Genomic DNA, 71,922 nt, shown 5'->3' with positions numbered 1-71,922 from the left:
GTCACGCGGGCTTGGCGTCGGTGTCGGCGTCCTTGTCGAGGAAAGCTGGTTCAGGATGAGGCCGCGCTCCGCCAAGTACCACGCCTTGACCGCCTCGTCGGTGCTCTGGAGCATGTCCGCCCCGCCCAACAGTTAAGCCAGGTCGGTGTTTCTCTTCTTGGCGGCGATGTTCGTCCGGAGCAGGTCGAGCTTGACGGCGCTGCTCGACATCAACGCCGACCACCGCGCCTCGGTCTTCTCTTCACGAAGGACGGCCCGGGCCTGCGCGTCGGCGAGGCAGTGCTCGATGGACTCCTGCACTCGAGCGGTGGCCACGTCGGCGTATTTCCCCTTCTTGGCAACTTTGTTGCCGTCCGGCCGCTCTTCCGATGCGCCACTGGCTTGTAGGTCTCCTTAGCCTTGTCGAGGGTGCGCGGACTTCCGCCCACTTCTCGCACTTGTCAATGCGCTTGTAGACGTGGAGGTACTTGAATTCGGCGTCGTTGTTGCTCTGCCGGTACAGGGCGAACATGCGCAGCAACTGCGCGGAGGAACAAACAGTTGGCGCGCATACACGGCGAAGAGAGGCGGGAGACCAGCGTGGCATACCTGATCCTTGACGCTGGCGTCGCTCTCCGGGCGAGCCGCGACCTCCTCGACGACCCCATGCCATTTGTTGCACGCCCCCTGGATACGCCCCCAATGGTTCGCCATCGTCTTGGAGCCGCGCTGCATGTAGACGCCTTTGAAGTAGGGGTCGACGAGCTTGCGCTCGTCGAACTCGGCCTTGATGCGATCCCAGTACGTGTCGATGCTCTGGTTCGTGCCGGTCGTCGGGTCGAGGCAGACGAGTTTCCATGCTTCAGCGAGGCATTCCTCCTCCTTGGACGCCCACTTGATGCGCGGCTCGCCTGTCCTGGCCGCCCGCTTCTTCTTCTTGCGCCCCTCCGCCGTTGCAGGCGTCGGCTCCTCCTCCTCCTCCTCCTCCTCCTCCAGCTCGTCCTTGCCATAGACGTAGCCGAGCTCGCCGTCCATGCCGCCGCTGAGATCCACCACCTCGTCCTGGGTGACGAACCCGGGAGATGCGGCGGCCGCGGCCGAACCTGCCACGATGATGTCGTCCATGTCGGCCTCGGTCTCGTCGGTGTCGCCGAGGTGCGAGAAGGGCAGTGGGCCACGACATAGGGGAGGAAGCGTAGGCGGGCGGCAAGTAGTTGTATGGAGGGTACTGCACGCCGGCGAAGGCGGGAGAGGGCGTGCGCTGGGCCGGCTATCCAAGGGGAGGTGACGTTTGGGTTGAACCCACCGTGCGCGTCCTCGTCGGTGTAGCCCGGCGAGGGCGATCCCCATGGCTCCGGAGAGCCGACGCCTTGCTGGCCCCAGGGCGCGTACTGGGCGTGGCTTCCGGGTGGATTCATCATCCCCGCGCGAGTCGCCTCGGCCTCAGTTTGGTCCGCCGAGGCAACCGCAGCCGCGCGCGCCGCGTTATCGCGGGCCTTCTTGGCGATGGCCCTGTTCCGCCGGTCGGCAGTGACAGCCTCCCGCCGCTGAACTTCCGCCCTCCACTCGGCGTTTGACATGCCCGGTGGCTTGATCGGCGGCACCCTCGGCTTCCTCTGCTTCGGCTGGGTGACGGAGGCGGTCGCGGTTGCCGTCGCGCGGGAGGTGACGTACTTCTTCGGTGGCATGGCGGCCGGCTGGGAGGGAGGCGAGCAGAAGGAAGGAAGAGTACGGGAGGGAAGTGGGGAAAACGCGGGAAGAAACGGCGGGAAGAGGCGCTCGCCTCGCCGACAGGGCGGACCCACGCGTCCTTTTCGATTGTGTCGGCGCTCCAGACGCCCCCAGGAAACCGGGTTCGGCCTGGGTCCGCTGGCACCAGTTTCGGCCCGAGCCGGCGAAAAATGGGTTTCTAGGGGCGCGACTGGACCGTTTTTTCAACGCCGGCACGGCAAAAACGCATGGGAAGGACCTGTTGGAGGCGCGGCTAGAGATGCTCTAAGGTCGAGGCGGAGACACAGAGCTCCAGCAGCCGATCCACCGTCCGGCCACCGCAGGAAGGACGTGCAGCATGTGCATGGTCTTCCTTGGAAGGCGGAGTGGAGGGACTAGGCGGCGCTGCCCCGCGACGTCCTGTGGGTCATCCTCAGCCTGGTCCCGCAAGCCGACGTCCTCCGCGGCGCGGGCCGCGCGTGCGCCTCGTGGCGGCGGCTGGCCCTCGACAAGCCGCTGCTGTGGCGGCACATCGACCTCGCCGCCGATGAGGACGCGGACCCAGACTCAGACCCACCGGCGGTGTTAGATAATAACGAGAATAAACGAGACAGAGAGACACGGATTTTACGTGGAAACCCTTGCGGGAGAAAACCACAGACGCATGAAAGCGCGATTACTATGAGGAGGAGTATTACAAGCACGAGACGATAGACCGTCTGAGGTGCGACTACATGGGGTATATAAGAGGGCAATTCATGAGAGTCCTTGGAGGACAAGTAAACGAGTTGTACTCGTACGCGTCGACGTCAACGCAAAGGCCCACACCGGTTGTACTACGTCTAGTCCAACACGGTATAATTTGGATCAGAATTTAACAATCTCCACCTTGATCCAAATTTCCTCCAGTAGTCGAAGAAAGTGAATAACTCCATCCAAATCAGCATAAACACCTTGTGCGTCAAAGTCCATAGGACTAGTGAGAAATACCAACTAAGCCTGAGCAAAGCTCAAACTTATTGGTCGGAACTGGCTTTGTCATCATATCCGCAGGATTATCATGAGTACTTATCTTGCATACCTTCAAATCACCTTCAGCAACAACATCTCGAATATAGTGATATCTGACATTAATGTGCTTTGTTCTCTCATGATACATTGGATTCTTTGTAAGATATATAGCACTTTGACTGTCACTAAATACGGTAGGGCAAGATGAGTCTCCACAAAGCTCAGTGTACAAACCTCTCAACCAGATAGCTTCTTTGCATGCCTCAGAAATAGCCATATACTCGGCATCAGTAGTGGAACAAGCCACAATAGACTGCAAAGTTGCTCTCCAACTCACAGCACAACCACCAATGGTGAAAACATAACTTGTGAGTGATCTTCTCTTAACCAAATCACCAGCAAAATTAGAATCAACAAAACCAACAAGTCCATCTCTAGTTTTCCCAAACTGTAAATAAGCATTAGAAGTACCACGCAGGTATCTGAAAATCCACTGAACTGCTTTCCAATGCTCTTTTCCAGGATTAGCCATGTATCTACTGACAACACTCAATGCATATGATAAGTCAGGATGAGAACAAACCAAGGCATACATAAGTAAACCAACTGCACTCGAATAGGGAACTCTAGACATGTACTCAATATCTGCATCTGACTTAGGACATAAAGCTGATGATAATTTGAAGTGTGCAGCTAACGGGGTACTTACTGGCTTGGCATTATGCATATTAAAACAACGAAGAACTTTATCAATATATCCCTTCTGACTTAGATACACTTTTCCAGACGGTCTATCTCTGGATATTTCCATGCCAAGTATTTTCTTTGCTGCACCCAAATCCTTCATCTCAAATTCATTACTCAATTGCTTCTTTAGTTCATTAATCTCTAACATACTCTTTGCAGCAATAAGCATATCATCAACATAAAGGAGCAAATAAATAGTTGAACCTTTGACAGTTTTCAAATAAACACAACTATCATAGTTAGACCTTTTGAAACCTTGAGAGAGCATAAAGGTGTCAAATCTCTTGTACCACTGTCTAGGGGATTGCTTCAATCCATAAAGAGAATTCTTTAACTTACAGACAAGCTTTTCTTTTCCAGGAATAACAAAACCTTCAGGTTGTTCCATATAAATATCCTCTTCTAATTCTCCATGTAAAAATGCGGTTTTAACATCCAATTGTTCAAGCTCAAGATCATGCATGGCAACAATACTAAGTAAAGTGCGAATAGAGCTATGCTTCACAACAGGAGAAAAGACTTCGTTATAGTCAATACCTGGAATCTGACTGTAACCTTTAGCAACTAACCTTGCTTTATATCTTGTCTCATCATTAGGAGAAACACCTTCTTTCCTCTTGAAAACCCACTTGCAACGAATAGGTTTCTTCTCTCTAGGCAATCTTACTAAATCCCAAGTGCCATTCTTTTCAAGTGATTCCATCTCATCATGCATAGCGGTCATCCACTTATTACTATCACCAGAAATAATAGCCTCGGAATATGAAGAAGGCTCAGCATTACCTTCAATTTCTTCTGCAACAGATAAAGCAAAAGAAACAATATTGCACTCTTCAATTAACCTGTCAGGTTTATTAATACCCCGCCTGACTCTGTCACGTGCGAGATTCCAACTGGGTGGAACAATAGGCTGATTTGGAGTGGGAGTGACATGATCATCATTAACGGCGGGTTCATCATGTGCATCAACAATTTCATTACCAGATGTATCACCTTTATCAATAACATGCTCCACCCGAACAGTAGGCTCCTGAACAATAGGCTGCTGTTCACTCTCAACGGGAACATTAGTAGATGAAACATCATGTAACATAGCAGATTCATTAAAAATAACATTTCTGCTAATAACAACCTTCTGGGTTTCAGAATTCCATAATTTAAAACCTTTAACACCATACTTATAACAAAGAAAGATGCACTTAACAGCCCTAGGCTCCAATTTTCCATTATCAACATGAGCATAAGCAGTGCAACCAAAAACTCTCAACTGTAAATAATCAGCAGGTGAACCAGACCATACCTCAATTGGAGTTTTCTTATTAAGAGCAATAGATGGTGAACGGTTAATGAGATAACAAGCAGTGGAAGCGGCCTCAGCCCAAAAACGCCTATGCAAACCTGCATTGGACAACATGCAACGGGCTCTGGAAATAATGGTCCTGTTCATGCGCTCAGCAACCCCGTTTTGTTGAGGAATATAAGGAACGGTGTAGTGTCTGACAATGCCTTCAGACTTGCAATAATTCTTAAATTGCTTAGAACAGAATTCCATACCATTATCAGTGCGAAGTATTTTTACCTTCTTTTCAGTTTGTCTCTCAATCATAATCTTCCACTCCCTAAATGCTGAAAATGCTTCATATTTATGCTTCAAGAAATAAGGCCATACTTTTCTCGAATAATCATCAATAATAGTCAGCATGTAACTAGCACCACCTAGTGACTTCTTGCGAGATGGTCCCCATAAATCAGAATGCACATAATCAAGAATACCTTCAGTTGTATGAGTCGAAGTGTTGAACTTCACCCTCTTGTGTTTGTCGAAGATACAATGCTCACAAAATTTCAGTTTACCAGGTTCATATCCATCAAGAAGACCTCTCTTATGTAACTCTGCTAAACCAAGTTCACTCATATGTCCAAGACGCATATGCCAAAGGTTAGCGGCATCACAATCAGAATTCTTTGAAACAACTGGAGTAGCGTTACCTGAAACTGTAGAACCTCGAAGGTAATAAGGACCATTGGTCGAACTTAAATCACCTTTCATCACAATAAGGGAACCTTTGGTGACTTTCAAAACACTATCTCCACCTGAATACTTGTATCCATTTGCATCAAGGGCATTCATAGAAATAAGATTTCTCTTCATCTTCGGAATATACCGAACATCTGTCAAAGTTCTGATTATGCCATCAAACATCTTGATTCGAATAGAACCTATGCCTTCAATCTTGCATGGTGAATTATCAAAACCCAAAACGGAACCAGCAGAAGTAGTGGAATCAAAAATATTAAACCAATCTCTATGTGGACACATATGAAAAGTACATGCAGTATCAAGTACCCACTCATCATTGGTCTCAGCACATCCAGCAATAACGACAAGAGCATCATCAGAACTATCACCACGAGCAACGTTAGCAGAATGTTCACCTTGTTTGTTACCTTTTCTCTTTTCCTTGTTCTGCAACTTGAAACACTCAGAGATGTCATGCCCGTCTCTCTTTCAATATCTGCAATACTTCTTGTCTCTGGATTGTGACCGGCCCATGTGGCCGTTCTTACTTTTGCCTCTGTTTCCATTGTGTGAGTTCTTCTCCTTTGTCCTGCCACGAACAGATAATCCCTCGGCTTGGGATGAACTCGAACCATCATGAGGCACCATTAATTTCATCTTCTCCTTAGAGTTCAAAGCTTCATAAATTTCATTAAGTGTGAGAGTATCACGACTGTATAATATGGTGTCTCTAAAATTGGTATAAGAACTTGGCAGTGAACAAAGTAACATTAGAGTAGTATCTTCCTCTTCATACTTAACCTTCATTGCAGCTAGATCAGATATGATCTCTTTAAATTCTGAAATATGATTCAAAACATTACCTCCCTCGGGTAACCTGTGCAGGAATAATTTTTGCTTCAGATGCATCTTGCTGGTGAGATCTTTAGTCATGCAAATCCCTTCCAGCTTTAACCATAGAGCGGCGGCAGTTTTCTCGCTCAAAACTTCCTGCAAAATACTATTATGCAAATGGAGTTGAATTTGTGACAAAGCCTTACAATCAATTCTTTTCTCCTCAGCAGTCCAGTCCTCAATTCGGTTCTTTCCAAAACTATCCAGTGCTTCATCATAGTCAGACTGTGCCAACAACGCCTGCATCTTGACTTGCCATAGGGTAAACCTTGTGTCACGGTCCAGCAGCGGAAGATCGTACTTCATGGAAGCCATGAGTCGATAAATCTATGTACACAAAGTAGTACAAGCCCGATAGAAAATTCTTGATAGAATTAATTTGCGGAGTGAACAAAAATATAGGATAGATAGCACCTGGTAGAGTAACTGGTTGGACGTAGCAATTTAAGATCTGAACCAATACTAGTACCCTCGAGGTGAACAGTACTCCAAAATTGATCAGTACTAGTACTATGCACTAGTAGCTGAGCCGATCCCTTTGTATGATGACTTGTAGCGTGGAAGTAGTAGATCGATTAGGCGCTGGCTTGACCACGTGAAAAGGTGGAGCAAGCAAATCATCCCTGATGCCTCGAGACTTGAAGCCCGTACGTGGAGCAGCAGCAGCGGTAACTCGGACTCGGCGACGTGCGGCTGGCCAGCTGCCGTGTCGAAAATCGATCTCCACTCGGATTCGACGGATCGCCCAGACGTGCGCCGCCGCCGCACACGTAACCTGATCTCTCGTCTCAATCTCGTATTTGTAAACTTGGCTCTGTATACCACTTGTTAGATAATAACGAGAATAAACAAGACAGAGATACACGGATTTTACGTGAAAACCCTTGCGGGAGAAAATCACGGACGCACGAAAGCGCGATCACTATAAGGAGGAGTATTACAAGCACGAGACGACAGACCGTCTGAGGTGCGACTACATGAAGTATATAAAAGGGCAATACATGAAAGTCCTTAAAAGACAAGTAAACGAGTTGTACTACGCCGATCGATCGATCCAAATCGTCTCACGTATGTATACCTCTCCTAAACCCGAAATCCTGACTGATAATCTACCTCTTTCTTAACAGGGCGCCATTGCTGCGGAGCCTCCACGTGACCTGCCGGTTCGACATGGCGAGCAGGCACTTCATCCACGCGGTGGCGAAGAAGCTCCCTCTGCTGGAGCAGCTCGCGCTGTCGGGCGGCATGGTCGAGCAAGACTCGTTGGCCGCTCTCGTCGACAACTGGCCGCGCCTTGGGCTGCTCCACGCCGGCGGCTGTCACACCTGGAGCCCGATTGACAAGACTTTCCAAGAGAGGCTCGAGAGTGCGATCAAGGATCTCCGACTGCCATACCGCCGCGCCCTAATGCGTTCTTTCGGTCCTATCGCTAGTGCGCGGACGGGACGTTTGCGCCGGTCAGTCAGGCCCTGAACTGCACGCATGAATATTTAGGATGTGTTTGGTAGCCTGCATAAGCATGTATGTTCTCTACTCGACCCACTTTTCGTTGTTTGGTAGTCTGCGCAGGGTCTCCTCAGCTATGTTCTGCTCACCCCGAATACCCCCGTAGCCACGCTTAGGAAAGAACCTGTGAAAGGAGGTTTGCTGGTCAGCATGCATGGGTCGAACCCACGAAAAAATCTGAGCCCAACCCACCGGCTCCCATCTGGACCCACGAACGTTAGGGTTACCCCAACTCTCCCGACTCCCCAGCGATCTCGTTCTCTCCTCGCCACCTCGTCATCTTCTGGTCGCCGCGTGCCGCCGCTGCTCCAACTCGCCATCGCCATCGCCTAGCAAGGTATTCCCTTGTACCTCTTGTTCCTCGTTCTACTGTCCTCCCTCCCGTTCCTACTCCTTCCTCAATCTTCCACCCTCCTGCTTATAATCAGCTAGCACGTAATGAGAAATAGATGGACCTTGAGAGAGAAAGTAGATTAGAAGATGTCTGCGTTTGATGTTTGAAGAAAAAAAACTATCCTCTCTTTTGTTTATCCTTTGATGTTTGGTGCTAGATGCCCAGGTTGCATCTGCACTGTTCTTTTCGATTGAAAAGAATGATCTTTGACATATACGATAGATGTAGTTGATTTGCTAGATGGCTTTTCCTAGTACGTCATGACTGCTAGATGTCCAGGTTGCATCGGCATATTCTTTTACTAATAACAGACTGATCTTTTAAATACAGTAGATGTCCAAGTTATTTTGCTAGATGTCTTTTCCTAGTACGACATGACTGCTAGATGCCCAGGTTGTATCATTTGAGAGAGATGGTGCTAGTTTATATAGCACTGGTTTTTTTCTAAACGACAAATCATGTTTCCCATTCATCACAGTTTGTGTTGATTTTCTTATTTGTTATTTTTTTGTGAATCATGCTTATTTTTTAGTTGGTATAATTTGCAAGATATCACAACTTTTTTCTTTATCTACCATTTATTTTCTTCAAACATGGAACACTCATGTATTTCTAATTGTTTAGATGGATGACTTGGCTAGAAAACGACGCCAACTAATTGTGAGAGGAGCCAGTCTAGTAGCTGCATTGTGTGCTTATATGACATTTGTGTTAAGAAGAGCTAGGGAACAAACCCTGGGGATAATTGTGGGTACTATGGTTGAACGTGCCGTAGCTAGGGAGTCCAACTTGAGATACATTTATCGCTCTAGCGACATAAATTGCTCAAATCAGCTTAGAATGAGAAAAGCTTCCTTTTTTCGTTTGTGTACTTTGTTTAGAGAGAGAGAATTGTTGGTGGATAGCATCCATACTTCTATTGAGGAACAAGTAGCCATGTTTCTTCTAGTGGTCGGGCACAACCAAAGGTTTAGGACACTACAACCGATCTTTAGAAGATCTATTGAAGTAATTAGTAGGTATTTTAAGGCGGTGCTTTATGCTGTTGGAGAGTTGCGAGATGAGATGATTCAGCCTCCCTCCAATCGATGCCACCCTAAAATACAACAAAGCACCCCTTCAATCCATACTTCAAGGTAAATTATCTTGTTTCCAAATAAGGTCAAAAAATTGATGAGACTTATGAATAACAAATATTTGTCTTCATTAATTAGGATTGTGTTGGAGCAATTGATGGAACTCATGTGCTTGCTAGAGTCCCAAGAAGGATCTCGGCTGCCTTTAGGGGTAGAAAAGAAGGGACTACCCAAAATGTCATGGCCGCGGTAGACTTTGATCTAAAGTTTACCTACGTACTTGCGGGGTGGGAGGGTTCAGCCCATGATGCCCTTATACTTGCAAATGCATTGGAGAGGGATGATGGATTGAAAGTTCCTACAGGTAATAAACTAGACTCGTAACTAAATACATAAATATTGTTCTCCTGTAGCTAATAGTTGTTGTTTCATAGGGAAATTTTACCTTGTTGATGCGGGGTATGCTGTGAGACCGGGTTTTCTTCCACCATACCGTGCCACAAGGTACCACTTGAAGGAGTACGGGCGAGGGAATCATCCTCAAAATGAGAGAGTTGTTCAACTTAAGACACTCTTCTTTGAGGACATTGGTCGAAAGGGCTTTTGGTGCGTCCAAAAATCGGTGGAAGTTTGTTTACAATAAGCCATTTCATCCTTTCAAGACCCAAGTAAAAGTAGTCATTGCTTGTGCAATTCTCCACAACTGGGTACTTCAATTTGATGAGGATGAATATTTCCCTCCTGAGGAAACTTGGAACCCGGAACCCACCGACGAAGATCACAATGATATAGTCCATGACAATAATTCTTGGGCTCATAAGAGGGACCAGTTAGCAAATCAGATGTGGGCGAATAGGGGGGCGGCACACATTTGATGTATCGTGTTGAAACTTGATCTTGTAATCCTAATAATTGAGTTGTGACTCGTGTTGTAATCCCTCTATTTGAATTGAGTGGTGCATTGTGAAACAATTTGTGGATGTTATATTTATGTACTAAAATTTGTTTTTTAATTGCTGGAGTGTTTATATTGTAGCGTTGCAATGTTATAACAAAATTTTGAAAAAATTCAAACCTAGGATTTTGAATATGTTACTAATTCCTGGACCACGCCTATGTCTGCTATCATGTTGAAAGGTCTTGCAGATGTAGCAGCAAAAGGTGTTAGGACTGACAAAGGATTCAAGGAGGCCGATAAAATGAAAGTTGCAAAGGCTTTGACCGCTTTTGTTGGTTATGATGTGAGTAACACCCAGGTGCACAATCATCTTCGCAAGTGGCGGACTAGGTGGCAAAGAATTGTTCATCTCCGTGGATTAAGTGGTGCACTTTGGGACGATGACAAGAAAATGATAGTCCTAGAAGAGCAACACTATTTAGGCCACACTAGGTACGATTGCAATTTTTTTAAATGCTCAAATGGATTACTTCATTGATGAAATGGTGCTGAAATGAGTTACTCTTTGTGCTGAAATTAGTTACTTCTGTTGCTTAAATGTTGAAATGTTGTTTTATTCTGTAGGACCATCCAACGGATGCTGAATTACTGAACACACCGCTTGAGCACTACAATTATATGGAACTTTGCTTCGCTGATAAGCTCGCCACTGGGAGGTTTTCAATGGGCTCTGGTGTGCCATTGGGAAAACCTGTTGATGTGGAGGGCAAAGGAAAACCCATTGTTGTGGAGGGGCAAGGAACAAGTGGCGAGGGATTTGTGAATGGTCCTGTTGGGGCTGAGTTCGTATTTGTTGGTGCTAGTGAAACTAATAATCCTTCTCCTAGTACAACTAAGAAGAGGAAGAGGACATTTGTTATGACTAAAGAAGACTCAATCCAGGTTAACAACATGTCTGATGCTGTGCGTGAGATTGCAAGTGCTATCAACAACACATGTCATACCGAAACACACCCTGATTTGTACAAGGCTGTAATGGACCTTGTTGAGTATGATCTCGCTGAGCGGTTGGCTGTTTTAGATTATCTGATTGAACATAAGGGAAAAGACCTTAATTTTGTGAAGATGGATGAGGAAGTCCGCAAAGCATCGTTCAAGCGTATCTTGGAGAAGAATCCTGATCTTGTTTGAGTTGGTGTTAGTTGGTGCATTTTGAGAACTATCCCTTTAATAAGTTGAATTTGGAATGAGACTATATGTAATATGGATCTAAAGATTTATTGGTTCAACCAAGTTACTTTTCTTAATAACATGGTGCTTAAATGGTTCAACATGTCTGTTGTCGTTCCATGCCACAAGATTTCTTTAAGTGTATTTGTATCTGTGTTCCATGCCACAAGATTTCTTTAAGTGTATTTGTATCTGTGTCACAAAAAATCAAGCACGCATGCTATGCAATTTTGCCTCTATATAAAATACACCTACCAATTTTCACATGTTCATTCTTTCTGTTTGCGAGAAGATGTCGTGTTGATTCACATATTTTTTTAAGAATGAGCAACATTATGTATTTATTATTAAAAAATAAATTAATAATTGCTGACAAATATATATGTCTAAATATTTTAAGTGGTATTTTTTCTTCATATTTACATATTGTCGAAATGTTGGTCAAATGATGTATGCCGCCAAGAACCCTTTGAATTGTGCACACGAATTTTTATCATGTATTTGTAACTATGGTATCCTCACCATCTCAGATACAGCCTATCAAACAAAGTATAAGCCTAGCAATGTCCTGACAGATACATGCTACCAAACAAAGTCTCAACTCAGCATGTCCGTACACATGCAGGCTACCAAACAACTGCAGTTGTATGTACACAGCATGTCTGTACTTAACATGTCTCAGGGGGGAACACTATGACAGGATCATGCAGGCTACCAAACACATCCTAAGGTTCTTCCCTTTTTTGGCTCTAAGGTTCACCACTCGTCTGAATTCATGATAACTGAAGAGATAAGCACGGTTGCAATTGCCCCCAAAAATCTATGCGAAAAATTGGAGTTTATTTATCCACAAGTTGACTAGGCTGTGATTATGTATCTGGACTTCTGGTTCTCAATTGATTAAACACTCAATAAGTATTTTGGCGCAAATGCAAAATAATACTCAGCCTCAGCCGTGAGCAATGTTATTGCTGCTGTCCCAGCGACACCACCCACATTCTTTGCATGTTGCAACGTTGTGATTCAAATTGTAATTTTAATCTATAAGTCGTAAACATTTTTGCATTCGTCAATCCATTTCAAAAGGAAATACATAGAAATTAAGGCAAAAGAGTCAATCGACTCAACGCAATGACACATCATACCCCTATTATAGACTCCGTTTTTGGGCATTTTATCAACTGACAGACAACCTTAGGGTATATAATGCAAGTCTAGTCACCTTGTGGACAGATAACCAACTTTCTGAAATGCCCGCTACTGTGATATCAACCGTTTGAACAAAAGACATAATGCATATGGCCTAAGCCTTTTCTCTATCTTTTCCTGGAGGCCAAAAAGAAAATTGCTACTGAATCACAAACGACAAGTGATGTGGCCGAATGATTAATTGCAATCTTTTTTCCTGACAAGATATCATTAACCATGTCCATAACAAAGACTACATAACTTGACGATAGTAACGAATGGGATGGTTCGTTGCGGCAGCGAGGTGGGCACACAGGTGAACTGATATGTGCTCCAGTTCCCCTCTACTCACTAATAAAGATCAGAAATACTTATAAATCAGATGATGAACGACTATCTAGTGGCATGCTGGCAGGGTAGCGCGCCGTGAGCTCCAGCCTTTTCCTTCGGTACTTCTGGGGTCACCTGAAAACACACGTAATGGATGCCATGAGGCCACGCATGACAACAGCAGTAGTAACAGTGTATTTCATCGAGCAAGTCTGGCAAGTAGGCTTCCATCTTGCTTCATGATTACAACCCTAAGTCAGTGGCAGATGGAAATTATGACTTTTAAGTTCTCACTTTCAATGTTCAGTTGATGGAACAGAAAAAAAAACAGTTAAAAGAGCTCATACCGTTTTAATGAATCACATATTTTTGCATGAGCGCATCTATGCGGCCTGAATGAGAAGAACATATTGTTACCATTTGCAAAAAGACGGTATGTCGTAAAATTGGTATTCACATTTCATATACCAAATACAAAATAATATTACTCTATTTCTGTACACAAGGCCACTTCGTTTTTCCTGTCAAACTTTGACTTATAATTTTGGTCAACAAAATATGGGTTATATGTCATCAAAAATATATCATCAGAAAGTTCTTTGAAATGTGCGCCAAAAATATAAAGTGGCCTTGTATACTGAAATGGAGGGAGTATGTTACATCTGTGAACTTAAGAAATTGTCAAAACTTAGTCAATTGGGTATGAAATGACATTACCTTTGGGCCATAGGACTGAAAAATGGTTTTCACATCTTCAAACACCTCAAGGATTGGTTTTGCAGCATTAATCTGGTTAAACAGTGGATTGGACAACAGGTGATCAAAGTTCGTACACAAGAAAGCATATCAGCCAAGCGCTAATGGAAGGGCATACACAAAAATAAAGTCTCGGCACACTAGAAAACTTGATATATCGGATTGTACAAATGCACCTATTTGTTCGCTACTATATATTCTCTACAGCCTCTACTGAAGGATGAGATATTCATTCCAAATTCCCAATGTCCCTGCTGAGAGTATGCCCTGTTGTGTGGCACTGGTTCACTGAGATCAGTGTATTCTATAAACTACTTCTTTTCACCATGCTCGAGTTCATGTGTGCTTATTATTGATATTCCAGGTATCACCTGCACTCAATTAGACTGTTAGCGGCTAGGGTTCTGCCCGGTCTTGGCCGGAGACAGTAGGGAAAGGAGGGGGAAGGGCGAGGGCCTGAGCGCGGCGGCCGGCGGTGAGGCGCCGTCCTGGCGCGGTGCGGCGGCGGCGAGAGAAGTTGGCGGCTAGGGTTTAGGGTTTCCGGCTCCTCTAGGAGCCAGGCAATAGAAATAGTCTTATTGCTTAATTCTCAAAATAGTCTTACAGCTCGTATATATAACCATAATCTGGAAATAAAACTAAGATAACTTGCGGGCCTAAGCCTGCCTGTTGGGCCTCCTGCGGCCATAGACCTGGTCGGTCATAACATCTCTCCCCGCCTGCGCAAACAGCTCGTCCTCGAGCTGAAAGTCGGGGTAGTGCTGGCGGAACTCCTCACGCTGCTCCCAAGTAGCGTCCTCCTCTGATAGTCCAGTCCACCGGATCAACACGTACCAGGAGCCTCGGCGCAGCTGAGCCTTCAACGCCTTCTCTGGCTCAGGAAGGAGACGCCCGTCCATGATCGGTGGAAGGGCCGGCGGTGCCGCGGGTGGCTCGCCGCGGAATGGCTTGAGCAGCCCGACATGGAAGACATCATGGATCTGCGCGCCTGCCGGAAGCTGCAGACGGTAAGCCACTTTCCCAATGCGTTCCAGGATCGCAAAGGGACCGGCATAGCGAGGACCGAGCTTCTTCCTCGCGCGTGGGTCCAAGGACTGCGTAGAGCGGTGAAGTAGACGCAGCCAGACCCAATCACCCACCGCGTACTCCGCCTCGCGATGGTGGCCATCATAGTAACTTTGGCCAACTGCTAGGCCTGCAGGAGTCATTGCTGGACCTCCGCGAGCATCTCATCACGGCTCCTCAGAAGAGCCCCGGCTACCTCGGTCCGTGCCGAGGCCGGATCAACAGGAAGGATCGGCGGGGGTGGCCGGCCATACACCACCTCAAAGGGCGTAGCACGGAGGGCGGAGTGATAAGAGGTGTTGTAGCAGTACTCCGCCCACGAAAGCCAGTCCACCCATGCGCGAGGGCGATCACCTGTAACACAACGCAAATACATGGCAATCACCTTGTTAACGATCTCAGACTGGCTGTCCGTATGAGGGTGGAAGGCGGTGCTCAGGCGTAGCTTCACGCCCGCCAGCCGGAAAAGGTCACGCCACACGTGTCCCGTGAACATGGGGTCCCGATCACTGACGATCGAAGAAGGGAACCCGTGGAGACGGACAATGCCATCGAAGAAGGCCCGTGCTACAGATGCCGCTGAATATGGATGGCCAAGCGCGATGAAATGAGCATACTTGGAGAAGCGGTCGACCACCGTGAGAATGACGGACTTGCCGCCCACCTTGGGGAGGCCCTCGATGAAGCCCATGGAGATGTCCGCCCAAACCTGAGATGGGACCTCCAAGGGCTGAAGCATGCCAGCCGGCCGTAGAGTCTCCGTCTTGTTGCGTTGGCATGTCACGCACGATCGTACCCAGTCACGGACCAGGGCACGATCACCGGGAATGTAGAAGTCGGCGCGGAGACGATGGAGCGTCTTCTGCACTCCCTCATGGCCTGCCGAGTGAGCGAGGCGCAGCACCTGCTGGCGAAGATCGTCGTGCGCCGGAACGAAGACCCGGCGCCCATGGAGAAGCGGGCCATCGGCGAGGCGCCACGGCTCCTCCAGCTCTCCCGCCGCCAGCTGCTGCTGTAGGAGGAGGGAGTCGGCCGCGGCAGCGGTCGCCAGGCGGATGTCGGCGTAGAGGGCGAAGGAGGGCCTGGTGATGATGCAGAAGGCCGCCCCCTCCGCCGCACCGTCGTCCACATCAGCGTCACGCCGAGACAGGGCGTTGGCGACGGTGTTAAGGCGACCCGGCCGGTACTCGACGGTGAAGTGGCCTCTGATCCATTGGTGTTGGGGCACCGTCGAGAGCCTCTGATCCAGCATGAACTTGAGGCTGTAATGGTCCGTGCGGATCCGGAAATAACGACCCCAAAGATAGGGCCGCCAATGGCGTACTACCTGCACCAACCCAATGAGCTCACGCTCATACGCCGCCAACTTGAGATGGCGTGCGGCAAAGGGGCGGCTGAAGAAAGCGAGGAGTCCCTCGCCCTGGTGTAGGACCGCACCGAACCCCGCACCGAAAGCGTCGCAGTCAACGGTGAGGGGAGGTCGAAATCCGGCATCTGCAGTACGGGTCCCGTCGTGAGGGCCCCCTTGAGGGCCTCGAATGCTGAAGTGGCCTCCGCATCCCAAGAGAAGGCGTCGCTACGGAGGAGACGCGTGAGCGGGGCCGCGATGAGGCCAAATTCCCGGATGAACTTCCGGTAGTACCCCGCGAGGCCAAGGAACCCGCGAAGAGCCCGCGGAGACTGCGGGATCGGCCAGGCGACGACAGCCGCCACCTTGTCGGCGTCCATGGCCACTCCCTCGGCCGAGGTAAGCGACCGAAGGTGTCCCGAACGAGCACTTCGAGCGCTTAAGATGAAGATGATGCGCCCGAAGCTCGTTGAAGACGATGGCCACATGCTGGAGGTGCTCTGCCCAAGAGGCGCTATAGATAAGAATGTCATCAAAGAAAACGAGCACAAACCGACGTAAGTAGGGCCGGAGGACATCGTTCATCAAGGCCTGAAATGTCGCCGGGGCGTTGGAGAGGCCAAAGGGCATCACCAAGAACTCGAAGTGGCCGTGATGAGTCTGAAACGCCGTCTTGGCGATGTCGTCTGGATGCATGCGCACCTGATGATACCCCGACCGGAGGTCCAGCTTGGTGAAGAAGCGCGCCCCGTGCAGCTCGTCGAGAAGCTCATCGACAACCGGAACAGGAAACTTGTCCTTCAATGTGAGAGCATTAAGGGCGCAGTAGTCGATGCAGAAACGCCACGTGCCATCCGACTTACGAACGAGGAGGACCGGTGCTGTAAATGGGGACGTGGAGATGCGGATGATGCCGGCGGCAAGCATGAGTGCACACTGCCGCTCCAACTCGTCCTTCTGTAGCTGTGGATACCGGTAAGGCCGTACGGCCACAGGGGCCGATCCCGGAAGGAGGTGAATACGGTGGTCGTAGATCCGGGCCGGTGGCAGACCCTGTGGCTCCTCAAAGAGATCCCGGTGCTGCTGCAGGAGCCCGTCCAAGAGCGGATGCTCGGCCTCCGTGGTCGTCGCGGCCAGCTGAAGAGGGGGTGTGGGTGCGGCCCCCCTAATGCCCTCCCACCGAATGCGACGACCCAAACGCCAGAAGGTCATCGTCAGCGCGTCGAAGTCCCAAAGAATAGGACCCAACGTGCGCAAGAAGTCGACGCCGAGGATGAAGTCGAAGCAGCCCAAATCGATGCCGGCGCAGGTGATGGTGAAGTGCTCGTCGCCGATAGTGATGGGCACGTCGCGGGCGAGCCCGTGGCAGCGTAGACGGTCGCCATTAGCGACAGTGACCCGCAACTGCTCCCCTCCAGCCGGCTGGAGCGCAAGACGCCGCATGGTGGCCTCCGACAGGAAATTATGCGTGGAACCTGTGTCCAGGAGGGCCACCAGGCGCTCGCCATGGATCATGACCGGTAAAAGCATCGTCCGTTCATCACGGATGCCGGCCAGCGCGTGAAGGGACACCACTAGGGCGGTAGCCGGGGCCGGTGCGGGTGCCGCTGCGGGCTCCGCAAGAGTCGGGGCGTCAAGGTCAGCCTCCAGGGTGTCCTCCTCGGTCTCGTCCGTCGTCTCCAGGTAGAAGAGGCGCGGGCAAACACGGCCCGGCGCATAGGGCGCATCGCAGTTGAAGCACAGGCCCAAGCGCCTGCGTTCCAGCTGCTCCGCCTGAGTGAGGCGCCGGAACGACCGCGTCGGGGCCGGGGTAGCGGCCGGGGCGGTGGTAGAGGACGCCGGCGCTGCCGGAGGCGGCCGGGGAGGCGGACGGCCCCCACGTGGCGCGGATGGCCGCGTCGACGTCAAAGCCTGGGCACGCTGCTCGAACGCCCGCGCATAGTACATGGCCGTCTGAAGGTCTTGTGGTCCCTTCATCTCGACGTCCACGCGGATGTGGTCGGGAAGGCCGACGACGAAGAGCTCCGCCCGCTGTAAGGCTGTCACACCCGGTGCGTGGCACGCTAGAGCCTGGAAGCGGTCGGCGAAATCCTGCACCGTGGAGGTGAACGGTAGGCGGCCCAACTCGGCCAAGCGGCTCCCGCGTACCGGTGGTCCGAACCGAAGAAGACATAGCTCGCGGAAGCGATCCCACGGTGGCATGCCGCCCTCGTCCTGCTCGAGGGCGTAGTACCATGTCTGGGCGGCCCCGCGGAGATGGTAGGAAGCCAGCCACGTGCGCTCGGACGCGGGCGTGCGCTGTCCACGGAAGAACTGGTCACATTGGTTGAGCCAGTTAAGCGGGTCATCCGAACCGTCGTACGTGGCGAAGTCGATTTTTGCGAACCGGGGCGGTTGCTGGTGTGGCGCGCCCGGGCCCACTGCCTCGGCGGTACGGAGGGCTGATGACGGCGCCCGGTCTAGGGTGGAAGGCCCGGCGTAGTGCCCTGTGACGCCCGACGCCTCGGGCTGCCACTGGACCCCTAACGGCGGCCGGGCCTCCGTGGGAGCCGACAGCGGCCCGTGGATTGCGGCGGCGCTGGGGAAGGCGGCAGTGATGGTTGCTGGATGGGGAGGTGCGGCTGGCCCTGGCCCGGCGTGGTGCCGGGGGCGGAGGAGAGCGGCGCTGATAGGGAGGCCGTAGTACCCGGCGACGCGGCGGCGGTGGTGGAGGAATCGATGGCAGCGGCGCTGGGGGAGGCGTGGGGGAGCGGCGGCGGCGGTGGTGGGATTGGCGGGGAAGACATGGTCGAAATCCGGGTATCTGATACCAAGGTGTTAGCGGCTAGGGTTCTGCCCGGTCTTGGCCGGAGACAGTAGGGAAAGGAGGGGGAAGGGCGAGGGCCTGAGCGCGGCGGCCGGCGGCGAGGCGCCGTCCTGGCGCGGTGCGGCGGCGGCGAGAGAAGGAGGCGGCTAGGGTTTAAGGTTTCCGGCTCCTCTGGGAGCCGGGCAATAGAAATAGTCTTATTGCTTAATTCTCAAAATAGTCTTACAGCTCGTATATATAACCATAATCTGAAAATAAAACTAAGATAACTTGCGGGCCTAAGCCTGCCTGTTGGGCCTCCTGCGGCCATAGACCTGGCCGGTCATAACATAGACCCTGAACTACAGGAGCATTTGCTAGACATACTAAAAAATTCTACAGCATGGCTCTTAATAATTTATGAAAAGTCGATACATAAGGCTGGTAACAATGAACTGTTCTACAGAAGAATGACATATGCTTTTGCACTCAAAATCATACCCCTTCTTAACCTAGCATTTGAATCATAATAGATAGTACTCAACTATATGTAGCTGGATTGTACAAAAATACTGAATCATTTCCTGGTGACGCGTGGCTATCTTAAATCACAACAAGTATTTATGTGACACTGTGAAGAATAAGTTGTTGTGCAGAAGCGTGTCATATCCTTTTACATAAAAAAATGGATATACCTTCTTAACCTTGCCCTTAGAGTCATAGTACTGAACTACAGGCAAACTTGATTCTTCAAAAACTCTGAATCTTTTCCTGATAGTCTCAACGTTATCGTCAGCTCTTCCCTGCAGTTGATCAACAAAAGAAAACAATGTTAGAAGCAATGAAGAGATCATGTCACATACAATCCAGCAAATAAACATAAGAGATTAAATCTAACCTGATTGCGACCCAGAAGACGCCTTACCATCTCTTCCTCAGAACAGTCGAAGAATAGCACAAACTCAGGAGATATTTTTATCTGCAGTAATGTATAATAACTAAAGGTCGTTAGCTTGCTTTTAAAACACAAAAGGAAAAGGTCAAAGTACCAACTAATTTTGAAGTTAGGAACTCTATTATTTTATAGAAGTCCGAAAACAAAGTGGGCTTACAACATTCTCAAATGACAGACGGTTTTCTTGATTCCTTGGAAATCCATCAATGAGGAATTTGTCATTTTCACTTTTTACCATTGCTTCTTGTAAGAGCTTTACGGTTATCTCAGATGGAACAATTTTCCCTTCCTTTATAATGCTGTCAATCATGGTTCTGTAGGGGAGAAAAAAGCCAATTAAGCGTTATTAATAAAATAAGGAATATAACCTCTGGAGTCGAGCAGGTTTGTTACCCATTCTCAGAACCAGACTTGATTTCTGAGCGCAACAGCTCTCCAGCGCTAAGATGTGTAAATCCGAAATGCTCCACAATATTGCTACATTGTGTACCTTTTCCACTTCCAGGACCACCTGTGGTTTTGCATAAAATGAGAAGCCATGAATTGGCAGCAGCATAGGTACTGACAACAAGCTCATTTTCCACTATGAAGAAGTTGGAGCCATCGTTACGGAATACAGAAGTTACCTAGAACAAATACAACTGCAACTTTCTTCCCAGCCAAGATATTCGCAGCACCATCCTGCAAATACGAGCAATTCAATCGATCAAAGTAAGAATGTGAGGATTTAATCCAGGATTAACTTCACTGGTAACACTGAAAATGGAATCAAAATTTAATATAACATTGAGATTGAGGGTACCTGCCTTACATATTAAAGAGCATGCATAACATAAGTGTCATGTACAGTTTTAAACTACAAAGCAATGGGATACATAGATGAAGACTCAAAAGTAATCTAGGAATCCAGTAACAACTGCAAGTTGTACCCTAACGTGAAAAACATACCTCCTGCTCGGCGACAGGCACTGAAGCATCCACGGCTGTGCTCATTGCTGCAAGCATTCCATGACTCAGCTTGAGCAAGCAATGGATAATAAACTTTGGATGGCTCAGCAGAAAAGAGGGAAAGTGTCAAGACTCTACTCTACTGTAAACTGGCAGTGCATTAGAACGTAGCAAAATTAAACTAAATAGTTAGCAAGAAGGGTGATGAACTTGCAGTTTCCTTTATTTCCATGCTTTCAAGATTTGAAATGCTAAACAAATGAGGCCATAATTTTGCTTCAGCTGCAGTAACAGTATATAGACAAACTATCTTACCACATTGTACCTACAGCTTTTCATTTTTCATCATGATTTTCCCTTAGATTTCTTGATTCATAGCTCTGATTATAAATTGCGCACGCAAATGAGCTATCAATGTTTCAAAACAGAAAAGTTGACATTCACAGTCCTGTACGCCAACACTCTTTCTTCAGGGTTGAATTAGCCTACGCGTACGCGATACATTAGCATTTTATACACAATCATCGCTGTGCATAAAGTCACTCTTGGCCACTTATATTTGGCATTACTTATGCAAACCATATGTCGCTCATCCTAAATATTGGACTGCTGCTCTGTAACAAAGTACCGAACACAAGGCAACAAAAATGACGGCAACCACTCCTAGATGTGGCCAGTGGCACACAACCCTCTGTTAATTGATTATTTCTTGGTCGGATCCACACGGCTGAGTGCAGGAGATCACTCCACCAGAACCTAACCAGTAAGCCACTGGAGGCCTCTGTTAGAGCAACTCACTATTTTGGGTGAAAACTTTTCCCCAATAAACAGAGCCAATTTAGTGGCTAAAAGCATCCATGAATCCATCAGGCAGACAGGCAACCAGACCTAGCCATGGAGTTTATTTTGATCTGCCGCTTCTACTCTGTAGGCTGGAACAATCAAACCGGGATGAGAAGTGTGGCAGAGCAGAGAGACACGTACCCTACTTGTCGAGCTGGGCGGGTCGCTAGAAGTGGGTCCAATCGGCGAGAGTGGTGCCAGATAGCAGCACCTGCCTAGGAGGAGGACGGAGAGGGAGGCGCGGCAGCGAAGGGAGGAGCCGAGGAGGTCGGCGGCGGCGGCGAGAGGAGTTAGGAAAGGAACCGGCTGAAAAAGTGGCCGCACGCGAGCCAGTTATGGCCAGCCAGGTGCCTCAGCAGACCGTCTCCTAGCCGTTGGATTGCGATCAAACGGTTGGCAAGGGCCAACGGGGGAACGGTTCCGCGGTGGAGAGGGCCCACCACGCCTCTCGCCGTTTTGGGTTGTCTTCCTCGGCGCCGCCGCGCCGCTACCCCCACTAGAGTCCGCACTAGTCTAGCGTGGTCTAGGCGGCTGCTCGTCGGCCGATCGTCTACCCGATCCGACTCCGGAGTGCTGGGAGGGGGCGCCACGCTGACGGCTCCAGCCGCGGCGTCGGCGGGCGCAGGCGGCGGAGGAGATGGCGCACGAGCGGCGCGGCGCGGCGGCGTCGTCCGCGGCTGCACACGACGCTGCAGGGGAAGCGCTGTGAGTCGCTGCAACCCTGCTGGCTCAACCATAGCTAGACGCTCGCTCTAATCATGCTTGTGGCGGGGGGATTCGATCTGACCTCAGAGATCCGCCCCCGTAATCGCGCCATGGTACTTGTAGGACATGCCAGATCCCTGATCTGATCTTGTAGCCCCTCTTCTAGGGTGGAATCGTATCATAGTTTGCTGAATTCGTGGACAGCAACCTGCCTCTGCTCTGCTCCATGTTTTGCATATGGTTTGCGAAGCTCTCTGTGAATTCGGTCAGTGTGATTGGGACGGAACTGAGGGCAGTCCGTGTGTCAAATGGTGTATATCATCGTTTAGATACAATACAAGCTCATGTGCTGCCTTTTCATGCAGCTATGTAGTGTGATTAGAAATTAAATGCATATAGATTATTATTATTATTATTATTATTATTGTTCTACTGTATATTTTGATTGGTTGTGTGCAAATCACAAATTGTTGGAGCTTGGGACAAGACACTGTATCTATATGTAGGTGCAGCTTTCGTCTCTTTCTTCATTAATTGCCTTTCACCTCAGCTTCAGTCCTATAGTTTAGAACTTGATACAGCTGATGGTGGAGAATCAGGACTGCCATAAGATCGGTGTGGCATTGTGAGTTAGTTGCCCCCTCGGTGCAGAGTTTGATTTGTTTGGCTATTTCATGACCCATTAGTGTGAGGGAGGCACCAGTTGCATGTCCATGTAGCAATTCTGAGTTTAAGGTAGTCAACCACCTTGATAGTCTGTGTGATTATTGTGATGATGCATGATATACGATTTGGTTTGATGTAAGTACATGAATATATGATGGTATCTTGTCTAAATCTAATAAGTAAATAAATAGCGGCAGTTTTAGACTTTCAGTCTGTATCTTTCTTTTGTTGAGAGACACAATTTGTTAGCGGCTAGGGTTCTGCCCGGTCTTGGTCGGAGACAGTAGGGGAAGGAGGGGGAAGGGCGAGGGCTTGAGCGCGGCAGCCGGCGGCGGGGCGCCGTCCTGGCGCGGTGCGGCGGCGGCGAGAGAAGGAGGCGGCTAGGGTTTAGGGTTTCCGGCTCCTCTGGGAGCCGGGCAATAGAAATAGTCTTATTGCTTAATTCCAAAAAGAGTCTTACAACCTATATTTATATCCTAGATAACTTGCAGAAGAATTAACCTAAGATAACTTGTATAAGAATTGACCTAAGATAACTTGCATAATCTGAAAATAAAAACTAAGATAACTTGCGGGCCTAAGCCTGCCTGTTGGGCCTCCTTCGGCCATAGACCTGGCCGGTCATAACATCTCTCCCCGCCTGCGCAAACAGCTCGTCCTCGAGCTGAAAGTCGGGGTAGTGCTGGAGGAACTCCTCGCGCTGCTCCCAAGTAGCATCCTCCTCTGGTAGTCCAGTCCACCGGATCAACACGTACCAGGAGCCTCGGCGCAGCTGAGCCTGCAACGCCTTCTCTGGTTCAGGAAGGAGACGCCCGTCCGTGACCGGTGGAAGAGCCGGCGGTGCCGCAGGTGGCTCGCCGCGGAATGGCTTGAGCAGCCCGACATGGAAAACATCATGGATCCGGGCGCCTGCCGGAAGCTGCAGACGGTAAGCCACTTTTCCAATGCGTTCCAGGATCGCAAAGGAACCGGCATAGCGAGGACCGAGCTTCTTCCTCGCGCGGGGGTCCAAGGACTGCGTAGAGCGGTGAAGTAGACGCAGCCAGACCCAATCACCCACCGCGTACTCCGCCTCGCGATGGTGGCCATCATAGTAACGTTTGGCCAACTGCTGGGCCTGCAGGAGTCGTTGCTGGATCTCCGCGATCATCTCATCACGACTTCTTAGAAGGGCCCCGGCTACCTCGGTCCGCGTCGAGGCCGGATCAACCGGCAGGATCGGCGGGGGTGGCCGGCCATACACCACCTCAAAGGGCGTAGCTCGCAGGGCGGAGTGATAAGAGGTGTTGTAGCGGTACTCTGCCCACGAGAGCCAGTCCACCCATGCACGAGGGCGATCACCTGTAACACAGCGCAAATACATGGCAATCACCTTGTTAACGATCTCAGACTGGCCGTCCGTCTGAGGGTGGAAGGCTGTGCTGAGGCGTAGCTTCACGCCCGCCAGCCGGAAAAGGTCACGCCACACGTGTCCCGTGAACACGGGGTCCCGATCACTGACGATCAAAGAAGGGAACCCGTGGAGGCGGACAATGCCATCGAAGAAGGCCCGGGCAACCGATGCCGCTGAATATGGATGGCCGAGCGGTATGAAATGAGCATACTTGGAGAAGCGGTCGACCACCGTGAGAATGACAGACTTGCCGCCCACCTTGGGAAGGCCCTCGATGAAGTCCATGGAGATGTCCGCCCAAACCTGAGTAGGGACCTCCAAGGGTTGCAGCATGCCAGCCGGCCGTAGAGTCTCCGTCTTGTTGCGCTGGCACGTCACACACGACCGTACCCAGTCACGGACCAAGGCACGATCACCGGGAATGTAGAAGTCGGCGCGGAGACGATGGAGCGTCTTCTGCACTCCCTCATGGCCCGCCGAGTGAGCGAGGCGCAGCACCTGCTGGCGAAGATTGTCGTGCGCCGGAACGAAGACCCGGCGCCCATGGAGAAGCAGGCCATCGGCAAGGCGCCACGGTTCCTCCAGCTCACCCGCCGCCAACTGCTGCTGTAGGAGGAGGGAATCGGCCGCAGCAGCAGTCGCCCGGCGGATGTCGTCGTAGAGGGCGAAGGAGGGCCCGGTGATGATGCAGAAGGCCGCCCCCTCCCCCGCACCGTCGTCCACATCGGCATCACGCCGAGACAGGGCGTCGGCGACGGTGTTAAGGCGACCCGGACGGTACTCGACGGTGAAGTCAAAGCCAAAGAGTTTACTGATCCATTGGTGCTGGGGCACCGTCGAGAGCCTCTGATCTAGCATGAACTTGAGGCTGTAATGATCCGTGCGGATCCGGAAAGAGCGACCCCAAAGATAGGGCCGCCAATGGCGTACGGCCTGCACCAACCCAATGAGCTCATGCTCATACGCCGCCAACTTAAGATGATGTGCGGCAAATGGGCGACTGAAGAAAGCGAGGGGTCCCTCGCCCTGGTGTAGGACCGCACCGAACCCCGCACCGGAAGCGTCGCAGTCGACGGTGAAGGGGAGGTCAAAATCCGGCATCTGCAGTACGGGTCCCGTCGTGAGGGCCCCCTTGAGGGCCTCGAAGGCTGAAGTGGCCTCCTCGTCCCAAGAGAAGGCGTCGCGCCGGAGGAGACGCGTGAGTGGGGCCGCGATGAGGCCAAACTCCCGGATGAACTTTCGGTAGTACCCCGCGAGACCAAGAAACCCGCGAAGAGCACGCGGAGACTGCGGAATCGGCCAGGCCGCGACGGCCGCGACCTTGTCGGCATCCATGGCCACTCCCTTGGCCGAGATGACGTGGCCGAGGTAAGCGACCGACGGCGTCCCGAACGAGCACTTCGAGCGCTTATGATGAAGATGATGCGCCTGAAGCTCGTTGAAGACGATGGCCACATGCTGGAGGTGCTCTGCCCAAGAGGTGCTGTAGATAAGAATGTCATCAAAGAAAACGAGCACAAACCGGCGTAAGTAGGGCCGAAGGACATCGTTCATCAAGGCCTGAAACGTCGCTGGGGCGTTGGAGAGGCCAAAGGGCATCACCAAGAACTCGAAGTGGCTGTGATGAGTCCGAAACGCCGTCTTGGCGATGTCGTCTGGATGCATGCGCACCTGATGATACCCTGATCGAAGGTCCAGCTTGGTGAAGAAGTGTGCCCCGTACAGCTCGTCGAGAAGCTCATCGACAACCGGAATAGGAAACTTGTCCTTCAATGTGAGAGCATTAAGGGCACGGTAGTCAATGCAGAAACGCCATGTGCCATCCGACTTACGCACGAGGAGGACCGGTGCTGTAAACGGGGACGTGGAGATGCGGATGATGCCGGCGGCAAGCATGAGTGCACACTGTCGCTCCAACTCGTCCTTCTGCAGCTGTGGATACCGGTAAGGCCGCACGGCCACAGGGGCCGATCCCGGAAGGAGGTGAATACGGTGGTCGTAGATCCGGGCCGGTGGCAGACCCTGCGGCTCCTCAAAGAGATCCCGGTGCTGCTGCAGGAGCCCGTCCAAGAGCGGATGCTCGGCCTCCGTGGTCGCCGTGGCCAGCTGAAGAGGGGGCGCGGGTGCGGCCCCCCGAATGCCCTCCCACCGAATGCGACGACCCAAACGCTAGAAGGTCATCGTTAGCGCGTCAAAGTCCCAAAGGATAGGACCCAACGTGCGCAAGAAGTCGACGCCGAGGATAAGTCGAAGCAGCCCAAATCGATGCCGGCGCATGTGATGGTGAAGTGCTCGTCGCCGATAGTGATGGGCACGTCGCGGGCGAGCCCATGGCAGCGTAGACGGTCGCCATTCGCGACCGTGACCCATAACTGCTCTCCTCCGATCGGCTGGAGCGCAAGACGCCGCATGGTGGCCTCTGGCAGGAAATTATGCGTGGAACCTGTGTCCAGGAGGGCCACCAGGCGCTCGCCATGGATCATGACCGGTAAAAGCATCGTCCGTTCATCACGGATGCCGGCCAGCGCGTGAAGGGACACCACGAAGGCGGTAGCCGGGCCCGGTGCGGGTGCCGCTGCGGGCTCCGCAAGAGTCGGGGCGCCGAGGTCGGCCTCCGGGGTGTCATCCTCGATCTCGTCCGTCGTCTCCAGGTAGAAAAGGCGCGGGCAAACATGGCCCGGCGCATATGGCGCATCGCAGTTGAAGCACAGGCCCAAGCGCCTGCGTTCCAGCTGCTCCGCCTGAGTGAGGCGCCGGAACGGCCGTGTCGGGGCTGGGGTAGCGGCCGGGGCGGTGGTAGAGGACGCCGGTGCTGCCGAAGGCGGGCGGGGAGGCTGGCGGCCCCCACGCGGCGACGTCAAAGCCTGGGCACGCTGCTCGAACGCCCGCGCGTAGTACATGGCCATCTGAAGGTCTTGTGGTCCCTTCATCTCAACGTCCACGCGGATGTGGTCGGGAAGGCCGCCGACGAAGAGCTCCGCCCGCTGTAAGGCTGTCACACCAGGCGCGTGGCACGCTAGAGCCTGGAAGCGGTCGGCGAAATCCTGCACCGTGGAGGTGAATGGTAGGCGGCCCAACTCGGCCAAGCGGCTCCCGCGTACCGGTGGCCCGAACCGAAGAAGACAGAGCTCGCGGAAGCGATCCCACGGTGGCATGCCGCCCTCGTCCTGCTCGAGGGCGTAGTACCAGGTCTGGGCGGCCCCGCGAAGATGGTAGGAAGCCAGCCACGTGCGCTCGGACGCGGGCGTGCGCTGTCCACGGAAGAACTGGTCACATTGGTTTAGCCAGTTAAGCGGGTCTTCGGAACCGTCGTACGTGGCGAAGTCAATTTTGGCGAACCGGGGCGGCTGCTGGTGTGGGGTGCCCGGGGCCACGGCCTCGGCGGTGCGGAGGGCGGAGGACGGCGCCCGGTCCAGGGTAGACGGCCCGGCGTACTGCCTTGGGATGCCCGACGCCTCGGGCTGCCACGGGGACCCTGACGGAGGCTGGGCCTCCGTGGGAGCCGACGGCGGCCCGTGGAGCCAGTCGGGCAGCGGCGATGGCGACGAAGGAAAGCGGACCTCCTGGATAGGGAGGCCGCTCGGCGAGGACCCGCCCGGCCCAGGGTTGGGCGGTGGCGGTGGTGGAGCGCGCGCCGTGGCCGCCGGGAGGGACGGCGCGGTGGAGGGTGGCGTGGATGGTGGAGTCCAGGTCGGCCACTGTGGTCCCTGGGTGGAGGCGGATGGCGCGGTTGGCGCCGTGAACGGCGTCGGCCATTGTGGCCAGGGCGTCGTCGAAGCCGTCGGAGCGGGAAGCGCCGGGTAGCCGCCGGTGAGAGCCGCCGGTACGGGGTACCACGGCAGCGCCTGCTGGCCCGTGGCCGCGGTCTGGTGGAGCGGTGGGGGCGGCCCGTATGGGCTGGCCAAGTAGAGACGGATGCCCTGGACCGCCACGACTAGGTCATTGAGCACGCCGGCCATAGCTTCTGGTGTGAACTGCGGCGGCGGGGGGGAAGGCGGCGGCGATGGCTGCTGGATGGGAAGCTGCGGCTGGCCCTGGCCCGGCGTGGTGCCGGGGGCGGAGGAGAGCGGCGCCGACAGGGAGGCCGTAGTGCCCGTCGACGCGGCGGCGGTAGTGGAGGAATCGGTGGCAGCGGCGGTGGGGGAGGCGTGGGGCAGCGGTGGTGGGATTGGCGGGGAAGACATGGTCGAAACCCGGGTACCTGATACCAAGGTGTTAGCGGCTAGGGTTCTGCCCGGTCTTGGTCGGAGACAGTAGGGGAAGGAGGGGGAAGGGCGAAGGCTTGAGCGCGGCGGCCGGCGGCGGGGCGCCGTCCTGGCGCGGTGCGGCGGCGGCGAGAGAAGGAGGCGGCTAGGGTTTAGGGTTTCCGGCTCCTCTGGGAACCGGGCAATAGAAATAGTCTTATTGCTTAATTCCAAAAAGAGTCTTACAACCTATATTTATATCCTAGATAACTTGCAGAAGAATTAACCTAAGATAACTTGTATAAGAATTAACCTAAGATAACTTGCATAATCTGAAAATAAAAACTAAGATAACTTGCGGGCCTAAGCCTGCCTGTTGGGCCTCCTTCGGCCATAGACCTGGCCGGTCATAACACAATTACTTTGCATCGATGATAGAAAAGAACGCTCTATGAACAATACTTAGATAAGGCATACCCCACAGCACGCTCACACAATCACTAAAAAAATGAGCTGTTGCATGAACAACAACATACTGCGTAAAGGAGCTATTTGAGGAAAAGAAACTGTAAATGATCTTCATATAAGTTCACCTATATTGGTTATAAATTTTGAAATTATGTTTTGTTGGTGGCCATTTGTGTTAACATTTCATCAAGAGAAGCAAATTTGTAGTGATTTACTGAACAAAAAGATCTTAGTCTATATCGTAGTTTTGTTTTTAACGTTCAGGTTTGATAATTGCAGTGATCACACAGGGCTCTCCAGTGGTCCTGGTTTTTCTGTGATTTGTTGTTTTCCATGCACAACAGTTTTAGAACGCAATGACAGTGCTGTCATCTTTCATACAGCGTCTTATTTTCCATCGTAGTTTAGTATTCTCTCTTTTATTGACATTAACCTTAGTTTTCCTTATACTTGGTACATTTCATAGTGCAATTGCAATGAACATACGCCTCACGATATTTTCCCTGAATGTGTTTATGTTTCGTAAAAACTCTTCCAATCATGTCTTACTTTTTTATTACAGTCTTTTGCTTTGTCAAGCCACAGCAGCAGGATTTATGTTTTTCCATTTTTTGTGTGTTTGCTTTCTATGCTTTTTACGTATGCCAGTATGCCACTATATCAGAGGTGCCTAGTTTTCTGAATACAAACATCACTAGTACAAGGATAAGCATAAATAGCAACACCAAGTATTATATGATATGCATTTAATTCATTTCTTCTTATGTTGATCTGTTGTTGCAATCTGATTTCCTCCTTTCCTACCATTTCTCCAGATTTGTTGACGTAGTACATGAAGCCCCTCTATCTGGTCAGCGGCAGCCTCGAAGCATAGTTGGTGGCACTCTGTACTGTATCTTATTGGCAAGTGAATATTTGCTAGGGTTCCATTATTTTATTAATAGTTGTAGACCATGTTATCTTTTCTTAGTTTGCTGGAGAGACCTTTGAAACATGTTTTTACTTCATCTTACTTTATATTTAGCCAGGAGAATATATGTACTTTATGTCTGCTAGTCCCTTTCACTCCTTTAATTGTGCTGTTGTTTTTCCTTTCCCCCTTGCGGTTTCTGGCAGCTGTGATTAACTTCTTCTTCTTCTCTAGGCAGGTTATGCTGGTATTGTCATAGCAGCTCCATGGATATTTGTTCTTATACCAGAAATGATCCTTCCGTTGCTATGTAGCTGCAATGTTCTGCTTCTAATTATTACAGGTTCTTGTTTAATTTACTGGTTATCTATACTGGTAGATTTTCTATGGAGTAACCTCTAACAGAAATTTGCTGCAGGTATATTCCAACAATATTGGGTCCATCAGGTCACAAAAGTGCGACTACAGGTACGTCACGAAAGAAAAGAAAGAGAAGGTCTTTATGAATTCTTTGTCAGCGCAAATAGAGGCTCTACACATTAATATTGCCGACGATGTGTAATTTCAAAATGAAAAGGCTATCAACCATCAGTTTGTAGCCATGAACCATTCACTGTTACGGTTTGCTGCGACTAAAGTCTGTTCATCAACCTTTGTTTTAAGTCATGGCTAAATGTTAACATATTAGCTCTGTAATGTTTACTTGTTGATATAGTGCTCGAGCTTTATAATTCCTTGGATCTAATTTTATGTTAGTTGGGATCTTTTATTGGTAGTGTTATCATACCATTTACCAAGCTTCATCTTGTAAATGCAGGGCTACTATGATTTAAGCCAAAAATTGAAGCGCATTGCTCGAGTTCCATTTGCCGCTATTGCTTGCGGTAAGTATTAGCTAACCAATGTGTCCTACGGAGTATCTGCTATGTTCTGATGCCAGCACCTACCATTTATTTCTTTAAACCTTCAAGGAGAATTATTGTACTAAGAAACTGCTATCCTTCTGATCTGCATTGCATTTTGTAGTGAATATGTTGGTACCTGGGTTGTTTTTACCTCGGCCTGGACATTATGTGGTAGAATCTATACTGGTTTGGCTGTTATTATGTTTCTGCATCTGCTGATTTGGTAACACGTTCATGCTAGTTGCTGGTACCCCTAAATAGAACTAAAACCACGACACTTATTTTGGAGTGGAGGGAGTATAATATTGTTATTTCTTTTTATTTTAAATTTTACATTAATTATTTGGAGTAAAAACAACATGTTTGATCTCTTTATGCAATTATAGTGACGAATTATTTTGTTAAAAATATGGTTGCAGGTACTGCCCTATTGCTCTTAATTCTAGTTTGGCAGCCTCGAGTAGAGGTATTATCAATTTCAGTTTTGCTCAGGTACAGTTCTTCTGTTGAGTTGAGTATAAGCTTTCCTTAAGTTAACCTTCTAATAATATAAAAGGTTAAGATGACCATAAGCTGCATTCTGTAAATAAAAGCATTATTGGTATCTTTAGGATGAAAAATGTATGGAATGCATTTGCATAGTTTATGCCATTTTGAGGTGGAGGTTTAGTATTCTCTTATGCTGATATCATGACATGTGAAGCTCTTGTGTTATTCAAGAAGTTCAAGGTTTATTATAGGAGCGTGTAGGGTACAGTAAATATGGTTATAATTCTTTAGTGCACCTGGTCTTACGTGCATATTGAACTTTACTCTTAGATTATTATCATCACTCTGGTGGAGTAAAAATGATTAAGTAGGCAAGCTACACAAAAAATACTTGTATTGCTTATTTTGTTAAATTCAGTGCATTGCCCTCAGCAACCTCAAAGCCAAGTAAATTTCTGGACCTTATGATACATACTGACGTATTATATCTTTCTGCCTTTAATGAAATTTCAGTACGCATATGCTAAATTGGTTTCTTATTTAGCGGGATACTGTGGCTGTTCTGCTTTGGTTCTAAAGAGAAATGAAACACTCCTATGTGATTTTTAATGCTATCACTTTCTAATTATGCAGGATTGCACTAGTTGTTGAAGTGATATCCGCCGGATGTTTCATGAGCTTATACATAGGTGGATTCTGTTGTGTGGTTTATCTATTTTATTTTGTGTATGTTTCAGCCAGCATAAATTACTAGTCATTTTTCGGTAACTTTTTGGGCTTGACTTCCTTTAACTGTTTGTGGCCATGTAGCGTTGGAAAGTTCATTAACCGTCTTCCTAGATTTTTAATTCCTGTCAACAATTAACTTTGTTTTTCCTTGAATCACAGTAGACAGTAGATCAAGAAACATGCAATAGGCCTTACTTACCAGATGGTAATTCTGCATATTTGTTCATTAATCATTAATTACATGGTGATTCCACATGTTGTCTCATTAGTTATTAAGGGTTCTCTGACTTTTGTTGGGTCGATAGCTCCCAATCATTTCCTGCAAGCAATTAGATGACATTTTGTAATATTATGTCTGTATTTTCTAAATTTTGATATGCAGGGCACATCCATAAATACAACTCTTTGAATGAGCAGCCTGACATTCTACGGCCACTTTATTCTGCACTGCAACCATCTAGTTCGCTGGAAGAGATAAGGTACAATATATTTGTTGCTTCATTAATAATCACATGGACTTAATAAGGTAGAATATAGTATCACATGGACTTGATCTGGTTTACCTAATTATATTGGTTGTGTATTTTTTTCTTGGCAAATACTAACTGCGTATGCAAATGCTTTTCCATTTTAGTAAAAAGCACATGTATTTTAACATCTAAAAATTGCTTCATAGGAGTATACTCCTATCTTTGCATGTACAACTGTCTGTTCTTTCACTGAGTGCCACTACTTCCAATTATTGTGTGTTTGCTTTTACGTAGAGAAGAGGAGCTTTGTGCTAATGCTTTGAATATCAAAAAATAGAAATCAATGCCATTTTGAAAGCTTGTAGCCATCAGTGAAATCAATTCACATTCCTGTCATTTGACCTTTCTGGGTTGATACAATAATATATTTGCAGGTACTATGATTCTCGTCTGTCTGACCAACAAATGGCATTGCTCCAGTACCAGAGGGAGAATATTCATTATCTGAGTGAAGAGGTACTTGGAATAGTTCTTTTTTTTCATGTACTTGATTAGCAACTGCATTTACTGGCCATGTTTATTTTCCTCAATTATGTTATTATCACAGAATAGTAAAGTACTCCCTCTGTCTATTTTGGGATGGAGGGAGTAGTAGATACGATAATATTATTAAAGAGAAAGATTTTCAACTGTTGTCCTTACAATATACATGTGTTGTAATTAAGACTGTTACTCATTTGGCATCATTGATCATTCCTTTTTTCTTTCTAGATACTGGCTGGGCACAGCACACCGTTGCAGAAAGTGGTTAATGGCATGTGTTGTAATAACTTTTGACATTTTACAAAGTAGAATAGTCAATGCATTACACGCCACGAACAAATTCTGATTTATGCAATTAAAATAGTGGTGTTGTGTTGATTGATTAATGTGATTTTTTTTTCTACATCAGGTGCTTAGGTTGCAAGAAAGCTTAAGTAAGTACCATAGAAGTGTTGCTGCCAGCACTCCTCAGGTTCAAATTAAATCTACCGCCAAACCTTTCCCTCCCATCCGTTGAATGCTTAAGCAGACTAAAAACTGCTCAATGTTAATTATTTGTAAATCAACCTGCTTAATGTTGGGTGAATTGGTGCATCATGATTTAGTATTTATGTTTCTTATCATATTTCTCCAGGTTGATCTTACTCATCTTTTGGCATCTCGTGATCAAGAACTTCGTGCACTGTCTGCTGAGGTAATTACTCTCGGCCAACCAGATATTGCGCACTATGCATACGGCAGAGGTGGTATCAACACCTAAAAATATTTGGTGTGTTTGAACTACCTTTTCTACATCACTTTATTTCGTAACTGCAAAGTAGCAGTTATTTCTGAATTAAGTGAATGGTGAGGTTGGTTGTTGAGTGTCAGTGTGTTCCACCACTTGTGTCAGACCAATCTGTAGGATATATACTTGGCGGATAATTTGCTCTTTCTGCCTCTGTTCATACTCTAAATGTTAACGAGCAGGGGCGGAGGCTTTGTAGGGGCCAAACTGGGCCATGGCCCGCCTAGGAATTTGAGAAAATAATTACCTATGCATCTTCCATGCGCAGCCCACCTGCAGTCCAGAGCAGGACTCACATACGCTCAGCCTAAGTAGGCAGCGCATCCCCATCCTCTCTCCCCGTCTCGACCCAGTTCGGCCCGTACCAGCAAAGCGGAGCAGGGAGCACACGGGCAAGCGGGACTAGGGCAAAGCCGGCAGCAGAGGTAGAGGAGAGGAGATGGCGTCCCTGTCCTTCACCGGCGCCAAGTTCAGTGTAAAAATACGATCTTGGGCTGCTTTTACTCTTACGATTGGATCCTGGGAGCTGCCGTCTGTAGATTCTTTAGGTGTTCTCTATTTACTTGAAGCCTGCATGACTTAGCTGTAGGTTGGTTCAGATTAGCTTGCATGATTTACTTCTCCAATGTTGGATAATGATTTGACTACCCAGATGCTAATCAGTAGCCTCGCGAATCTTTTGTAATCTTAGCACAATCCCATGCTTGAAAAGTTCAGCTTAGGATTTGAAGGTGCTGCAAAAGTTCTCTGTCTACTTGTTTTTTAGTTAAAAAAGGGCACTTGCAGATTGATTTTTGTTGATGCCTTGTGGAGAAAGGACCATCTACAATTTGGTTGACAGACTACTTCGTTTACTCAATACTGTTCCAGTTTCTACGGCGAGTGTTGAACATGAATTTTCAGTCCAACTTTTTTAGTTTGGCCCGTCCAGCTTTTTCTTTCAAGCTCCGCCACTGTTAACGAGACTTCGACTTGGATAAGTACAGTGCTGGGCGAACAAGAATACTCAAGCTATTCTTCGTTAGCTTAAGGATATGTAGATCATACTTTTCTGTTAATACTCCAGCATGGACTAAATACTTTGCTCATCTATCATTTAGATGAATCAAGTGCATTCGGAGCTTCGTGTTGCTCGTGGTTTGATTGCTGAGAAGGACTCAGAGATCCAGCTCATCCGTGGGAAAAACAATCAAGTATGTTACCGTTCAGTTTTGTGTGTTTGTCTGCAAATTTTGCAGTAGTCAGATAATAGTTCCAAGCCGGTTCTGGCAAAATATGCATGACTCCTTGTAAGAGGAAGCAAAGCATTATTTGTTGATGCTGAACATGATAAAATGCAGTACGTCGAAGAAAACGAGAGACTAAGAGCTATCCTTGGTGAATGGAGCACTCGAGCAGCAAAGGTAATCATGAATGATAGAACCTGATGTTGATTTTAACAGAAGCATTTCCCTTATCATCATCTCGTTCACGTGTGTACTCGACAGCTTGAGAGAGCGCTCGAGGCTGAGAGAGTGTCCAACATGGAACTGCAGAAGAACCGCGCAAAGCTCAGACGCCAATCAACCAGGGAGAAAATACCTGACATTCCTCAATCAGACAGTTCCTCCATAGGTGTGCTCTAGCTTATGTGATTGTGTCAGCAGTTTTTGTGTAACAATCCATAGGTGAACTTTGTGGCGTCATGTGAAGATTTGAAACCTTCAAACCTCGGAGATCAGTTACGTACGTAGTTGTAGATTGAAGTACAGTAGGAATGAGAAATGTTGTATGTTGGCTGTATGGGAGCACTTGTAAATATGCAGTACTATGATTAAAAGTAGAACGGTGCGGTTTCTGGAGCTGTGACGTTTTCGTGCCTCCTGGGCTCTATGTAGCCTGTTGTTTTCAAATAAATTATGAATGTCGCATTTAGAAGTTACAAAAAGGTTCTGATTTTTTTTTCTGCATATACATACATATCTGTAAAATTTTAAGAAAATAATGTTAATTTGTAGCCCACAAGAAGAAAGAATTATTATTAATAAAACTGTGCATACATACTATTAGTTCGCATCTAACTGTACAGGCTCTATAATTGTTTTTGAAACAGAGGCAAATGGCGTGCCTCATTCATTACTCAAGGAGTTTAGAGTGCATGCAGGTTCTATAAAAGGCATTTGTGAAGTTTCTGTCAACTCAGAATTTTCCTGATATATCTTGAGTTGTTCTTCACTTGTTCCAAACAGCCCATGTTTTCTCAAGAAAAAAAAATGCCTCATGTTCTAGCATTCCCGCCTTCTCATTTTTGCCTGTATCTCGGTGAAGTGATGAACCCTTACGCAGCCCCGTCGATGGAGGGGGCCAAGGTGGTGGACGACCGCATAGGGCCCCCAAAAATTTGAGGCCCCCAGATTACCAGGTTTAGTATACTGATTGTACGTATTAATCCACCTGCTAACCAAGCCCGTATAGAGGCCCTGTTTGGATACTCTAACTACGTTAGAGGTTAGAGTTATATTTTAACCCTAAATTAATCCTAAACTAACTCTAACCAAAAAGATTTGGATGGTTGAGTTAGATTGACAATAAATATTCTTTCTCAATCATTTGACTACTTTGGACCCTATTTGAATGCGAGAGGTAACTTTTTTTACTATTTTTTTAGTAGGCCCAGAAGAACTAACCCAGATAAGCTCCAATCCTCCACTACTAGTGTACTAAGTATCACTGTCTCGTCTACTAATTTCGTCTCTGTCTTCTATTACTAGTATTCGATTAAGTTTGATCTCCCCGATGCTAAGTTAGGAGTAGCAGAGTAGGTCAATACTATTATTTGTCCATGGCGCTAAGTTAGGTTGGCAGGGACGGAATTAGGACCAGATTGAGTTTGTCCACGGAATCTTTGTCATGAATTTATTTGTTAATGAAGATAGGTTAGGAATAGTAGGAAATTAAATTTGTTCCCGCTCGGTGATAATAAAATGGGAATACAATTTATTTATATTAGTTCTTCTGTCATATAAAATATTTTTGAAATTTTAGCCCTAGTTTGATTTTCGTCCCGGGGCCCCGAATTTCTGGACACGGCCCTGCCCTTACGCACCGGCCCAGCAGGTATGTAAGGAAAGGCATCCATACACTATGCATTGAGCATCCGCAACGACCACGTGACAAATGTGATAAACAATTTCAAACTAATCCAAAGAAAAAAGGGGTGTGGCTGCTGGCTGCTGGGCTTTGCACATAGGGACATTGCACGAGCTATATCCTTTGGCAAAATCAACCTGATCGTCGAGCATGACGTGACGAAGGGAGCCACTAGCTTAGGTGCTCCCGTGCGACCTCAGCCATTGGATCTCAAATCCAACAGCTCCTGTAAGATGATGAACATTTTTGCAAAAAAGCCCTCATAGAATCTGAAAAATGCGCACAAGTACAACAACTACAGCAGCTTCTCATACGCCGTTGGATCTGAGATCCGATGGCCCAAAAGCCCGTATCATGGGAGCATCTAAGCTCCGGTATCATAGGATACTCTCCCACTAGTTAACGAGCGCTCTTTCGGGAGCCTCGCAACGATCAGCGCCACTTCGCGTGCTCTCAGCCATTCGTCACGTGTCGCGTTTTGGGTGCTTCCTCCGGATTTTGTTTTTTTCATGCGTTTTTGGCTATTTAAACGGGTTTTTTCCGGATTTTTTCGACGTTTTGGTTTTTCATCGGTCTTCCTTAGCTTTTGGACAAAAAAATCGATTTTTTGCGCGAAAAGACGCGTTTTCTTTTTCTTTCGTGAGAGTCACGAAAAAAACACGTTTTCTGTTTTTTTTTCCTTCCTTGAGAGCACGGTTGTGCTTTCGCGAGAGTCACGGCCGTGCCTTTCGGAAACGGAAAAAAAACTCTTTTTTGTTTTTTTTCTTTCGCGAGAGTCACGGTTTTGTTTCCGCGAGAGGCACGGTTGTGCTTTTGCGAGAGTCACAGCCGTGCCTCACGGAAACAAAAAAAACGTGTTTTTTAATTTTTTTTCTTTCGTGAGAGTCACGGTTTTGCTACCGCGAGAGGCACAGGGTGTGCTTTCGTTGGAGTCACGGCCATGCCTCCTCAGAAACGAAAAAAAACAATTTTTCTTTTCTTTTTTTCCTTCCGCGAGAGTCACGGTTTTGCTTCCGCGAGAGGCACGGGCGTGCCTCTTTCGGAAAGGGAAAAACCCGTGCTCCTGGTTCGGTTCTTTTGTCCGGTTTTTTCGTAAAAAAAGTTCGTCAAAACCTATCAACACGAGATCTAGTTATAAAGATCTCGATGCGAGGAATCCAACGGTGAAAGCGGTTTGAGATTTAGACGCATAGTATGAGTCATGAAACGTTTTGAATAAACGGATCTACGACAAAAGGGAAAACTCACAGGTTGTGACAAGTGACGCGCTGCATATACGCCACTTATCGCAACCTGGGGAGTTGGAGTGATCTTTCAACGAGTACTCCTCGACTAGTGATTTCGCGCATTCGGTGCTCGAGTTTCCGAGATTTCCTTGCTGATATTTTTTTTGAAAGCAAAACTGCTTGATTACTTAACGGTTTCTGGGCATATCACCCAGGATACAAACACCCACGTGGGCAGGGACATCAGACGACCACTCCAGATGGTGGTCACTCACACACACACGGCCAATGCCGGCTAGTTCATGTGCTACAGAATTTGCGCTACGCCTACAAACAGAAATGGAAACTTTCAAAAACCACATCTTAAGTTGGTATTTCATGTCCTCGATCTGGGCTGCATACGGCGAGGAGTCCGCCTTACGAAAGTCGAGCGCCTCTGCCAGGAGCTGGGAATCAGTCTCGAGCTCAACCCTCACCAGTCCGAGGTCGGACGCTAGGCTGATCGCATGGGCCATAGCTACTGCTTCAGCTGCAAAAGCATCCCCAATGTTCGTCTCTCTGCTAGCCTGAGCACAAATCAGGTTACCCTTGGCTCGGGATGAAGAAACCATCAACATTGATCTTGTACATAGTTTCCTTCGGTGGGCACCACCTATCCGGTTGCTTCTTATCCTGGACATGGGTAAATATTTGCAGGTACTCGATGACATTGCTGCGCATTCTTCGCGCCACCACACTCGCCTCCAAAGGTAGTTCTCCCTCCCTCTGTTTGTTCCGGTTAGACCACCATAGCCACCAGAAAGTAAGCACGTGCAAGCGCTTATTGACATCTAGGCCCCATAGGAAATCAAGCATTGCATGCATAGACGTGATCTCCTCGAGTTGCATCCTCTCCTTCTCCATGGCCAAGTCTCTCCACACACACCCTTCACTATTTTGCATTTTATGAAAAGGTGAGCTCCATCCTCGTCTGCCAGCCCGCAGAATAAACATTTGGTACTTTCAATATGAATTCCTTTTCGGGCAACATTCACCCGAAGAGCAAGTGACTCGTGCTTCAGTCTCCACGTGAACATTTGTATGTTCTTGGGGCAGGGTAGTCGCCAAATCCGTTTCCATGAATCGTCAGGTGTTCGATCAAGATTCCCAGGATTGTTGTCGCTTCCACCAACCCCGCTGTCACTCCGGGTTTTCTCAATCTCCATGTGAAGCTTGTACGCACTTTTGACCGAATGGATGCCCTTGGTGTCATACTGCCATGCCACAAAGTCTGGGACTCCATCCCGAAGAGGAATCTAAAGTATGTGCTTCACATCATCCGCCCAAAAAGTATCTCGCACAAGCTGTTCATCCCAGGCCCCAGTGAGTGGATTAATGAGATCGCTGACCCACTCCAAGATACTAGGACCACGCGGGGTGATGACACGTCTCGACTAGGCTCGAGGAATCCAGGGATCCGACCAAATACGGACGTGTGTGCCATCCTCAATCCGCCAGATGTAGCCCTCTCGAAACAAACTTAGCACGTGCAGCACACTTCGCTAGGCATAGGAGATACCCTCCCTTGGGACCGCCTCAAAGATGTTTCCATTGGAAAAGTAGCGGGCCTGCAAAACCCTAGCACAGAGGGATTCCAGGTTTTGAATGAGTCTCCAAACTTGCCGGGGCAACATAGCTAGGTTAAAACCATGCATGTCACGGAACCCCAGCCCTCCGAGTGCTTTAGGTTTGATGAGCTTCTTCCAGCTGATCCGATGAGCAGCATGCTCCTTATCATATTGGCTCCACCAGTAGTTCCCAATCAGTGAACTAAGTTCCTCACAAAAAGATTTGGTCAAGTAGAAACATGACATAGCGAATGTGGGAATAGCTTGCGCAATAGTTGTAACCAACGTTTCTTTCCCAGATTTAGCAATGAGCTTCTCCTTCCAGCCATACACCCTCCCAGCCAACGCCCCCTTCACGAAGGCAAAGGCTTTCCTTCTGGATCTCCCAACATGAACAGGGAGACCAAGGTACTTTTCGTTCCAAGACTCACTTTGAATATGCAGTGCATTTTTCACCTCAGTTTTAATAACTTCACTAGTATTTGGGCTAAACATGACAGCTGATTTCTCCAAGTTGATACACTGGCCAGAACAGCTCTCATACAGATCCAGGATCTTTCGCAACTCCCGGGCCTCCTCTTGCTGGGCTTTTAACAGCATGACCGAATCATCCGCAAAGAGAAGGTGCGACAGGCTCGGAGCATTGTGACATATTTTTACCCCAGTAATTTTCCTTTCTTGCTCCGCCTCATGCAACAGTGCCGAGAGGCCTTCCGCACAAATAACAAACAAGTACGGCGAGTTTGGATCTCCTTGACGAAGCCCCCGCGAGGGTAAGAATTGCTCCGTTAAGCTTCCATTCACCTTAATCTGGTAGCGAACTGAAGTCACACAGTGCATCACCAAATCAATCCATCGTGGCCCGAAACCAAGTTTGTTCAGCATAGCTCGTAGAAAGTCCCACTCCACCCTATCGTAAGCCTTACTCATGTCTGCCTTAACTGCAGCAATCCCCTCTTTGCCCGTCTTCTTGTTAAGCAAATAATGGGACACTTCATACGCTATAAGCACGTTATCAGTGATGAGCCTTCCAGGTACAAACGCACTTTGGTTTTGCGAGATGATCTCCGGTAGCACCAACTTTAGTCGGTTAGCAATAACCTTAGAGACCAGCTTGTATATCACATTGCATAAAGTGATTGGGCGCAAGTCTTTGATCCTAGTCGGACTCTTGACCTTTGGAATGAGCACGACAATTGTGTCATTCCATCCATCCGGCATCCGGCCACCGTTGAGGACGGAGAGCACCTCATCAACCACTTTATCGCTCATGAAATGCCAATGCTTCTTGTAGACCAGCGAGGGCATCCCATCCGGCCCCGGAGCCTTGAGATCGCCAATATGATCAAGCGCTGACTTGACTACTTCTCTGGACACCTCTACTTCCAGGAGAGTTCTCATAGCACTAGTGACTCTTGGCTGCACCTTATCGATGAGTTCCGGCAGGCGAGAACACCCGAAAGACGTAAACAGATCCTGGAAAAAAGAGCACACATAATTGTTAAGATCATCCCCTTCCTTCACTTCCGAGCCATCCTCCCTCCTTAGCTTCCTGATCCTATTCGCTTTCCGTTTTGCCGATGCTACCGCCATGAAATACTTAGTGCTTTTATTGCCATCTTTTAACCAAGATACATGGGAGTGTTGTTCGGCCTTGGTGTTCTTCTTACATTCCAGCTCCTCAACTACACATCTCAATCTACCCTCCTCTCTAATTTTATCTTCAGACACCGGCGCCCTCATGCACCTCTCCAAATCTCTCCGTGCCTTCCTAAGCTTCTCCTCCAGCTCTCCTGCCACCTCCTTCCCCCATCGCCTCATTCTTCTCGCCACACTCCTCATAGCCGAGGCCACATCCCCCCTTCCCTCCAAGCACCCTTGCTCCCATGCGCTTTGGACCTCAGCACTACAGCCTTCCTCCCGGAGCCACCATGCCTCAAATCGGAAACCTCGGACCCCCCAGGTTCTCTCTTGTTCTCTCCTTTAGTGCATACAATCATCGGCCTGTGATCCGAATGTCGAGGAGCACCATTCAGCACAGTGAACTCAGGGAACCACTCACACCACGTAGTGTTAGCCGTGGCACGATCGAGCCGTTCACAAATGTATGTGTCCACTTCCTTACTGTGATTTCTCCAAGTGAATTTATCTTCCTTGCCGATATTATTGCCTGTAGGTCAAAAGGGTAGCTTATATGTGCCGCTCGCTGCAGCAGAATGCCGAGCAAACGCACATAGAGCGCTTGCCTGAGCCGGCCCACTCAGTTTTTGATGTCTCAAGTCGGTTTTCCGTAGCGACTCGTTTTTTCCTGTAGTGTCACTGTAGCAACCTGGTTCCTGCCGCTGCTTTGACACTGTAGCACGTGGTTTTTCGGTTGGTTTTAAAAGGAAACAATTTAAAACACGAACACTTTTTGAATTTTTGAAATTTTTTTGAGAATGTGATATTTTTTAAACACGAATTTTTTTGTGAAGACAAACTTTTCTTCAAATTATGAACAATTTATGATAACACGACATTTTTTAAATCCAAAGATTTTTTATAAAATTTCAAAATAATTTTAGTAAATACAAAAAAATAAAATACAAACATTTTTACAAACACGGATTTTTTTTATAAAAATAAAAACATTGTTTGGAATTTCTAAACATGTATGATTTAAAAGAAAATTTAAAATTTTGTAAGAGAAAACAGAAGAAACCCGGAAAAAGAAACAACAAGAAAACAAAAAAAGGACCGAACTGAGTCGGAACCTTTCGAAAGGTTCACAAAATCAGGAAACTGGACACACAAATAACCTAGCTAAACAGGCAGGCCCAGTTAAAATCTGTGCTACCTGCCATGTGCGTTTCAGCGCCAATCTGCCGCAACGAGCAGCAAACAGGATTTACCGCCCAAAAGCGACGGCAGGAGGGGCATAGGTATTGTGAGGACCTCTGCAATACTCAGTCGGCGGGTCTTGGGATTGACGAAGTCACCGGAAGAGTCTTGCTACCGATGAGAACGTTGCCTCCCCTGAAAAAATTTCCACATTTATGAGATATCAAATCGTCACGCTAGAAGTTTGATCCCGGGTGCGCCCAGTTCACCACTGTCCTTCTAACCATCCAACTATCCAAGCACAGTCACCCGCAAAAAAAAAAACTATCCAAGCACAGCTTGATTCTCGCATATAGTCAAACTAGTCATAGACAGTGGGATGTCCTATGATGGTCGACCATACCGACATCCTCGTTGACGTCTCTCCGCCAATACCGCTATGCCGACGAGCTACCATCCACTGTGAAATACTGCTACGTACTACTGTACTAGGTTGGGCAGAGCATGTATGTGCTGCTAGCTCCACACATACATGCATAGGGACAGACATTGCGTGGGGGATGAAATGAGATGAGATAGCTATCTTGTTGGGCAAAAATCAACTCGGTCGTAAAGTATGCCGCGCTCAACTTTTCGTATTTCCCTGGTATTATTGCCGGCGCGCCCAAAAGAGACGAGGTATCAAGTGGGACGAAGTAGCGAACCAACATGTGGTTGAGATGGTTAGATGGACAGTGGTATCCCCAATCCACCAGGGTTCAAATCCTGGTGCTCGCATTATTCCTGAATTTATTTCAGGATTTCCGGCGATGCGTTTTCAGTGGAAGAAGACGTTCCCGTCGACGACGAGGCGCCTACGGTGACTTCGTAAATCTCAAGATGATATGCAGGCTTAGTCTCTCGGAGATGCTCATATGGGTAGGGTGTGCGTGTGTGCGTTCATAGGAATGAGTGTATGCGCGTGTATATGAGCGCTTGTGTCTGTATTGATACTCAAAAAGTGGGACGAAGTATAGTATAGCCGTATAGATATAGCCATATAGCAAGTCGACGGTAGGGATGTGGGACGGTCGACCACAGAAGCTCCCGTACCGACGACCTCGACGACGTCTCTCCGTCAATGCGCGCTACGCCGACGAGCTATCTAGTCTAGGGTTGGGTAGAGAATGTTCGGTCGTAGTACGATCGTCGTCGACCGCACGACCTCCTGCCCGTACCATGCCGACGAGCTTTCCACTGGGAAATGCATGTATGTATGCACGTACGCACCTACGTACTGTAGGTTGGGCAGAGCCCCCGTTTCTAGGCACTGTGCTCGCTGTCCTAGCTAGGGTTGGGCGGAGCCGGGCCGGTTCCTTTCTTTCCCTCTCTCGGCAGAGGAAGGAAATACGCACGCACGCACGTACACCCTAGTAAAAAAGGAGGCTTTGGTCCAGGCCGGGTAAGCCCATTAGTCCCGGTTCAGTCCAGAACTGGGACCAATGGATGCATTTATCCCGGTTCGTGCGGCTAAGACATTAGTCTCGGTTCACCTGGGCCCTTTAGTTCCGGTTCGTGCCACGAACCGGGACTAAAGGGTGCGATGCCCATTGGTCCCGGTTGGTGGCATCAACCGGTATTAAAGGTTAGACCTTTAGTCCCGGTTGGTGCCACCAACCGGGACTAATGGGCTTTGAGGCATTAGTACCGGTTCATGGCATGAACCGGTACTAAAGGTCCCATTTTCAAACCCTCCCCCCTTGTGGACCGCCTTTACAGTTTTAGAAAAAACAAAAGAAAATGATGGAAATGTCAATAAAAATAAAATAAAATAAGTTTCCCATGTGATATGTGGTCTAGTTGTTGGGAAAATTTACAAATATGAATTTCGACTTTATTTACAAAATCTCTCTGGAATTTGTAAAATGGGCATAACTTTTGCATACGAACTCGGATTAAAAAGCTTTTTATATGAAAAATCATCTACTCGAAAAGTTACATCCGATGGAGACCGCCTACGGCCTGTTTGCAAATTTGTAGAATCCTCAAATTCCAAAAGGAAAAAAAGTTATGCTCAAATTTCAATTTTTTTAAATTTTCAGTAAATCTGGTCAAACTATGGTCAAACTACTTATTCAAGAAGTATTAGTGTTACTAAATAATTATTCAAGAATATTAGTGTTATTAAATAATTATTTCACCTTTTTTGAATTTTGGTCAAATCTGGTCAAACAATGGTCAAACTGTGGTCAAACAATGGTCAAACTACTTATTCAAGAAATATTAGTGTTACTAAAAAATTATTGTTTTTTAGAACAATAGTTTTAAACTCAAACAGTGAAATATGTGACTTCATGCTCAAGCTAAATTCCTGAGGGTTAATAGGATTGACATCTTACTATTGTCAGGAAAACAACAAGTGCAGACTTGGAAACGAGGGAGAATAGAACCCGGAAGTTAAGCGTGCTCAGGCTGGAGTAGTGAGAGGATGGGTGACCAGAGGCGGAGCCAGGATTTCTAAAAGCCTAGGGCTAAAACTAAGTGAATAAAAATAACGTCAAATACTACACATACGAATGCATGTTAGATGTATGCCATAATTTCACATTAAAATGAAATATGAATTCATTATTACCACAAGAGGAAATTCAATAAAAACAAATAGTTTAACAAAGTGCATCATTACAAGCATTGGTACCAATTTTATGAAGACTTGCTTAATTTAGGGCCATCATTTCTTCACCATCAATAGTAGAAGGACCTAGAGCTACAAACATAAAATCCAGTATTTAAATCATTTCACTGTACATAGACTAAGTCAAATGTTCATACAAAAATTCAAAGGGGAAAAATTATCATTATCACAAACTGTACGAGGTAGTAGCTCCTTGCCTTTCCTCATTTTTTATAGCATTGCATAACCTTAATATCATTATGGCTTGAAAATACATCAAGCTCAATATAGCACACCAAACGGTGACTCGTACACTCATTATTCATCTTATTTCACAGCTCGTTTTTTACAATCCTCATTGGTGTTGGTGTTGTAGGATGTTGATTGAAAAAAGGATTTAATTGTACATGCCCTCTTCATCGTGGATTTCTAATTTCTTGGTGAGAATGAAATAAAATCGACTAATTAAGTAATACTTTCTCTGTCCGAAATTACTTATCGTAGAAATGGATACATTTAAAGGCAGGGACGATGTGAGGAGCGACAACGAGGCCAAGCCAAGACTTTGTCGAAGATCCTGTGGACATGAATACAGGAGACGGCCATCCGACCGTAGCAGCATATATTCAAAACATCTGGCTAAGCATTTAGCCAAGTGAACCTACTGAAATAACTGAGCAAGGCTATTAAGCACACCACCATGGCAAAAGCCAACTTTCCGCCAAATCTAAGCATGCCATGCAATGGCTCCGTCAAATTGTGGAAGCCAACCTTCCGCCATCAAATAATCTAAGCATGTCATGCAATGGCGGAAGCCAACCTTCCGCCGCCAAATAATCTAAGCATGCCATGCAATGGCGGAAGCCAACATTCCGCCAAATGATATGATCAACTTTCACCAAATGCTAATTTACTTGATAAAAATACTAATTGGCACCTTCCATCAAAATGAAATATGTAATTCAATACCACCTTTCGAACATGCTAGCTATCTACTGCAATTAGCACAATGAATTTCGCTAAATACTAGTCATCATGGATGGACGCGGAGTAGAGACAGTACGTGGCGGCTTTTGTTGGTTATATGTAAATGTCCGGACTCCCTTAAAGCTCCTCCATATTTGTCCTTGTTTTACGAAAAAATATGTTTCGAGACCATGCCGCGAACCAATACAAGACCGCGTTAGAGATGGCTTCCGCGGTCCGGGCACAAGTTTAGGATCGGCGATAGATTGGCAAAGCGTGGGTGGCCAAATTGCGATCTCTGCCCTCTTTGCAGGACGGTGCAAGAATGCGGACCTCACCTCTTCTTCAAGTGCCGCTACACCCGGCGTCTTTGGTCCTTGGTCATTGAGAAATTCGTCATGCACGGGCTTGACACTTCCGCTTGGCCCATGTTCGATTTGGGTGACGAGTGGTGGGCAAGCACCTGCGCCGATGGTACGTCGAACCGCCAAGCCAAGGCCTCCCTCACTATGCTCGTCTCATGGATGATTTGGAACGAGCATAATGCAAGAGTGTTTAAGCATAAGAGTGCTCCACCGCTAATCTTGCTCTCCTCCATCTCTACCGAGGCCAACCTTTGGGTCATCGCCGACGCAAATAAGCTAGGGTCTTTTATTTCACGCGAGTAATCCGCATGCCGTGTTTGTTGGGTGTCCTGTAACAAACTCGTTTCTATCTTAACTAATGGATGAGGCAAAGCTTTTGCCTCCGTTTCAAAAAAAAATGCGGTCCCAGGAACATGTGTAAGAGCGGAACACAACTAACAAAGCATATTTTTCTTTCTTCCCCACAAAGAAAGAAGGGCTACCAGGTATTAGGGTTTCTTCGCCTACCATCGGAGCCATCGTTGATCCGCCTCACCACCTGTGGCTTTAGGTCCATGGAGACGTGGTGGGTTCCTAGCCCATCCCGGCGGGAGGGCTCATGCTTTGTTTTTAGGTTTTTTTTATAACCTATTTAGCGTTTGTGTCCTTCTTAGGAAGGCGAGGCGGCGACGACTCTCTGGAGATGAAATAAGGTTCACCTCGCTTAGCCCGTGTTCTGGCGATTTGTCTTGCATCATCGGAGGGCGTGTCGAGGTGTGTCTCTAGTGGATCTCACGGGATTCGGTCGACGTTTGTCTTCGGTGGATCCGCGTGGATCCGGTCTACGTTCATGTGTCTACAGATTGGATCATTTCTAATCTATGTTTCTCTTCATCGGCGGCGGTTATTGTTCTGGTGTGCTGGTTCTTTTGTGGCTTAGCACGACGACTTTCCGACTATCCATTACAACAAGTTTTATCCAGCTCTGATGGCACGGGGAAGGGCGATGATGGTGACGTGCCTTCGACTCGTTTCAGTGTTTGCAGTCGTTGTGAGATGGTCCCAAAAAGAAAATGGAGCACAACGGGACGTCGGGAAACTCCAGGTTTGTAAGGTCAGGGGCCATGACGAAGCCCGGCCCTGCCGCATCATACGATACGAGCGTACGTGTGCAGGTGAAGCCAAAAGTATAATTGGCCGCTTGTGTGTGTCACACAGACCTCCGTGGATACCCAGGTGCTCCTCCGCATTTTGACTCGGCTGTCACGATGCATACGAAGTCCGTGTAAAGAAACACGCACCCAGACCCAATCATCGTCGACGACACCGAAGAGCAGTCGGAAAACGTGCGGTACATGGAGGCTGTACGCACGGCTCCGAAGCTTCCGCCGTCGCCCTCCTGCCGCCCGCCCGCCCGCCCGCGGCGCGGAGTCGTGGTGGTGGTGCTACTCCGATTTTGACCCCGCCCGCGTGGTAGTAGCGCGTACGTTGCGTCCCGTCCCGTACCACCACCGGAGACGGGTCCAGGTGGCCGTGAGACCGTACGTCGAGGTCAAGGTGCGGGCGGGCGGTCAAAACTGTTAAGGATTAATTAAATCCTAATAATCAATGCTTAGGTCGGTTGTTTAGTTTAGCAACCGCCAGTTACCGACTATGTAATTATCGCCTTTGTACATGGGTATAAATACCCTATTCTTCAGTCAATGCAATCACTGTTCAATCCATTCGTTCCTCGCTCTCTTTTTCCTCTTTACACGTTATCAGGCACTCTGCTCTTGATTAGAGAAATAGGCCACAGCGGAAGAACGGCGGCGGATGCACTCGCGCATCGCAACGAATCGCCGGCGACGCAGTCGAACCTCTGTCTATCGATGCGGCACCAAGGCCACGGCCAGCCCTTCGCAGCGACGCCCTCCGGCACGCGCGCGGCCTTCTCCTCGTTGCAGCCCCGCTCTGGGACAGGAGGCAGCGGCACGCCGTCGGTGCTGCGATGCTCTCCGGCCTGCGCGTGGTGAACGGCGCCCCTCGGCCCCAGAGGCCGACGCGGCGAGCCAGGATCCGGTGTTCGGCTCCTGTGCCTCCACGCGCATCCGTGGCTCCCGGCGGCTACCAGCCACGGCCCTACGCCATGGCGGCGCACGACGCATCTCCATGCTCCACGGCCGCTCACGGCACGGCGGTCGCAAAGACGGCGGTGGCCAGCACCCATCCTGGCCCGGCTCTTTGCGGGACGGCGCGCAGCCTACTGCTTGGCCGCCCTCTCTACGCTGCCGTTCCTCCCGACGCGACACGGACGACAGCGGCCAACTCCAAGCGCACAGCATGAAGACATCCAAGGAGGACCTTCAATCGGCAACGCGACCACCCTTTTCTAATACTATTTCTTCAAGAGTCAAGGCGGAGATGTGGTCTGTGCAATGCCAAACTAACTGAATCTTATCTCGTTCGTGGCTGCACAGAGAACGACAAGAGAACCTTATCTCTTCGGTCATTTGGCATTTTAGCACTTCTGGTTATCCTTAATATCACATAAGTTCTATAACTAGCACATATAGGCCCACGGGCTCTCTGGTTTTATGCAGTCAAATCAACCCTCTGATATTTTGTTGTATTGCAGCCTTGCAGGCCATCAGGCTTAGTAGTAGTACTACTTCAACAGAAGCCATCAGGCTTAATGTTATTTCAGATTTTGGTTAATACCTTGTTGAGTCCCAAGGCATTTAGCCTATGTTATCGGGTGCATCGACCATTCCATTCGGAATGGATCCCAAGATACAAGCATTCTTTATGACAAGTGCAACAACTATGTTTTGCAGTTGATTTTTCTTCTTCTTGCAAATTATGATGTAAATTCAAAACAAGGATTGTGAAGTGTCATACTTAATATGACTACATCATATTTTATTTGCGAATCACAAGGTATGATGGCATCTACTGCGTAATTTGCAGATTATCCATCACTACTGTGAGGTCTACGTCTTATCATTTTGATAAGATGACTAACTTCAAGTGCTTTTCCAAATATTAATGTAACTATTCCAAATTTTATTTGTGAATCACAAGGTATTGATGGTATCTACTGCACCATTTGCAGATTATCCATCACTACTGTGAGGTCTACATCTTGTCATTTTAACAAGATGATTACCTTCAAAGTGCTCTTCCAAATATTAATAATATATGTGACTACCTCAAGATATCATAAGGTAATATTGGCATCTACTGCAAAATTTTGCAGATTATCCACTATTACTGCAAGGTCTACATCATGTCACTTTGACAGATGATTACCTTCAAACTGATTTCATAAATTTAGCATAACATAAGGTAATAGAATTAGGAGCATCTACTGACAAAAGTCAGATTATGTTTTCTATTACTGCGAGATCTACACCATTGGTGATTATCTTCAGAGTGTTATCCTATATAATTTGAGGTCTACACATATGGTTATAAAGCACCAGATATTTATAAAATTTGCTCCTCTGAAGCATTTTCTGTTGTTCACTAAAATATTTTACTCTCATAGTAAATATAGTTCTTGCACACTCGCTATATACTGAAACGGTATTGTGTGCTAATATCAACTATTCAAGCCTCATTTTGCTTGAATATGTCATAGAAAACTACATAAATATTTGCATATAATCGTGATTGACTTCTATTACATTGGTAAAATACATTGCAGTGAAACCCATGTCACTATTTATAATTTTAGTGTTGTCCATCCATCAAGATGGATCCCATTATTATGGCAACGATTGAGTGTATCAACATTTTTGCAATGTCCACATCACATTGTGGTTATACTTTCACAGTGACTAACCAATGTCAAACAAGCAACGTCTATGTTTTTGGCGCTGACTCTATAAAGTTGCAACGTTCATATGCATTTTATGTGTCCCAACTTCACTTAGTTTTGAACTAAATACATAATGGATGAATTTAGATTCACCTCGAATATTTTCCTTAATATAAACATGATGCCTTGAGCACATCGTGAATGATTACCCATTCGTTTTTCAAGACCTCAAATCTATCGCAGCTCACGATTCTGTCACTTAATCAACATCAAGTTGAGATCTCGTGATCAAATATTTTCATATGCCATTAATACACTTTACATCCTCTTTTGATGGTACTACAATTTTACATGATGAAGAAACATAGAATTTCTTAAAATCATCAGATTCACTGAACGGTTGTATACCATTGTTTGAAATTCTTGCTAGTACCGAGAATACTATGCAAGTTAGTGGTCACAAAATAGAACCATGAGGAATTCAAAGAAAAGTATAGGCTAACAGACAACCAATGACAGAATTTCCTCTTAACAGAGAATAGATCATTTTTAACAAAAATGATCACAAAGACAACTCTCAAGTTCGTCAAATATGTGGTTATGTAAATATCGTACCTATGATTACCAAACCCTCGAACATATGGTCGAACCACACCACAAATTTATTTAAAAGGCTGATGAGTTCATTGGGATAACTTTGAAAATATGCAAACGTACAACCAGGAAATATTCTGGAAAATGATTGTTCTCAAATCTTCATCAGAAAGAGAACCAAAACGTTGTGCAACAAAAGGATGGTGAAGTCCTTTTCACCGATGATATGTTCGCGTAATAAAAAAAAATAGTAATATGGGAGACCTCATGTAATCTCCTAATTATTCCCAAAATATCATTAACCTGTACTTGTACTACTACATGTAGTAGGATGTCCAATATCATATCCCTCGGATACAATATTTGATAAATTTGACGATATGTTTCAATTCATACTCAATATTGTTGCGTACACAATAATTTTCTAACTCTTAGTAAATTCAATATTTGGTTGAATAACATTAATCATCCTGGTTTGGGGATGATTAGAAAATTATTGACAATTCTGTTGGTCACAACTTATCAAGTTACAAAATTTCCCAAATCATCAAATTTTATGTGCACCGCATGTGCCATAGGGAAATCAGTTTTAAGGCACTCTCACCTTAAAAATTCTAAGCAGGCCACTTAATTATTTTTCCTTGAACACATTCAAAAGATATATGTGGATTGCTTAACCATTATCTGGGGTAATTTAGATACTTCATGGTACTCATATACACATTCACAAAATGTTTTCAAGTGTGTCTCTTATCACACACAACGATGATCTTACCCAATAAATTGCTTGACTTATCAAAGTAGGAGCAAATTGTCCTGAACAAAGAATAAACCCATTCGAATGGACAATGTCAGGGAACTCATTTCACGAGTATTTTCTACTTGCATTCAGTACTCTATGTACATACCCAGAATGGTTTAACTAAATTTTTTCTTATCAAAGATAGTCAAATGACTTACATGACCACTCTTCAAGAATTGTAAATTTATCAGCCTCTTGCTGGACACATACGGCCTTACACACCGTAAGTATGATCTAAATCATACCAACTGCATATCATACTACTTTCCCCTTATAGTTACTACGTGGAAATCAACAAAGTATTTCCCATCTGCGATAATTCGGTTACATACCGATATCACCACTCCAGCGTACATCAATGGGCACTCGCGAAAATTAGGGATCTATGTGAGGAATAACGATTTATCCATCAATCAAAAATTATTCATAGCCCGTATGCTGATTGCATCAGCAATAAGGATATTTTTCGGCATTAGGGGGAGATAAGTACCACAAAGATTGCCGAGAAATAAATTAGAAATGTTATTGACATTCAATCCTTATATCCACGTACTCAAATAATCTGAACTAGAAGTTTAGAGAATCATATATTTGCAACACATTGCAAATTTGCCACATACATTTACTGATGACAAGGTGTCACTAAATTCTATATTCCTGTAGTAAAGTGTCAGAAAAGAGTGGAGGTACCTGATAAACCACTCTAATCCCCAAATGAGAGCAAGAGGGGGAGAAAATCTGACAACACGAGATATAACTTCTCATATGCTTCCGCGGAAACAGAGGAAATCCTCAACCAGTAAATGTAATTCAACATCAAGTTGAAAGGCACCTCACTGGATGCTCATCATCCAAAGCCCGGCGTAAATGTGCACAAATGTTTTTGGTGCCGGGACATCGAAACACCTTGACTCCATTTGTTATAGGAAATCACAAGGAGTTAAAATGGAATAAATATATTTCCACAAACTTCAATGATTCCATCAGAATCATATAAACTAAAGACTACATTTGTCGACATATATTTCTTCTCAAAATTGCTAAAACTTTTTGGGCCCTGAACCAAAATCCATGGTATTTTGCCTCTTGTATTCATATTGGTTCACATAAAAGGAAGCAAGTAACGAAGAATAGCCCTCGCTTAGAAAACGAGTGGTATTTACCGCAGTAATACCTACTCCTCATAACCATCTTTCGTATGGAATACTAAAAAAAACTTCACATTCATAGACAAAGTCAATGAGGTGGTGAGAAAGCGAGGCTTGTAGCAAAAGGGTTCACGCAGAGACCCGACATCGATTATGATGTAACATACCCTCTTGGTATGAGTGGAATTATGTTTCGATACTAAATAGCATTGGCAATAAAAATAATAATAATATACATGCAGTTGATGAATGAAGTGGCTACATACTCATATGAGTTGCTCATTTCGGAAATCTCTATTGAAGTCCCTGAAGGGCTTATACTTCCGAATCCAAGAGCAAATCGTAACAAGTTTTGTGTACTACTTCATAAGTCACTCTATGACTTAAAATAGTCGGAAATCATATGGTACTACCGACTAAATGAGTTCCTTCTTCAAAAGGACTACTCGAATAATGATGATTATTTACATGTTTAGTAATAGAATCAATTTTATTTTATTTCATCACCTCGGTGTATATTGATGACATCATCATGAATGTCTATACAATCCTTAAACATACACAAAATCATCTTAAGACGGAAAATTTGGATTCAACCAAATTTAGCTTAAGCTTATAACTTGAGCATTCTCTCAAGAATACATATCAGTGTACATATATCCAAAGTATATATATGAGAAGTTCAATACAGATATATCATAACAATAAAGGACAGTTATGGTCATACTGCCTTGGTGGGGTACAAATCCATTTATATCTAGGGGTGATAATGAAGTGATATCAGGACCTAAGGTTCTGCATCTCACTAACACCAACGCACTCATATAATTGCAAACTACGTCAGGCCTGACACTATATTTGCTATCTTTGTTTAGAGTGCAACCCCCAACAAAGGTATATGGTCAATATAAGAAATATCAACTTATATTTCAACCTCACAATAAATCTTGGGAAATTCCATCAGGAAAATCAAGATATGACCATGATATATGAAATGACATTGGCTCTTTATTTGATCCCAACAATGCCACATTAATGACTGAATTCATCGGAATAGTCTTCTCATGGGAGTCATCTAAATAGACTCTAATGACTACCTCCACTTATCATTCTAACATAATTGCTTTATCTAAAAGCATTGCAAAATATGCACGACTCAGCGGAATGATAAACCACACTCAAAATCATGTGGTTGAGATTCATAACAATCAACTTGATTTTGTCAAGATGCTACCACTTGTGTTACTCAATACCTACATGTTATATGAAGAGCAGTATCATAAAGCACATTGCTCGAAGATCACTTATCCTCATGAATTATAGAAAAGTGAGAAAACAATTTGCAAAGAAAATACTGTGAAAATCCAACAAATTATTCACAATGGCATGATCATGTCAATGAAATTGGTACGAGACATCCTCGAGATTTGCAAAGTTCAGGGTGAGTAATCTCCTAAAATATAACCTGCTAACAATCATCAGATTACATATATTGTACTCTTTTTCCCTTCATGAGTTTTCCCTCATGGTTTCTCATAAAAGGTTTTTAATGAGACAATATATTGATACAAGTGTTCACATATGTCATGTCAGTTTCTCTTTATTTTTCCCATTGGGTTTTAAAGGAGCTTTCAGTGACATATCAGATCGCACTCTTTTCCTTATGAGTTTTCTCTCAAATTTTCTCATAATGGTTTTTAATGAGGCAATATCTTTTAAAGATAATATGCAATACTTTCAAGTTTTCCCCATTGGGGTTTTTAAAGGAAAATATACAAAGCATATTTATTGTTCTCTAAACTCACCAATGATTTTTCTCCTTCAAAGGTTTTTCTCATATGAGTTATCAAGAGACAATAATCATTATATGTTGCATCATTTTCTCCTTATTATTTTTCCCACTGGGTTTAAAGGAGTTTTAGCAACACTATTCTCCTCATATTTTTCCCACGGGGTTTTTGGAGGAGACTTTAAAGATTATACAAGCATTTCTGAAGATGAAGATGATGAGCATTCTCAAGGGCGGCCATATATTAGGAGGAGTCTATCAAGATGATGCATATTCATCTAGTGAAGCATAGATTAGGGGGAGTGTTAAGAATTAATTAAATCCTAATAATCAATGCTTAGGTCGGTTGTTTAGTTTAGCAACCGCCAGTTACCGACTATGTAATTACCGCCTTTGTACATGGGTATAAATACCCTATTCTTCAGTCAATGCAATCACTGTTCAATCCATTCGTTCATCTCTCTCTCTTTTTCCTCTTTACAAAAACGAAGACGGCACACGACACGAGAACGCTTCTCGGTGGGTCGATCGGAACGGCGCCGCGCGACGGACCGGAGCGGGTGCGGGCGCGTGCGGCGCCCAGGTTGACCGCTGCCGGTTCTGCGTGCGTCCGAGGCCGCGTGCGGGCGAAAGTGTGTGCCACAGCACCTGGCAGCGTGGGGGCGTCAGGGGACGTGGATTTTGCGTCCGAAACGATCTGCTTCATGACGCGGCGCAACGACGACACCCACCCACCCGATTGCACCGGAGTCGTTATTAGCACGCATAATAAGCTCACCGCTGCTGCTCCACGAGAGACTAATTCTCGGTTTAGTCGGCACAAAAAGGGAGTGCTAATTAGACAGATGCTACAGTAGAATTTACTACTGGGAATGTGTAAAGCTAGACTAGTGGTGAAAGAATTTTCTGGCTGTTTCCACTTTTGGGACGATCGACGACCCATGATGCGGCGCCAAGATGGATCCTCGTTCCGTTCCCGTTCCGTTCCATATAGGCGTATCTTGTGCTTTCGATTCACGAGACTACCTTTTGGCGCTGGCACGCACCAGGGAAGAGAACCTCCCTCCTCCCCGTCATTGTCTGAACATGCGCTGAACAAATCTCTCACAGGTCTGCACCGTAAAAAAAAACCTTTTCACCCCCTCGCAAAAAAAAATACTCATTTTCCTCATGCTACCAGCAGGGGCTGAAACCACTGTTTTGACCCTTTTCTTTAATTTAAGCATGATTTGATCCCGGTTCGAAAAAGATTCACGATCTGATCTTTTTCCTACCGTCATGGTCAATAATGGTAGGACTTAACTACGCCATCGCGACCGTTCCACGTGAAAAATACCTTACCACCAGGGTTTTTGGCGATAACCCATTATACCCTGCCATTATAGTTTTTGGCGGTGAGACCGTCGGAAAAAGGATCTCGTGAAATTTTTGCAAAGTGAGGTCAGATCATGCTTAAGTGATGACAAGGTAGGATGACGTGCGCATTTCGATCGGTTCCAACGTCTGCCGCCTAATCAATCCCCACTTGTAACCTCTCCTCTCCCCAACTTTACTTCTTTTATCTGTTGATGGGAAAATCATTACCAACTGACAAGTGCCAGATGCTCCTACTTTTATCGACGGAGCGACCACCACGCTGGTTTTCAACATCAAGGGTCGGGATCCACACCACTTTTCACACTTGTGTACGTAGTACGGGACAATGTCGTTATCGCCGACCCGTGAAACCACACATGGGTCATCCGGGAAAGTTGGGTCCAGAGCAAAGTAGTCCTTGTACAACATCCGTGCTCCACGGATCCTATCCTGATTAATAAATTTTCTCCTTTTGATTGATTGAGCCCTTGAAGTTGAGAATATGCTCCACCTACCGGTTCATTTCCTCTTGCATGCTCATGAGCATGATCATATCCACTTCTTTGTTTGAATCCGACGAATCGAAGAACTCATTTTCCAAGCATTTTATCAAGCTCCGTTGGTCCATATGCCTTGTCCGACAAAGCATCGGAATCAACGATTCTCCCTGCAAAAAACCTAGTCACACACAATGTGTCAAACACACCAAGGCCAAGGTGTAACCTGAAAGTTGTTGGATGTACGCGGTGGCGTCCAGACTGGCGACAATGTCCACAACAGCGAGAACGGACGGCAGGACTGCAGTGCTGGTGCTGGCGGCGTTGAGGTTCGGGACGGCAGCGGAGCAAGGGTAGCGACGAAGCTACAAGATGTCCGACGCAAAGGAGGAGGAAGAGACGAGAGAGCAAATGATATCGGTAGGTCGAAGGGGTGGATTTGATGCAATTTATGGTGGGGCCAGGATGTCAGGTATGACAGGACGGGCATGCCCGGTTGCGCCAAGCCTCCCCATACCCGTCATATATCTAGGTTGGATATAAGGGGTGCCAGCCAACCCGACCGTTTGAGCCCCGTTTGAGACGCCTGTCTGTGTCGTATTTTTTAACCGGTCGACGACCGGGCGTTCACAAGGGCGAGTTCGAGGAAGGTTTGAGGCGCCCGGCTATAGATGCTCTTAACGAAAGCACCCACCCAATGTGCCGGAGTCGTTATTAGGAAGCATAAGCACCAGGAATTAATCCTCAGTTTAGTCGGCACCGAAATGGCGTGCTTTCATTGGAACAAAACAGACGCTGGAATTTACTGGGAATGTGTAAAGCAGGCTAGTGGTGAAAGAAATTCTGCCCATCTCCTTTTCTTTTAGTAGAACCATGACCATGACGCGGCGCCAAAATGGATCCCCGTTCCATTCCGTTCCACACAGGCATATCTTGTGCTTTCGGTTAAGAAAAACGACTTTTCATGTTGGCACGCACCAGGGAAAAAAATACTCTCCTCCTCCCCCTCGTCTTTGTCGTCTGAGCATGCGTTCAGCAAATTTCTCGCTGGCCTGCGCCGTGAAACCCCATTTTCCTCATGCCACCAGCAGGGTACATACATCAACTGAGAGAAACGAAAATGATGACAACGCAGGATAACGTGCGCGTTTCGATCGGTTCCAACCTTTGCCGCCTAATCAGTAATCAACCCCCACTTGTAACCTCTCATCTTCCCAACTTTGCTTCGTTCATCTGCTGATGGGAAAGTCATTACCAACTCACAAGTGGCAGATGCTCCTACTTTTACCGACGGAGCTTCCGTTTTGGAGCCACCACTAGGCCGGGTTTCAGCATCATTGGTCGGGATCCACGCCACTCTTGACACCTGTTGTACGTGCCGGACAAGGTCGTTGTCGCCGGCCTTCAAAAGCACACGTGGGCCTGATGGCGTCCCTCGTGAATTTTTCGGCCATTCCATCCTTCTGCCCATCCCGATCTCGATCAGCAGCAAAACGCGGTCGTGTTCACCGCCGGCACGGGTAAGTTCAGAGAAACTGCTTTGCTTCTGGGTTCAGTCAAACTGCCGGCCGGCCGGCCGTCGGCATGGTCGATCCTCCGGCGACCCGCACCGCACTGGGCAGAGGCGATCGGGCGGGATGGAGCCGTCGCGATCCGTGGCTGATTGATGCACGGATTTTTCTGGTGTGGGATACGACGATGGGACATGGCATCGGCTTGAACCTGATGCTGGGGGCAGTGGGCATCCGGTAGACCACCTCTGGAATCGGCATGCGATCCGGCCCTACGATGCGACTTGACTTGGGAGAATTATTCTGGGCACGATCATCGCCTCTGTTGCTATCAGGTCAGGCATCAGCGACAGTGGGGAAAAGCACCGGGGCGGGCGGGCGTATCTATCCACTGTGGCGCTGTACTACTACTGAGCAAAACAAGGGCGCACGTGGGAACAGTTCAGGGTCACTGGATCGCGTGATGGTCATCCCGGTCATGGCCGCATGGGATCGAGGTCATGGCCTCATGGGATCGAGTATACGTAAGCAGGTAGGCTAAATTTCATGGTTTGACCATTTTCTCATGCCTATTCGAGATTTACCCCTAGTTTGAAAAAAATTCGAGATCTGACTTTTTTGCTACTGCCAAAGTCCTTAGCGGTAGGGTTGCGTGCCCTATCACCAAAAACCTCTTAAGTATTGAACACAGTGCGTGCTCGTGCCTACCGTCAAGCGCCTTGGCGGTAAGGTTGTGCAGGCTACCGTCAGCCCGGTTGGCGGTAGCGATGTTTCCTACCGCCAAAGTCCCTGGCGGTAGGCTGTTAGACCCTACTGCCATGGACTCTGACGGTAGCAAAAGGGCCAGATGTCGATTTTTTTTTTCAAACTAGGGTCAAATCTCAGATAGGTTTCAGAAAAGGATCAAAACACGAAAAATTGCCTAGAACATACAGGTAGTTCTGCACTCGTATGTATCCATCCGTCCGGAAAATCTTGTCCTTTCAATAGATGTATCTAGCATCAAGTTAGTGCTAAATACATCCATTTGAGAGACAAGTTTGGGACAAACTTTTTCACACGGATGGAGTACTGTATTGCTACTTTTTTCAGAAATATATTAATATTACGAAGATACCAATTATACCCAACCTCTACAACAATGAAATGTTCTAGAGACATTACGGATGCACACAACTCACAAACAAAAGGAAGAAGAAAAAACAAAAGATCCTGCTACAGTGATCAATTCCTAGTAGCGAAGTTCAAATTCTCCAAAAGTGACGCCTCCAAGAAGCAAATAGTGCAGAGGCGCCATCTTCGCGTGATCATAGATCTTAGATTTTCACCCTGGAGAAAATTCGCACCCTTAAAACAATGCTTTCAACAAGGCCACTGCCAAGCACAACCAATTAATGCCAGACATTGGGTTTTCATCCTGAAAGCTAAGACTATGAACTCGTCCTGTGTTGTCGCCCCCTCTTGCTAATGCCGCTGCTACAAGTGACAGATCACCAAGCAAATTCCTCATCGCCTCGAAGACTCGATGCACCATTACTAAGCCTATGACCTCAGCCACCATGACATTCTCCGCCACTGTCTTCATCATGGAAATCGAAATACCATCTGAGTATATGTTTCTAAAATACATGACATTCTCTGCCATTGTATGTACATGTTTGTAAACGTCTGAGTATATGTTTCTAAAAAAGTTATTCTGTTATATAATATTCACCGAAAATTAAATGCGATTTTCCCTCGGTATATACGTGCCAATATTGCACCTCTGAGATTGCCGTCATGTTTGAGTTTTCATGCAGTATTATAGAACAGAGGGATATATTTCCCAATTGCAAGTGTTGTGGTCAATATTAAATGTTCTTGATTGAGTTTTGATTTGAAACTTTTACAACTATTTACACCACTTCTTTTTAACAAAGATCCAGATTTATTAAAAAGTTTCATAAGAAGTACATATCACCCTAAACATAATTACATTGAGTAGCTTGCACCATTGAACTGTTGGGGATCGTAGCAAAAATTTAAAATTTTCTACGCATCACCAAGATCAATCTATGGAGTAATCTAGCAACGAGGGGAAGGAGAGTGCATCTACATACCCTTGTAGATCGCTAAGCGAAAGCGTTCAAGTGAACGGGGTTGATGGAGTCGTACTCGTCGTGATCCAAATCACCGATGGTCCTAGCGCCGAACGGACGGCACCTCCGCGTTCAACACACGTATGGTGCGGAAACGTGTCCTCCTTCTTGATCCAACAAGGGGGAGGAGAAGTTGTTGGAGATCCAGCAGCATGACGGGGTGGTGGTGGAAGTAGCGGGATCCCGGCAGGGCTTCGCCAAGCGCAAGCGGGGAGGAAGAGGTGTCACGGGAGGGAGGGAGGCTCCAGGGCTTCAGGTGCGGCTGCCCTCCCTCCCCTCCACTATATATAGGGGCCTAGGAGGGCGCCGGCCCCTTGTAGATCCCATCTAGGGAGGGGGCGGCAGCCCTAGGGGTGGCTTGGCCTCCAAGCCAAGTGGAGGCACACCACCCCTTAGGGTTTCCAACCCTAGGCGCATGGGAGGCCCAAGGAGGGCGCACCAGCCCACCAGGGGCTGGTTCCCATGCCCCTTCAGCCCATGGGGCCCTCCGGGATAGGTGGCCCCACCCGGTGGACCCCTGGGACCCTTCCGGTGGTCCCGGTACAATACCGATGACTTCCGAAGCTCTCCCGATGGTCGAAATTGGACTTCCTATATATAAATCTTTACCTCCGGACCATTCCGGAACTCCTCGTGACGTCCGGGATCTCATCCGGGACTCCGAACAACTTTCGGTTAACCGCATACTAATATCTCTATAACTCTAGCGTCACCAAACCTTAAGTGTGTAGACCCTACGGGTTCGGGAGACATGTAGACATGACCGAGACAACTCTCCGGTCAATAACCAACATCAGGATCTGGATACCCATGTTGGATCCCACATGCTCCACGATGATCTCATCGGATGAACCACGATGTCGAGGATTCAATCAATCCCGTATACAATTCCCTTTGTCTACCAGTACAGTACTTGCCCGAGATTCGATCGTCGGTATCCTGATACCTTGTTCAATCTCGTTACCGACAAGTCTCTTTACTCGTTCTGTAACACATCATCCCGTGATCAACTCCCAGTCTCGATTCGTGCCAACCCAACAGACACTTTCGGAGATACCCACAATGCACCTTTATAGCCACCCAGTTACGTTGTGACGTTTGGTACACCCAAAGCATTCCTACGGTATCCGGGAGTTGCACAATCTCATGGTCTAAGGAAATGGTACTTTGACATTAGAAAAGCTTTAGCATACGAACTACACAATCTTGTGCTAGGGTTAGGATTGGGTCTTGTCCATCACATCATTCTCCTAATGATCTGATCCCGTTATCAATGGCATCCAATGTCCATGGTCAGGAAACCATGACCATCTATTGATCAACGAGCTAGTCAACTAGAGGCTTACTAGGGACATGTTGTGGTCTATGTATTCACACATGTATTATGGTTTCCGGTTAATACAATTATAGCATGAACAATAGACAATTATCATGAACAAGGAAATACAATAATAACCATTTTATTATTACCTCTAGGGCATATTTCCAACAGTCTCCCACTTGCACTAGAGTCAATAATCTAGTTCACATTACTATGTGATTGTAATGAATCCAACATCCATGGGGTTTGTTCATATCTTGCTTGTGAGAGAGGTTTATTAGTCAATGAGTCTGTACCTTTCAGATCCATGTGTGCTTTACAAATCTCTATGTCATCTTGTAGATGCAGCTACCACGCGCTACTTAGAGCTATTCCAAATAACTGTTCTACTATACGAATCCGGTTTACTACTAAGAGTCATCCGGATTAGTGTCAAAGTTTGCATCGACGTAACCCTTTACGACGAACTCTTTTACCACCTCCACAGTTGAGAAAATTCCTCAGTCCACTAGTTACTAAGAATAAGTTCAACCGCTGTCGTGTGATCCATTCCTGGATCACTCTTGTACCCCTTGACTGACTCATGGCAAGGCACACTTCAGGTGCGGTACACAGCATAGCATACTGTAGAGCCTACATCTAAAGCATAGGGGACGACCTTCGTCCTTTCTCTCTCTTCTGCTGTGGTTAGGTCTTGAGTCTTACTCAATATTCACACCTTGTAACACAGCTAAGAACTCCTTCTTTGCTGATCTATTTTGAACTCCTTCAAAATCTTGTCACGGTATGTATTCATTCGAAAGTACTATTAAGCGTTTTTGATCTATCCTTATAGATCTTGATGCTCAATGTTCAAGTAACTTAATCCAGATTTTCCATTGAAAAACACTTTTTAAATAACCCTGCATGCTTTCCAGAAATTCTACATCATATCTGATCAACAATATGTTAACAACATATACTCATCAAAATTCTATAGTGCTCCCACTCACTTCTTTGGAAATACAAGTTTCTCATCAACTTTGTATAAACCCAAAATTTTTGATCATCTCATCAAAGCGTTCATTCCAACTCCGAGATGCTTACTCTAGTCCTTAGAAGGATTGCTGGAGCTTTGCATACTTGTCAGCATCTTTCAGGATTGACAAAACCTTCTGGTTGTATCACATACAACCTTTCCTCAAGAAAAATGTCGAGGAAACAATGTTTTTTACATCCTATCTGCAAGATTTCATAAATAATGCAGTAACTGCTAACATAATTCCAACAGACTCTTAGCATCGCTACGAGTGAGAAAGTCTCATCGTAGTCAACTCCTTGAACTTGTCGGGAAACATCTTAACGACAAGTCAAGCTTTCTTAATGGTGACACTTACCATCATTGTATGTCTTCCTTTTAAAATCCATCTGCACCCAACAGCCTTACGACCATCAAGTGGTTCTTTCGAAGTCTATACTTTCTTTTATACATGGATCCTCTCTCGGATTTTATGGCCTCGAGCCATTCTTCGGAATCTGGGCCCACCATCACTTCTCCATAGCTCGTAGGTTCATTGTTGTCTAGCAACATGACTTCCAAGACAGGATTACGTACCACTCTGAAGTAGTATGCATCCTTGTGGACCTATGAGGTTTGGTAGTGACTTGATCTGAAGTTTCATGATCACTATCATAAGCTTGCACTTCAATTGGTGTAGGTGCCACATGAACAACTTCCTGTGCCCTGCTACACACTAGTTGAAGTGACGGTTCAATAACCTCATCAAGTCTCCACCATCCTCCCACTCAGTTCTTTCGAGAGAAACTTTTCCTCGAGAAAGGACCCGTTTCTAGAAACAATCACTTTTGCTTCCGGATCTGAAATAGGAGGTATACCCAACTATTTTTAGGTATTCTATGAAGATGCATTTATCCGCTTTGGGTTCGAGCTTATCAGCCTGAAACTTTTTCACATAAGCATCGCAACCCCAAACTTTTAAGAAACGACAGCTTAGGTTTCTCTAAACCATAGTTCATACGGTGTCGTCTCAACGGAATTGTGTGGTGCCCTATTTAAAGTGAGTGCGGTTGTCTCTAATGCCTAACCCATAAATGATAGTGGTAATTCGATAAGAGACATCCTGGTATGTGAAGGAAATATGCCCTAGAGACAATAATAAAGTTATTATTTATTTCCTTATAATCATGATAAATGTTTACTATTCATGCTAGAATTGTATTAACCGGAAACATAATACATGTGTGAATACATAGACAAACAAAGTGTCACTAGTATGCCTCTACTTGACTAGCTCGTTAATCAAAGATGGTTATGTTTCCTAACCATGAACAATGAGTTGTTATTTGATTAACGGGATCACATCATTAAGAGAATGATCTGATTGACATGACCCATTCCATTAGCTTAGCACCCGATCGTTTAGTATGTTGCTATTGCTTTCTTCATGACTTATACATGTTCCTATAACTATGAGATTATGCAACTCCCGTTTACCGGAGGAACACTTTGGGTACTACCAAACGTCACAACGTAACTGGGTGATTATAAAGGAGTACTACAGGTGTCTCCAAAGGTACATGTTGGGTTGGCGTATTTCGAGATTAGGTTTTGTCACTCCGATTGTCGGAGAGGTATCTCTGGGCCCTCTCGGTAATGCACATCACATAAGCCTTGCAAGCATTGCAACTAATGAGTTAATTGCGGGATGATGTATTACAGAACGAGTAAAGAGACTTGCCGGTAACGAGATTGAACTAGGTATTGGATACCGACGATCGAATCTCGGACAAGTAACATACCGATGACAAAGGGAACAACGTATGTTGTTATGCGGTCTGACCGATAAAGATCTTCGTAGAATATGTAGGAGCCAATATGGGCATCCAGGTCCCGCTATTGGTTATTGACCGGAGACGTGTCTCGATCATGTCTACATTGTTCTCGAACCCGTAGGGTCCGCACGCTTAAGGTTACGATGACAGTTATATTATGAGTTTATGCATTTTGATGTACCGAAGGTTGTTCGGAGTCCCGGATGTGATCATGGACATGACGAGGAGTCTCGAAATGGTCGAGACGTAAAGATTGATATATTGGAAGCCTATGTTTGGATATCGGAAGTGTTCCGGGTGAAATCGGGATTTTACCGGAGTACCGGGAAGGTTACCGGAACCCCCCGGGAACCATATGGGCCTTGATGGGCCTTAGTGGAAAGGAGAAAGGGGCAGCCCAAGGTGGCCGCGCGCCACCCCCCTTCCCCTAGTCCTATTAGGACTTGGAGAGGTGGCCGGCCCCCCTCTCTCTCTTTCCCCCCTCAAGGAATCCTATTCCAACTAGGATTGGGGGGGGGGGGGAATCCTACTCCCAGAGGGAGTAGGACTCTCCTGGCGCGCCTCCTATGGCCGGCCAGCCTCCCCCCTCTAGTCCTTTATATACTGAGGCAAAGGCACCCCAGAAACACACAAGTTGATCCATGTGATCTATTCCTTAGCCGTGTGCGGTGCCCCCAACCACCATATTCCTCGATAATACTGTAGCGGAGTTTATGCGTAGCCCTGCTGCTGTAGTGCATCAAGATCGTCACCACGCCGTCGTGCTGACGGAACTCTTCCCCGACACTTTGCTGGACCGGAGTCCGGGGATCGTCATCGAGCTGAACGTGTGCTCGAACTCGGAGGTGCTGTAGTTTCGGTGCTTGATCGGTTGGATCGTGAAGACGTATGACTACTTCCTCTACGTCGTATCAACGCTTCCGCAGTCGGTCTGCGTGGGTACGTAGACTACACTCTCCCCTCTCGTTGCTATGCATCACATGATCTTGCGTGTGCGTAGGAATTTTTTTGAAATTACTACGAAACCCAACAGTATGCACCATATCCAATAGGGTGCAGTTGTGATGTTCGGACACACCATCACACTATGGTGGTCCAGGCGGTATTAGTTGTGAAACGATTTCCACAATGTCTTAATTGTGTGCCAAACTCGTAACTCAGATATTCATCTCTATGATCATATCATAGACATTTTATCATCTTGTCATGACGATCTTCAACTTCACTCTGAAATTACTTAAACCTTTCAATAATTCAGACTAGTGTTTCAGCAAGTAAATATACTCAGCATCTACTCAAATCATCTGTGAAGTAAGAACATAAAGATATCCACTGCGTGCCTCAGTACTCATTGGACTGCACACATCAAAATGTATTACTTCCAACAAGTTGCTTTCTTGTTCCATCTTACTGAAAACGAGGCCTTTTAGTCATCTTGCCCATGTGGTATGATTTGCATGTCTCAAGTGATTCAAAATCAAGTGAGTCCAAATGATCCATCTGCATGGAGTTTCTTCATGCATATCTACCAATAGACATGGTTCGCATGCCTCAATCTTTTCAAAAATGAGTGAGTCCAAAGATCCATCAACATGGAGCTTCTTCATGCGTTCTATACCAACATGACTCAAATGGCAGTGCCACAAGTACGTGGTACTATCATTACTATCTTATATCTTTTGGCATGAACATGTGTATCACTACGATCGAGATTCAATAAACCATTCATTTTAGGTGCAAGACCATTGAAGGTATTATTCAAATAAACAGAGTAACCATTATTCTCCTTAAATGAATAACCATGTGGCGATAAACATAATCCAATCATGTCTATGCTCAATGAAAACACCAAATAAAAATTATTTCGGTTTAACACCAATCCCGATGGTAGAGGGAGCGTGCAATGTTTGATCACATCAACCTTGGTAACACTTCCAACACATATCGTCATCTCACCTTTAGCTAGTCTCCGCAGCCTTTTATTTCGAGTTACTAACGCTTAGCAACCGAACCGGTATTTATTACCCTGGTGCTACTAGGAGTACTAGTAAAGTACACAATAATATGACGTATATCCAAAACACTTCTGTCGACCTTGCCAGCCTTCTCATCTACCAAGTATCTAGGGTAGCTCTGCTTCAGTGACCGTTCCCCTCATTATAGAAGCACTTAGTCTCGGGTTTGGTTCAACCTTGGGTTTCTTCACTAGAGCAGCAACTGATTTGTCGTTTCAGGAAGTATCCCTTTCTTGCCCTTGCCCTTCTTGAAACTAGTGGTTTTACTAACCATCAACAATTGATGCTCCTATTTGATTTCTACTTTCGTGGTGTCGCGAATAGCTCAAGGATCATCATATCTATCCCTGGTATGTTATAGTTCATCACGAAGCTCTAGTAGCTTGGTGGCAGTGACTTTGGAGAACCATTACTATCTCATCTGGAAGATCAACCCCCACTCGATTCAAGCGATTGTAGTACTCATACAATCTGAGCACATGCTCAACGATTGAGCTTTTCTCCTTAGTTTGCAGGCTTAGGAAACTTGTGAGAGGTCTCATACCTCTTGACGTGGGCACTAGCCTGAAATCCCAATTTCAGTCCTTGGAACATCTCATATGTTCTGCGATGTTTCAAAAAAACGTCTTTGGTGCCTCAATTCTAAACCATTTAGCATTACGCCCTGAACTATCGTGTAGTCATCAAAACGTGTATGTCAGATGTTCGCAACATCCACAACCGATGCTCGAGGTTTAGCTCACTGAGCAGTGCATTAAGGACATAATCCTTCTGTGCAGCAATGAGGACAATCCTCAGTTTACGGACCCAGTCCGCACAATTGCTACTATCAACTTTCAACTAAATTTTCTCTAGGAACATATCTAAAACAGTAGAACTGAAGCGTAAGCTACGATATAATTTGCAAAGTCCTTATGACTATGTTCATGATAATTAAGTTCATCTGATTATTTAATGAACTCCCACTCAGATAGACATCCCTCTAGTCATCTAAGTGATACATGATCCGATTCAACTAGGTCGTGTTCGATCATCACGTGAGACGGACTAGTCATCATCGGTGAACATCTCATATTGATCATATCTTCTATACGACTCATGTTTGACCTTTCGGTCTTCCGTGTTCCGAGGCCATGTCTGTACATGCTAGGCTCATCAAGTCAACCTAAGTGTATTGCGTGTGTAAATCTGGCTTACACCCGTTGTATTCGAATGTTAGAATCTATCACACCCGATCATCACGTGGTGCTTCGAAACAAAAAACCTTCGCAATGGTGCACAGTTAGGGGGAACACTTTCTTGAAATTATTGCGAGGGATCATCTTATTTAAGCTACCGTCGTTCTAAGCAAATAAGATGTAAAACATGATAAACATCACATGCAATCAAATAGTGACATGATATGGCCAATATCATTTTGCTCCTTTTGATCTCCATCTTCAGGGCGCCATGATCATCATCGTCACCGGCATGACACGATGATCTCCATCATCGTGTCTTCATGAAGTTGTCTCGTCATCTATTACTTCTACTACTATGGCTAACAGTTTAGCAATAAAGTAAAGTAATTACATGACGTTTATGTTGACACGCAGGTCATAAATAAATTAAGACAACTCCTATGGCTCCTGCCGGTTGTCATACTCATCGACATGCAAGTCGTGATTCCTATTACAAGAACATGATCAATCTCATACATCACATATATCATTCGTCACATCCTTTTTGGCCATATCACATCACACGACATATGCTGCAAAAACAAGTTAGACGTCCTCTAATTGTTGTTGCAAATTTTTACGTGGATGCTATAGGTTTCTTAGCAAGAACATTTCTTACCTACGCCAAAACCACAACGTGATATGACAATTTCTATTTACCCTTCATAAGGACCCATTTCATCGAATCCGATCCGACTAAAGTGGGAGAGACAGACACCCGCTAGCCACCTTATGCAACTAGTGCATGTCAGTCGGTGGAACCTGTCTCACGTAAGAGTACGTGTAAGGTCGGTCCGGGCCGCTTCATCCCACGATGCCGGCGAATCAAGATAACACTAGTAACGGCAAGTAAATTGACAAAATCGACGCCCACAACAACTTGTGTTCTACTCGTGCATAGAAACTACGCATAGACCTAGCTCATGATGCCACTGTTGGGGATCGTAGCAGAAATTTAAAATTTTCTACGCATCACCAAGATCAATCTATGGAGTAATCTAGCAACGAGGGGAAGGAGAGTGCATCTACATACCCTTGTAGATCGCTAAGCGAAAGTGTTCAAGTGAAAGGGGTTGATGGAGTCGTACTCGTCGTGATCCAAATCACCGATGATCCTAGCGCCGAACGGACGGCACCTCCGCGTTCAACACAAGTACAGTGTGGAAACGTCTCCTCCTTCTTAATCCAGCAAGGGGGAGGACAAGTTGTTGGAGATCCAGCAGCATGACGGCGTGGTGGTGGAAGTAGCGGGATCCCGGCAGGGCTTCGCCAAGCGCAAGCGGGGAGGAAGAGGTGTCACGGGAGGGAGGGAGGCGCCAGGGCTTCAGGTGCGGCTGCCCTCCCTCCTCTCCACTATATACAGGTGTCTAGGGGGGCGCCGGCCCCTTGTAGATCCCATCTAGGGAGGGGGCGGAAGCCCTAGGGGTGGCTTGGCCTCCAAGCCAAGTGGAGGCGCCCCCACCCCTTAGGGTTTCCAACCCTAGGCGCATGGGAGGCCCAAGGAGGGCGCACCAGCCCACCAGGGGCTGGTTCCCACGCCCCTTCAGCCCATGGGGCCCTCCGGGATAGGTGGCCCCACCCGGTGGACCCCGGGACCCTTCCGGTGGTCCCGGTACAATACCGACGACTCCCAAAACTCTCCCGGTGGTCGAAATTGGACTCACTATATATAAATCTTTACCTCCGGACCATTCCGGAACTCCTTGTGACGTACGGGATCTCATACGGGACTCCGAACAACTTTCGGTTAACCGCATACTAATATCTCTATAACTCTAGCGTCACCGAACCTTAAGTGTGTAGACCCTACGGGTTCGGGAGACATGTAGACATGACCGAGACAACTCTCCGATCAATAACCAACAGCGGGATCTGGATACCCATGTTGGCTCCCACATGCTCCACGATGATCTCATCGGATGAACCATGATGTCGAGGATTCAATCAATCCCGTATACAATTCCCTTTGTCTACCAGTATAGTACTTGCCTGAGATTCGATCGTCGGTATCCTGATACCTTGTTCAATCTCGTTACCGGCAAGTCTCTTTACTCGTTCCGTAACACATCATCCCGTGATCAACTCCTTGGTCACATTGTGCACATTATGATGATGTCCTACTGAGTGGGCCTAGAGATACCTCTCCGTCACACGGAGTGACAAATCCCAGTCTCGATTCGTGCCAACCCAACAGACACTTTCGGATATACCCGCAGTGCACCTTTATAGCCACCCAGTTACGTTGTGACGTTTGGTACACCCAAAGCATTCCTACGGTATCCGGGAGTTGCACAATCTCATGGTCTAAGGAAATGATACTTTGACATTAGAAAAGATTTAGCATACGAACTACACGATCTTGTGCTAGGCTTAGCATTGGGTCTTGCCCATCAGATCATTCTCCTAATGATGTGATCCTGTTATCAATGACATCCAATGTCCATGGTCAGGAAACCATGACCATCTATTGATCAACGAGCTAGTCAACTAGAGGCTTACTAGGGACATGTTGTGGTCTATGTATTCACACATGTATTACAGTTTCCGGTTAATACAATTATAGCATGAAGAATAGACAATTATCATGAACAAGGAAATACAATAATAACCATTTTATTATTGCCTCTAGGGCATATTTCCAACATGAACGACCACTACAGTCGTCGGAGAGTCATCAACGCGTCGCTGTCGCCTACTAGAGTGGGGTTTACCTTGTCAATGACAAACCAGAAAGTCTTCGTGCATGTCCCCTAAGGACCAATGCCCTAGAGCAGCAACCGTCGCCATTGAAGCTTAGAATTGATCCAAAACGCCTGACACCAAATCTTGCCGGCGCACATGCATGACGAGAAACCCCAACCTTGTTGCCCCAAGTAGACGGCATGAATCTACAATGGAGCTCCGTCCCACTGGACGAATTTGAGGAGGATCGAAGATCTGAAGACCAACTCAAAGATGAAGCACTGCCATCCATCAGAACGCTGCCACTAGGAGAAAAAGAACTAACTTAAACTACTACACAGAGTCAAGGCATCAAAATTCCCCTCCCCTCCACAGCCCACCTGAGCGGCAGGCAAAGGGAAGGTGTATCCATGGGCTCGCTGACAAAGCTTGGAGGGGTTTAGTGTTCTAGCCACCGCGGATGCGAGAGGGAAAGAGAAACCCTAATATAATCTTATGGTAGAATCAAGATCATGATATCCTTGCCTACATTGATTTTTTTACATATTATTAGCTTTCAAGACGTACACTCACTTTAGTGTGGAAATCCTAGAGCTAATACTCACTAGTTGGATTTAGCAACGCGAAAGAACAAGTCATGTTCAATTCTTGAGGATGTTGTACGGGATCAAAATCATTGATATTGGGGTTAGGGTTACTAAGAATTCTTGAAGAATATATCACAATGACTTTCAAGGTATGAGCGGTTATATGAATGAGACAAAAGGCCATTGGTTTTTCTTTTGGTTTCTCGCAAATAAACAAGAACAAGTGATGGATTCACAGATACACAAACAAAGAGGGTTTGGTCTTGGGCAGCAGCCGCCGCCAGGGAATTTTCGATCCCCATGCCTCTGGCTACCATCTCGGCGCTGAGAGGTGATGGGACCTCGCATCTTCTAGAGTTCTATGTTTTTCGTCATCGTCTAGTGATCATAGTTTTCTGTAAGAATAAATTTACTCTCGTTCTTTTGGCAGTGCCATGAGATTAGAGAGTTTTCTGTCCTTGTAGATCCGATTATTCGGATACTATGAGTTTATATTGGTGTGTCAAACTATTTTTATTGGTTTGATTCTTTGTGGAGTTGAAATATTTTATCAACGTCATGGAGAAGATATTATAAAAAATAGTGAGCAACCTCTACTATCACACTAGTTGGATCTCAAGAAAAATACACATTCAAAACAAGCTTTGTTCCTAGTTTTATAAATAGCCCACAACACTGCTTCCAAACCTACAACCACTACAATCCTAAAAGAACTAGGAATCTAGGACATCTAAATTATCTTTAGTCAGAATACTATCTCCAAAATATAACCAGAGAAAAAACTTTAAGAGAGAAGTCGATATTTGAACCCTAACTATTATAATTTCTAAGAATCAACCATGAACCTTGAACACCATCTAAGTTACTCTGGAACTAACAAGACCCATCAAGTTTCAACCAGTTTTTGATGAGTTGGAGTGGTTTGACCAGTTGACTACCTAGTTAGCTGCC

At 46.7% G+C, this 71,922-nt stretch overlaps 2 protein-coding genes across 5 annotated transcripts; one reads left to right on the top strand and one right to left on the bottom strand.

The window, feature by feature from the left end:
- Window positions 1-12,691: 12,691 nt before the first annotated feature.
- On the bottom strand, window positions 12,692-22,007 carry LOC119328502 (UMP-CMP kinase 4-like). Of its 3 annotated transcripts, XM_037601478.1 has the most exons (10): window positions 21,825-22,002; window positions 20,841-20,933; window positions 20,519-20,573; window positions 20,286-20,403; window positions 20,050-20,206; window positions 19,836-19,916; window positions 19,633-19,740; window positions 13,701-13,772; window positions 13,331-13,375; window positions 12,692-13,118 (listed from the first exon to the last, which is right to left on the bottom strand). In XM_037601478.1, exons 2-9 carry the CDS (start codon window positions 20,895-20,897, stop codon window positions 13,367-13,369), a joined length of 657 nt encoding a protein of 218 aa, XP_037457375.1. In that variant the 5' UTR covers window positions 20,898-20,933; window positions 21,825-22,002; the 3' UTR covers window positions 12,692-13,118; window positions 13,331-13,366. The 3 variants fall into 3 exon arrangements, with proteins under 3 accessions (XP_037457375.1, XP_037457376.1, XP_037457374.1); XM_037601479.1 differs by lacking the exon at window positions 13,331-13,375 and having other exon boundaries at window positions 21,825-22,007; XM_037601477.1 differs by lacking the exon at window positions 13,331-13,375 and having other exon boundaries at window positions 20,841-20,887; window positions 21,825-22,004.
- A 121-nt stretch (window positions 22,008-22,128) lies between these two features.
- Window positions 22,129-35,828, top strand: LOC119328501 (protein FIP1-like). Of its 2 annotated transcripts, XM_037601475.1 has the most exons (14): window positions 22,129-22,388; window positions 29,915-30,002; window positions 30,244-30,352; window positions 30,428-30,477; window positions 30,827-30,893; window positions 31,334-31,406; window positions 32,037-32,092; window positions 32,515-32,611; window positions 33,037-33,118; window positions 33,555-33,617; window positions 33,780-33,839; window positions 35,033-35,125; window positions 35,273-35,335; window positions 35,420-35,828. In XM_037601475.1, exons 1-14 carry the CDS (start codon window positions 22,321-22,323, stop codon window positions 35,555-35,557), a joined length of 1,107 nt encoding a protein of 368 aa, XP_037457372.1. In that variant the 5' UTR covers window positions 22,129-22,320; the 3' UTR covers window positions 35,558-35,828. The 2 variants fall into 2 exon arrangements, with proteins under 2 accessions (XP_037457372.1, XP_037457373.1); XM_037601476.1 differs by lacking the exon at window positions 22,129-22,388 and having other exon boundaries at window positions 30,248-30,352.
- Window positions 35,829-71,922: the final 36,094 nt, after the last annotated feature.

The sequence above is a fragment of the Triticum dicoccoides genome, chromosome 7A (assembly GCF_002162155.2).
Source record: "Triticum dicoccoides isolate Atlit2015 ecotype Zavitan chromosome 7A, WEW_v2.0, whole genome shotgun sequence".
Taxonomy (NCBI): Eukaryota; Viridiplantae; Streptophyta; class Magnoliopsida; order Poales; family Poaceae; genus Triticum; species Triticum dicoccoides.
Note: the sequence above shows the minus strand (reverse complement) of the source record. Positions and strands in the feature narration are given on the sequence as shown.

Coding starts and splice junctions, on each gene's coding strand:
- LOC119328502 (XM_037601479.1), bottom strand. CDS start 20,897: ATGCTTGCAGCAATGAGCACAGCCGTGGATGCTTCAGTGCCTGTCGCC. Junction 19,741..19,835: donor GTCTTCTGGGTCGCAATCAG/GTTAGATTTAAT, acceptor GATCAACTGCAG/GGAAGAGCTGACGATAACGT. Junction 13,119..13,700: donor TTCAGTCCTATGGCCCAAAG/GTAATGTCATTT, acceptor GTGTGTTTTCAG/GTGACCCCAGAAGTACCGAA.
- LOC119328501 (XM_037601475.1), top strand. CDS start 22,321: ATGGCGCACGAGCGGCGCGGCGCGGCGGCGTCGTCCGCGGCTGCACAC. Junction 32,093..32,514: donor TTTCATGAGCTTATACATAG/GTGGATTCTGTT, acceptor TTTGATATGCAG/GGCACATCCATAAATACAAC. Junction 35,336..35,419: donor GGAGCACTCGAGCAGCAAAG/GTAATCATGAAT, acceptor TGTACTCGACAG/CTTGAGAGAGCGCTCGAGGC.